Below are 72089 nucleotides of genomic sequence, written 5' to 3' on the forward strand. Positions count from 1 at the left end.
AACGAGTGCGTCAAATTCCCATAAGAAAGGAGAGAGTTTGCTGTACAGTTATAGGGTATGCAGTGAGTCCAAAGGCTGACCAATTTTAGGTAAAATCCCACTAAGAATTTAAAGACACATGGAGCAGGGCCACAGTAACAAGTACGACAAAATTTCCATAAGAAAGGAGAGAGTCGGCTGTACAGTTAAAGGGTATGCAGTGAGTCCAACGGCTGACCAATTTTAGGAAAAACCCCACTAAGAATTTAAAGACACATAGAGCAGGGCCACAATAATGACAAATTTCCATTAGAAAGGAGAGAGTCTGCTACACAGTTATAGGGTATGCAGTGAGTCCAACGGCTGACCAATTTTAGTAAAAACCCCACTAAGAATTTAAAGACACATAGAGCAGAGCCAAAGTAACAAGCTATGAAATGTTCCCATTAGAAATGAGAGAGTCTGCTATACAGTTATGGGTATGCAGTGAGTTTAACGGCTGAGCATATTTAAGAAAAACCCCACTTTGAATTTAAAGACACATAGAGCAGGGCCACAGTAACAAGTACGACATGTTCCCATTAGAAATGAGAGGGTCTGCTATACAGTTATAGGGTATGTGACGCACCCCCTAGGCCATGGAGTACTTGGTGCCGGGCCGGTCTTTCCTAGGGGAGATGACACACTGGTGGTGACCCGGTCCGTGACCCAGGGCGGTCAATAAAAGCGGAATATTTACAGGGGAATTAAAGTTCTTATATACAGTTCGTGACGCCACCTGTGGTATGCGGCTAAAGGCAGCCACCGCTGCGGAGCAGGTCCTCTGAAGCTGTTGCTAATGCAGCGGAGTTGGTTTAGCTCTCCACAGGTAGAGCTTAGCTTCAGGGCACTGTAGACGTTGCTGTTATGGTGTAGTGCAGAGGATGGCGCAGTTAATAATCAGTGCACAACTTAATGGCGGTTTTCTCTTATCTTTACTTGCGGTGGTTAGGCAGACCGGAGCACGGGTACTATCTGGTAGTAGACGTCCGGGAGGCCTGGAGGCAAGTTAGGGGATCCACCTAGCCGGTGGAGTTGTAGGCCTTCCCTTTGCGCTACCTCTTTGGCCCTGCTGCGTATAGCTATGCTGCGGCCCTCGTCCCTGAGTAAAACGTCTTTGTGCTCACCCGTATGGCAGGCGGCTCAGGCCTTCCTGGAGTGTTGCTCCCACATGGCGGTGCTGGGCCCTATCGTGCTGCTGAGCCTCTGGGCGTCTGATGGGGCCAGGAGACCTGCAGTCTCCTGCCCTCCGGTTTCTGCTGCTGGGCTTTCGGTGCCCCACAACCTCGGACTCCGGTGTCCGGTTCTTCTACGCTTTCCTCTGGGGTGAACTGCCGTGCAGCTCCACTCCCAAGGTCTTTCCTAGTCGACATCCTGACTTCAACTCCTGTCTGTTCTCCTCACACTAACTAACCCCGCCTCCAGATCCAGTGGCTAAGGGGAGGAGTGCCCCTTGCTGGTCTAGAGCCAGGAAAGTGTTGCATGCTAGCAAAACCTGACTAGGGGACCCCTCTTTGCTTCCAGGCATGGCATCACCCCCTTGTGATGGAGGCAATGCCACTGTGGCAACCGGACTCCTGGGGTGCCACATATGCAGTGAGTCCAACGGCTGACAAATTTTAGGAAAAACCCCACTAAGAATTTAAAGACACACAGAGCAGGGCCACAGTAACAAGTACGACATGTTCCCATTAGAAAGGAGAAAGTCTGCTATACAGTTATAGGGTATGCAGTGAGTCCAATGGCTGACCAATTTTAGGAAAAACCCCACTAAGAATTTAAAGACACATAGAGCAGGGCCACAGTAACAACAAACTCCCATTAGAAAGTAGAGAGTCTTCTATAGTGTTGGCCTACGTAGTGAATGCAAGAGCTGACAAAAATTTGGAGGCGCTTCAATGTCCCTTGGAAAAGACGTGGAGGAGGGCCTCATAAAAAATGTTCCCATTAGAAAGGAGCGGGTCTCCTATACTTGTAATGCCCATGCACTAAGTGTATGGGCTGACAAACATTTACCCCTGGGGGTATACATGAACATAATGTACAAAAAAATTTTTTTACGGGCATCATAAACACCCTTCAAAATAATTATGTGGGTGTTGCATCACGGACCACGGTCACCCTGGTGATATGGTGGTGGAGGATGAGGAGAAGGAGGAGAGCAAGAGCAAATAGTCAAAATCAGGAAGCGTATACCCATGTGTGATTGTGAAAAGGTGCATGGGAATACACCTCCCAAGAAAAGACACTGGATTTGAGTGTATGTTACGCTGCTATCATTCGGTGCTGATGAGAAATCTGGCCCAATCCAGCCCTTCTCAGCCTGTCAGTATTTTCAGTTGACAGGCGGATGCACTTATCAGTTATAATTCCACCAGTGGCACTAAAAATCCACTCTGATAAAACGCTGGCGGCAGGGCAGGCCAGGATCTCCAAGGCATAGAGAGCCAGTTCATTCCTCGTATCCAGCTTGGATACCCAATAATTATAAGGCACAGCGGATTCACGGAGGACTTTGGTACGGTCGGCAAGGTACTCCCTCAGCATTTTCCCAAACTTTGCACTCCTTGTGAGAGTACCCCACGCCTCAGGGCCTGTGCGATGGGAGGGTCTGAGAAAACTCTCCCAGAACTTTGACAGTGTTCCCCTGCCTCTGATGGATTGAAGTTGTGTCTCTCTCGCCTGTACTCCTTGGTTGTCCAACGAAGTGTGTCCTCTGCCGCCAGCGTTTTCAGATGGGAATTTTTTTAATAGTTCCGCAACAAGGGCCTGTTTGTACAGCCCCATTTTTGTAGACCTGTCCGCCTCAGGAATAAGAGATATAAAGTTCTCCTTGTAGCGTGGGTCTAGAAGTGTCACCAACCAGTAATGACTGTCACCCAAAATTTTGAAAACGCGAGGGTCATGGGAAAGGCAGCGTAACATAAACTCAGCCATGCGTGCCATACTATTAACAGGCAAGACTTCTGTGTCCTCACCAAGAGGATGACTAACCATGCTCTCTTCCTCCTCTCTGTCCTCTGGCCATCCACGCTGAACAGACAGTATGACAGCTGTGCAGGTGGTACCGTCTATAGTACATGAAACTAGCTCCTGTCCTTCCTCCTCCTCCTCCTCCTCTTGCTCATTGTCACCCAATCCACGTTGGGATGAGATGAGGCTTGGCTGTGAGTAATCACCCTGTATGGTTCCTTGCTCCATCTCATCGTGCTCCGCCTGCAATGCATCCTCTTTGATTGTGAGCAGAGAGCGTTTCAGAAGACATAGAAGCGGGATGGTGACGCTAATTATGGCATCATCGCCGCTCACCATCTTGGTGGAGTCCTCAAAGTTTTGGAGGATGGTTCATATGCCAGACATCCATGTCCACTCCTGAGGTCTTATGTGTGGAGTCTGAACTGAATACCGATGGCCTTGTTGATGCTGGTACTCAACAACTGCCCTCTTCTGCTCAAACAAATCCTTCTCAACATCTGCAGTGTAGAGTTCCAACGCGTGGCGACATCACACACCAGTCTGTGAGCTGGAGGATGCAAATGCTGCTGAAACACTGCAAGGGCGGCGAAACCTCTTGCTGACTTTCTAAAATGGGCACACAGGCGGCGTACTTTAACAAGCAGATCCGGCAGCTTCAAGTAGGATTTGAGAAACCGCTGAACCACGAGGTTAAGCACATGGGCCAGGCATGGTACGTGTGTGAGCTCGCCTCGCCTCAGAGCCGCCACCTGGTTTCGGCTATTGTCACACATGACCATGCCTGGCTGTAGGTTCAGCAGTGTGAGCCATAGATCTTCCTGCTCTTTCAGAGCTGTCCACAACTCTTCAGCATTGTGCGGTTTGTCACCTAAGCATATTAGCTTCAGCACAGCCTGTTGCCGCTTGGCCGAGGCAGTGCTGCAGTGCTTCCAGCTAGTGACTGATGTGGTCATTTCGGAAATGGAGGATGAAGAGGAGGAAGAGACTGAGGAGGATGAGGTGCAGGAGCTGTAGACCATGGGGGCAACCCTGATTGACCCAGGGCCCGCAATACTTGGCGTTGGGAAGGTGTGTTCAGTCCAAAGGTCCGACTGGGTCCCGGATTCAACTATGTTAACCCAGTGTGCCGTCATCAAGATGTACCGTCCCTGCTCACAAGCACTTGTCCACGTATCCGTGATTAGGTGGACTTAACCGGTAACTGCGTTGTTGAGGGCTCGGCAAATGTTTTGGGACACGTGCTTGTGTAATGCGGGGACAGCACACAGGGATAAATAGAGGCGGCTGGGGACCAAGTACCGAGGGATGGCCGAAGCCATCAGGTTGCGGAATGCTTCCGTCTACACGAGCCTAAAATGCAACATTTCGAGCGCAAGCAGTCGTGAAATGTGAGAATTTAGTATTGTGGCATGTGGGGTGTTGGCTGCATATTTGCGCTTGCGTTCCAAGGACTGGGGTATGGAAAACTGAACGCTGCGCTGGGACAAGGACATGGACGTGCTTCCTGATGCTGCTACTTGAGAGCGTGCAACAACAGGTGCAGGGCAGGAGGCATTTTCGCATGCACCATTGACAGGGGATTGGCTTGCATGCACCACAGCGGAAGAAGCAATGGTGTCACCCACAGACACTGTTCCTGGACACCGGGGTTCGGCCCACAAAGTCGAGTGCTTTACTGCCATGTGCCTTATCATGCTGGTGGTGGTCAGGCTGGCTGTTTTGCCACCCCTGCTGATGCTGGCCTGGCAGGTGGTGCAAATGGCGTTTTTGGGGTTATCGGCAGCGTCTTTAAAAAACAACCAGACTCGGGAAAACCTAACAGTTGCACTGGCAACTTCCTTCGTGTTGGTGTTACGGGGAATGGTTGCCTGCCTTCTGTCTGCGGCCACCACACTGCGTCTTCCTGCCTGTTAGGGTGCTCTGCCTCCCTCCCCCTGTGAACTGCTGTCCTCGCTCTGCATGTCCTCCTGCCAGGTTGGGTCACTTACTATATCATCCACCACCTCGTCTTCCACTTCCGCACCCTGGTCCTCCTCCTGACTTTCTGGCTATTGTGTCTCATCATCGTCCACCTCTTGTGACACTTTCCCACCATCGCCTTTGTGTGACCGTGGCTGCTCAAATATTTGGGCATCGCTACACGCAATCTCCTCTTGCCCTGCTTCAAGTGGACTGGGCGAGAGGCCCGAATCTATAAATGGAAAAGTGAACAGCTCTTCAGAGTGTCCAAGTGTGGGATCAGTTGTCTCTGAGTACTCGGCGTGGTGTGAGGAAGGAGGTTCAGGGTCAGGAATATGCAGTCCAGACTCACGGCTACTGAGACTTGACTGTGTGGAAGACAGCGTGTTGGTGGTGGTGGTGGCAAAGTGACTGGAAGCATTATCCGCTATCCAACCAACAACCTTTTGACACTGCTCTGGTTTCAATAGTGGTGTGCTGCGGTCCCCTAGAAATTGGGACAGGAAGGTCAGGCGAGAAGATGTGGGTGTGGGTGCAGCCTCTGCATGCACCATTACCATCAAGTCCAGTTCCCCGTCCCTTGCCACGTGTCTTGCCCATTTTAAATGGAGGACAGTATCTTCCACGCTCACTACAAATGACTGTGTTTGTAGCGAACTTATATGTGATCCGTGTGATGGAGAAAACAGGGTTTTAAATACCTTGCCTGGAGGTAAGTAGTTTGAACAGCAAACTGGTGAGAATTGCTTCACTGACCCACTAAAGGAAATTTTTAATGGAGGACAGAAATGGCAGTATTTTCTGACAACGTAAATGTGATCAGTTTGATGGAGAAAACACAGTTTTAAATAGCTGGATTTCTAGCGCTGTAATAATGAAAGGACCTGGCTGTATTCTGCAGTGCCAACAAGCAAATGGCGAAGAAAAACGGTGTTCTCTGGATTGCTTTTTAAGCAGATAATGAGGATTAAGATCTAGTGTTGAGCGAGCACTAAAATGCTCAGGTGCTCGAAGCTCGGGCCGAGCTCACCGCGATACTCGGGTGCTCGACCCGAGCAACGAGCCCAATGTTAGTCTATGGGAGACACGAGCATTTTTGCGGCAGCACCCCCGGTAGTCTGTAGAAAGCCTAAAAAGTGCCCAAAACGATAGTGACAGTGCTCAAAAGACATGCGGACAGCATGGGCATCGGCCCAGGAAGCACTTCTAACCCCCAGGTCACTGCTATCAACAACATGGTCAGAGGTATTAAGCCACTTTTACGGGCTCACAATAAAACGTTCAAAAACGAAACAGAAACGGTTTTCCTGTGAAATATGTTAAGGAATTTCCTTTCCAAGGTAAAGACTTGTGTATAAGGTAAAATAAATAACCAAAAACAAAAATACTCCTCCACACCTAGGGCTATGTTCACAAGTAGCATTTTTTATGCGTTTTTGCACTTTTGTATTGCTTTCAACCGTGACAAATGCATTCACCGGGAAATGTCATTTTAACATTTTACAATCTTATCTGGCCATGTGCTGTGTGACACATGCATACAGTGCTGAAAAGACATGGGAACAGCATGGGGAAGAACACTGGTAGCATCTCTGACACCCAGGTCACTTCCTAAAAGTATGCCCATCACAAGTGATCTATGCCGCATCAGAAGATGCAGACTTGCAACTATCCACGTGCAAGTCCTTGTCCCAGGGCAGTGTTCAATTGTACCTCCCCCATTCCTTGCAATGAAAGTGCAAGCATGCAGCCTGCCACCCACCCACCCATCCCCTGGCTGCAATACCATACTGCTAGCTTGCTTGCACTTGAAATTGGGCCTTTTAGGCATGTGGAGGCAGATGCCGGCCACCATGTCATGGCTGCGTCAGCAGCCTGGTATCCATACTCAGTCCCCAGCTGCCCAGCGGCCGGGGGTCCACGCACGGTCCCCAGCCACCTGGAGGTGGCCAGGTCTCCATAAACGGTCCCCAGCCACCCCTTTTTCTCCTGTCACCTTCCCCCACACTTTTCTTAGCCTGGCCTGCTTTAGGGCAGCATTGGACGAGCCCACCAGAGAACCAGACTCCTCCGGTGGACCCTGGCTTCTCCATCAAGGAACTTGAGAGTGCCAAGGTGAGGAGCACGATGATGATGATAGAAGTTAGCATCTGCTTTGTTTTCTTGGAATGCAAGTGTAAGTGTGCAACCTGCCACCCACCCACCCCCAGGCTGCAATACCATACTGCTAGCTTTCTTGCACTTGAAATTGGGCCTTTTAGGCATGTGGAGGCAGACGCCGGCCACCATGTCATGTCTGCGCTGGTGGCCTGGTATCCATACTCAGTCCACAGCCGCCCGGCGGCCGGGTGTCCACGCTCGGTCCCCAGCCGCCAGAGGGCGGCCGGGTGTCCATAAACGGTCCCCAGCCGCCCCTATTTGAAGGACAGCCTAACCACAAACACGTGGACAAGTGAATGTGGCCAGGTATGGTCCATCTGACTGACGCCTTCACACTGGGTTAATATTGTGGAAGCCGGGACACAGTTGGACACTGGGATGCAACACGTCCTCCAGACATAGAGGATTGCAGGTCCTGGGTCAATCAGGCTTCAGCACAAAGTTAGGCATGTGAGGCGGAATCTGGCCACCACGTCATGGCTGCGTCCGCGGCCTGGTATCCATACTCAGTCCCCAGCCCCTATTTGTCCCTGTGCGCCTTATACACAAGTACGCATACCAAAACATTACCTGTGCCCTCCCCAGTGCATTTAGTGGGAAGGACAGCCTAACCACAAACACGTGGACAAGTGAATGTGGCCAGGGATGGTCCATCTCACTGACGCCTTCACACTGGGTTAATATTGTGGAAGCCAGAACACAGTTGGACGCTGGGATGCAACATGTCCTCCAGACATAGAGGATTGCAGGTCCTGGGTCAATCAGGCTTCAACACAAAGTTCAGAAGGTAGACAGCAGCAGTGGTCGGGCTCCTACACAACGAGTAAATTATCCATGATCATGAGGCCATCCATCTCCTTAGCTTTCTGTTCCTTAGAATGCAAGTGCATGTATGTAGTAGCGGCTAGGCCTGAGGTGGTCAGCGTTTTGGCGCATATCCCACCTCCTCCGAGGATTGCTGGATGTTTTCCTGCTACTATCCCAGTTCTATGACTCCCGTTAAAACAAAGCTTCAGGTGATGAACGATGGATGAGGTGGTGGCAAAGGAGAAAGAGCAGGAGGAACAGGGACCATTCACATCAATATCAGGCCAGTCAACGACACATGTCTTGTAGGATATGTTTCTGTACCAAAAGGAGCGGTTCGGCTACAGTTATAGGGCATACAGTGATTGCAATGCCTACCAAAAATTTTGAGGCACTCCAATGCCCCTTGGAAGTGACATGGAGGTCAGAGGGCCTTAACTAAACCGTTTTATCCATTTATAGCAACTGGGTCTCTTGTACACTGTTGGCCTAAGCAGTGAATGGAAGGCTTTCCAAAAATTATGAGGAACTGCAATGCCCCTTGAAACAGACGTGGATTACAGGGTACTAAAAACCTTCTACCCATTATTGGGGAGTGGGCCTCCCTTAGTGTTCGCCTATTCATTGAAAAGCAAAAATTAGGAGGAAATGCAATACCCGTTGGAAGAGTCGTGGAGGTTAGAGGTAATTAAAAACAACATTTCAATGCCCCTTGGAAGAGCTGTGAAGTTCAGAGTGGTATAACAAGACGGTTTTAATGCCCCTTGGAAGAATGGTTGAGGTTGCAGTAGCTTAACAAGATGGTTTTAATGCCCCTTGAAAGAATGGTGGAGGTCGCAGTAGCTTTACAAGACGGTTTTAATGCCCCTTGGAAGTGACGCGGAGGTCGCAGTAGCTTAACTTGACAGTTTTAATGCCCCTTGGAAGAATGGTGGAGGTCACAGTAGCTTAACAAGACGGTTTGAATGCCCCTTGGAAGAGACGTGGAGGTCGCAGTAGCTTATCAAGACAGTTTTAATGCCCGTTGGAAGAATGGTGGAGGTCGCAGTGGAATAAAAAGACAATATCAATGCCCCTTGTAAAAGTGGTGGAGGTCACAGTAGCTTAACAAGATGGTTTTAATGCCCCTTGGAAGAATGGTGGAGGTCGCAGTGGAATAAAAAGAGAATATCAATGCCCCTTGGAAAAGTGGTGGAGGTCACAGTAGCTTAGCAAGACGGTTTTAATGCCCCTTGCAAGAATGGGGGAGGTCACAGTGGAATAAATAGAGAATATCAATGCCCCTTGGAAAAGTGGTGGAGGTCGCAGTAGCTTAACAAGACAGTTTTAATGCCCCTTGGAAGAATGGTGAAGGTCGCAGTGGAATAAAAAGACAATATCAATGCCCCTTGGAAGAGAGGTGGAGGTCGCAGTAGCTAAACAAGATGGTTTTAATGCCCCGTGGAACATTGGTGGAGGTCGCAGTAGTTTAACCAGACGGTTTTATTGCCCCTTGGTAGAGACGTGGAGGTCGCAGAAGCTTAACAAGATGGTTTTAATGCCCCTTGGAAAAGTGGTGGAGGTCGCAGTAGCTTAAAAAGACGATTTTAATGCCCCTTGGAAAAGTGGTGGAGGTCGCAGAAGCTTAACAAGATGGTTTTAATGCCCCTTGGAAGAGACATGGAGGTCGCAGTAGCTTAACAAGACGGTTTTAATGCCCCTTGGAAGAGTGGTGGAGGTCACAGTGGAATAAAATGACAATATCAATGACCATTGGAATAGTGGTGGAGGTCGCAGTAGCTTAACAAGACGGGTTTAATGCCCCTTGGAATAGTTGTGGAGGTCGCAGTGGAATAAAAAGACAATATCAATGCCCCTTGGAAGAGTGGTGGAGGTCACAGTAGCTTAACAAGATGGTTTTAATGCCCCTTGAAAGAGACGTGGAGGTCGCAGTAGCTTAACAAGACAGTTTTTGTGCTGCTTGGAAGAATGGTGGAGTTCGCAATGAAATAAAAAGATAATATCAATGCCCCTTGGAAAGTGGTGGAGATTGCAGTAGCTTAACAAGACGGTTTTAATGCCCCTTGGTAGAATGGTGGAGGTGGCAGTGGAATAAAAACACAATATCAATGCCCTTTGGAAGACTGGTGGAGGTCGCAGTAGCATAACAAGACAGTTTTAATGCCCCTTGGAAAAGTGGAGGAGGTCGCAGTAGCTTACGAAGATGGTTTTAATACCCCTTGGAAGAGACGTGGAGGTCACAGTAGCTTAACAAGACGGTTTTCATGCCCCTTAAGAGAGCCATTCAGTACAGCATATTAAAAAGATTATTCCCATTATAGGGGAGTGCATCTCCTATAGTCTTTGCCTATGCCTTCCAAGCAAAAGCTGCCAAAAATTAGGATAGAGGAACTTGCAATGCTGGCAACATGGACCATGGTCACCCTGGTGGTGTAGTGGTGGTGGAGGCTGAGGGTAAGAAGAAGAGCAAAAAACACCCGAAATGAGGAAGCATATACCCATGTGTGGGTGTGAAGCGGTGCACGGGAATACACCTCCCGAAATAACACAGTGGATTTGACTTTATGTTACTCTGCTGTTATTTGGTGGTCATGAGAAGTCTGGCCCAATCCAGCCCTTGTTCATTTTGATAAAGGTCAGCTTGTCAGCATTGTCAGTTGACAGGCGAGTGCACTTATCAGTTATAATTCCCCCAGCGGCACTAAAAACATGCTCCGATAACACGCTAGCGGCAGGGCAGGCCAGGACCTCCAAGGTGTACAGAGAGAGTTCATTCCAAGTGTCCAGCATGGATACCCAATAATTAAAAGGCACAGCAGAATCACGGAGGACGCTGGTACAGTCAGCAAGGTACTCCCTCACCATCTTTTGAAACTTTCCACTCCTTATGAGAGTACCCCGCGCCTCAGGGCCTGTAAGCTGGGCGGTCTCAGAAAACTGTCGCAGAATGTTGACAGTGTTCCTCTGACTCTGGATTGGAGTTGCATCTCTCTCGCCTGTACGCCTTGGTTGGTCAACGAACTGTGAACTCTGCCGCTAGCGTGTTCAGATAGGAATTTTTTTAACAGTTCTGCAGCAAAGGCCTTTTGGTACTGCCACATTTTTGAAGACCTCTCCACCTCCCGAATAAGAGAGTGAAAGTTCTCCTTGTAGCGGGCGTTTAAAAGTGTCACCAACCAGAAATGACTGTCACCCAACATTTTGACAACGTGAGGGTCACGGTTAAGGCAGCGTAACATAAAGTCAGCCATGCGTGCCAGACTTGTAATGGGCAAGACTTCCGTGTCCTCACCAAGATTACGACTTACCATGCTCTCCTCCTCCTCCCCCCTGTCCTCAGGCCACCCACGCTGAACCGACTGTATGACAGTTGTACAGGTACTACCGTCTACAGCGCATGATACCAGCTCCTGTTCTTCCTCCTCCTCCTTCTCCTCTCCCTCATTGTCCCCCAATGCACGTTGGGATGAGATGAGGCTCGGCTATGTGTAATCGACCGCTACGGCTTCTTGATCCATCTCATCATACTCTGGCTGCAATGCCTCCTCTTTAATTCTCTGCAGAGAGCGTTGCAAAAGACAGGCAAATGGAATCCTGACGCTAATGATGGCATCATCGCCACTCACCATCTGGATGGACTCCTCAAAGTTTGTCAAGATGTTACAGATGTCAGACATCCAAGTCCACTCCTGAGGTCTTATGTGTGGAGTCTGACCTGAATATCGACGGCCTTGTTGCATCTGGTACTCCACAACTGCTCTCTTCTGCTCACGAATCCTTTGCAACATGTGGAGGGTAGAGTTCCAATGTGTTGGGACATCACATACCAGTCGGTGATCCGGAAGCTGCAAATGCAGCTGCAACACAGCATGGGCGGCGGAAGCTGTAGCCGACTTGCGAAAATGAGCTGACAGGCGGCGTACTTTGACGAGCAGATCTGGCAATTTGGGGTACGATTTAAGAAACTGCTGAACCACGAGGTTAAGCACATGAGCCAGGCATGGTACGTGTGTGATCTCGCCTCGCCTCAGAGCCGCCACCAGGTTACGGCTATTGTCACATACGACCATGCCTGGATATAGGTTCAGCGGTCTCAGCCACAGATCTGCCTGCTCTTTCACAGCTGTGCACAACTCACAAGCAGTGTGAGGTTTATCACCTAAGCTTATGAGTTTCAGCACAGCCTGTTGCCGCTTGGCTGAGGCAGTACTGCAGTGCTTCCAGCTTGTAACTGATATGGTTTTATCTGAGATGGAGGCTGAACATGAGGAGGAGGAAAAGGATGATGCCCATGAGCTGTACACTGTGGGGGCAACTTTGACTGACATAGGGCCCGCAATCCTCGGTGTGGGGAGGTTGTGTTCCGTCCCAAGGTCCGACTGGGTCCCGGCTTCCACTATGTTTACCCAGTGTGCCGTCAGGGAGATGTACTATCCCTGGCCACAAGCACTTGTCCACGTGTCCGTTGTCAGGTGGACTCTTCCAGTAACTGCGTTGTTGAGGGCACGGCAGATGCTTTGGGAGTCGTGCTTGTGTAGTGCGGGGATGGCACACCGGGCAAAATAGTGTCGGCTGGGGACCAAGTACCGAGGGACGGCCACCGCCATAAGGTTGCAGAAGGATACCGTCTCCACCAGCCTAAAAGGCAGTATTTACAACACAAGCAGTCGTGAAATGTGCGAATTTAGGACTGTGGCCTGTAGGGCGTTTGCTGCGAATTTACGCTTTCGTTCAAAGCCCTGGGATATGGACAATTGAACGCTGGGGTGGGACGTTGACGTGGACGTTGATGCTGTTTCTTGAGAAACTGCCATAACAAGTGAAGACTGAGAGGAGGGGGCATCTTTGCATGCAGTATGGACAGGGGATTGCCTTGCACGCTCAACAGGGGATTCTATTACACGCACAACAGTGGAAGAAGCAGTGGTGAGACCCGCTGACACTGGTCGTGGACCCTGGGGTTCGCCCAACAAAGTCGGGTGCTTTGCTGCCATGTGCCTGATCATGCTGGTGGTGGTTAGGCTGGTAGTTTTGTCACCCCTGCTGATGCTGGCCTGGCAGGTGGTACAAATGGGCATTTTGGTGTTATCAGCAGAGTCTTTAAAAAATTTCCAGACTCTGGAAGACCTACCGCTTGTACTGGCAACGTCCCTCGTGTTGGTGTTACTGGGAACTGTTGCCCGCCTTCTGTGTGTGGCCACCACACTGCATCTTCCTCTCTGTTGGGGTACTCTGCCTCCCTCCCCCTGTGTGCTGCTGGCCTCGCTCTGTGTGTCCTCTTGCCATGTTGGGTGAGTTACTAGATCATCCACCACCTCCTCCTCTTCCACTTGCGCACCACGATCCTCCTCCTCACTTCGTGGCAATTGTGTCGCGTCATTGTCCACCTCTTGTGACAAATTGCCAGCGTCGACTTTCTGTGGCCGTGACAGTTCAAATATTTGGGCATCGCTACATGGGATCTTCTCTTCCACCACTTCAAGCGGAGCAGGTGATGGGCACAAATATGGAAATGGACCAGTGAACAGCTCTTCAGAGGGTCCAAGGGTGGGATCAGTTGCTTTCTAACAACACTCGGCATGGTGGGAGGAAGGAGCATCAGGTTGAGGAGGAGTATGCAGTCGAGACTCACGGCTACTAACACTTGACCGTGTGGATGACAGACCAGAGGTGGTGGTGCCTAGGTAACTGGAAGTATTATCTGCTATCCAATTAACCTGTTCACACTGATAAGTTCGCAAAACTGGTGTTGTAGTGTGCTTCCCTAGTAATTCGGTCAAGAAGTGGAAGCGAGAAGATGTGGCTGTTGGTTGTGGCACATTTTCACCTTGGCCATGGCCCCGTCCTCTACACGCACCATCAACAGAACGTCCAGTTCCACGTCCCTTGCCAAGTGCCTTGCCCATTGTAAATAAAGTAAAATAGCTTACACTCGCACTATCAATGGAAAAAGGGTAATAAAAAGGAGATTAGAACCGTGGAAGAGGAAAACCACAGTTCTATTTCTCTGGCCTACACCAGACTCTTTTAAACAGATATATCTGTGTCTGACCAGTCAGGGAGACATTATTACAGTTTTTTTTTACGAAAAAAATGCCAAAAGCAGGATAATACAGAGATTTGACCTGTGGAACTGCAAAACCACAGTTATATTTTTCTGGCCTACACTAGACTCTTTTAAACAGATATATTGGTGTCTGAACAGTCACAGACACACTCATTTTTTTTTTTTTTTGGGGCAGGGGTGGGGGATACCAAAAGGTTAATAAGACACGTATTTGTACAGTCTGAATGAGGAAAAAAAAATACAAGATTTAGATGAAAAAAAAAAGAATTTTTCCTGGCCCCTGAGACCGGGGGATAAGTCTAGCAATTTGACCAACAGGACACACAGGACTGTAATGCAGCATTTGCTGGTATAACCACTGCGTCTCCTATACAGCCTGCCTGCCTGATATCTGGGATGGATATTATTCCTGAGAAGGACTGTTTGCTTGATTTGGCAGGCTTTAGAGACCCTACACTTCCTATTTTGCACTATATATCTCTCCCTAACTCAGCAGCACTCTCCCTACACTGTCTGATCCAGAGCAATTGTGTCCAAGATGGCGGCGTCCGGTTTTAAATACTCGAGGTGACGCTCTGTGGCCAGCCAATCTCTGTAATGCCCACAAACAACATGGCTGCGGCATTACAGTGACTGGCTGTTCATTGGCTCTGTAAAAAGCGCCAAACGTGCAGGGCGGAGACCCAAGCTCCCGCCCGAGTAACCCGGAAATGCTCAGTGCTCGCCGAACATCCTGAGTAGTGAGATGCTCGGGCGAGTACCGAGCAGTGTTGAGCATGCTCGCTCAACACCATTAAGATCCAAAGAAAAGTATTCCTGGCCCCTGAGACCTGGGCCTTTGTATAGAAATATCTAACAGCAGTAGAAGGCAGAATTGGAATGGAGCCTCTTGCGCTATATGCGCTGCAGTCTGCTATATACACTGCCTGCCTGCCTATATACACTGCCTGCCTGATATCTCTGTTGATAAATTAGTCCTCAGAAGGACTGTTTGTCAAGATAGATATGTGTAATGTACGGTTTTTCTCCCTACACTACCTAATACACAAGCAAATCTCTCCCTGACGCAGCAGCACCTCTCCCTACACAAGCAAATGGCGCAGAAAAACGGTCTTCTCTGGATTGCTTTTTAAGCAAATAATGAGGATTAAGATCCAAAAAAAAGTATTCCTGGCTCCTGAGACCTGGGCCTTTGTATAGAGATAACTAACAGCAGCAGAAGGCAGAATTGGAATGGAGCCTCTTTTGCCATATGCACTGCAGTCTACTATATACACTGCCTTCCTATACACCCTGCCTTCCTATACACCCTGCCTGCCTGATATCTCTGCAGATGGATTAGTCCTCAGAAGGACTGTTTGTTAAGATGGATTTGTGTAATGTACGGTTTTTCTCCCTACACTACCTAATACACAAGCAAATCTCTCCCTGATGCAGCAGCAGCTCTCCCTACACTGTCTGATCCAGAGTGACTGTGATGAGCATGGCGGACCCAGGTCTGATATAGACATGATGACGCTGTGCGGACAGCCAATCACTGTAATGCCCACAACCAACATGGCTACGGCATTACAGTGCATGGCAGGCAATCCCTGCATGTTCATTGGCTCTCTAAAGAGTGCCAAACATGCAGGGAGGGGACCCAAGTTCCCGCCCGAGCAAACCGGAAATACTCGGCGAGCGCCGAGCATCTCGAGCAGTGAGATGCTCGGGCGAGCACCGAGCAGTAGTGAGCATGCTCGCTCATCACTATTCGCCACATACCCCAGAGCATAATTAACAAAGGATGTACTGTATATAAAAAAAAGTACCCCACTGTTCTAATACCCCAACAGTCCGACGCCCATTCCACCATACCTCCTCTTTATGCTTTCCCTGATCATGCACATTTGCGGCCTGCTTCACTCTGGGCTTCCGACTGATTGGGTTTCTGACGCCCCTAAAAGTTATGTCTCTGCAAGTGCACATTGTGTCATGGACGTTATGATGCTTGTTACCTGAGGCAATCTGAGCCACTGAGGCACCATTTGTAGGGACATGAAAGGCCCTGTCATCAGGAAGCCATTGCCCAGAGTAAACCAGTCCAAAGAAGATGCAAGATGGGGTAATGCAAAAAGGATTGCGAAGGACAAATCAGTGGGGTTTAACACAGGTAAGTAGTGAGATGAAGATTATTATTATTTTTTTTTTTTTTTTACTTTTGCCGGAACACTACAATTCAGGAAAATGTGGGCCAGATAGCCTCTAGTTTTCTGAATTTGAGCATAGCAAATTGCAAAAAAAAGCAATATTCTGAAGAATATGATTTTTTTTTATAAAATGTAGGAAGAATTCAATTCCACTCAAATTCATTAATTTCTATTAACATTACAAGTAGCTGTGGACCACAACGAGATAACTACCCACGGCAGATGTCCCTGGTGACTTAAAAGGTACTTACGGCAGTACCGGTAAGGCAGGTATCCGAGTCTGGTGTCTCCAAGCCCAACAAGTTCCCAGGTACCACAACTTGGGTCAATAATGCTCATCTATGACCCTTATGATGTTGCATAGAAACTTTTTTTCTGCAATATCAACTTATTTTAGGGCTGGAACTGCCAGAACATGAACAACCATACTGTGATGCCCTAGCAAGTGATGATGACAAAGATCGGCTGTGGGAAAAAAGACCCCTCCTCTCACAGAAAAGGTGATGATCCTAGCGACGATGCAAACTAATTATGCAGTGATGGTGGTGCACTGCTATTACTTGAAAAATGAGGATAAAGAGAAGGAAACTATTCTCAAAGTCTGCCATGAGGGCACTGTTTGTGGTAGCTTGGTAGCTCTTAAAAGGACTTAAATGGACAGGCTGAGTGCTAGCCACTCCATTTACTAGATCCAAGATGTTACCCTAGCATTCACCCTTTTACTCCAGTACAGGTATCTGGACTTACAAACGGTCACCAAAGCTGGGGCCACAGAACAGACTGATGACCATTGGATCAAGCTTGTGACAATAATGGTCATTGTGCCGGGTCACTACCAAGGGGCCAAGATGGGAACAGAATCAGAAGGCAAGAAAGAGATCATAAAATAGAATAATCCAAATAGCACCACAGTAGCAAAGAGCAGACATGTGGACCAGGTAAGCTCAACTTATTAACTGGCAGTGTTTAATAGGGATACAGGAACTTTAAAAAGCTAAAGCTCCAGCCAGAGTTAGTCAGTGACGCACCCCCTGGGGCCATGGAGTACTCGGCGCCGGGCTGGTCGGTTCTTTTAGGATAGTCACGGTGCCGTGACCCAGTCTGTGGCCCTGGGTGGTCAATAACAGAGGGTAATAAAGTTTTGGGGATAAAGTTTTGTGACGCCACCCTCGGTATGCAGCTATAGGTGGCCGCCGCTGCAGTTCAGATCCACTGGGGCCGTTGGTGATGCAGCAGAGATGGTTCAGCTCTTCACAGGTAGAGCTAGGCCCCAGGGCAGTTAAAGAGGTAGCTTTGTTGTTGGTATAGTGCAAGGCAGGTGACACAGCAATTAAGTCAAGAACACAGCGGGGTGCAGTCTTCAAATTTTTACTCACTGTTCTTATGATGTTCCAGGTTACAACTGCCAGCAGGTTATAACAGCCCACCGAGGCCTGTGTCCTCCGGGGAAGTGATCCAGCCAACTCTCAGATAACTTGGATGCACTTGATTTGGACCCCCTTCTTGTGTACCTTTCCATGGTCGTCTCTTTCTGTGCTGGCTCTCGCCCTCCTGCCCTGCACTGCACACACAGTGTCCCAAGCCAGAGGCCGTGGGCTTTGTCGGGCGACGTCCGCTCTGTCCCTTGGTCCTATATGGCCACCTTTTCAGTGAATGTGTGTGGTTTTGGCTACGGCACCTAGAGATACTGCAGCCTCTAGTTTGCTAGCTGAGTCTTGCAGTCTTCCACTAGTTTGGGGCCGGTCCCCTACTGCGACCTGATCCTTTCTCCCGACTATGGTCGGCATGAAATCGGGCGCACGGATGGACTCCGCACTTCCCGTGCCCCTAAGATCCCTTCTCTGTCTCTGGAGCATTTCTCTGACTCCCTCGCTCCTCTCGTTCTCTCTCCTACTGGGCCCCTCTGACTGGGCCCTCACTCTGTCTGGACCCTACTCCTCAACGGTCCTCACTCACTGGGTGCTTCTAGATGTTTCTACCTGTCTTTTTATACTGTCTGTCATGTGACCCACGTCCCTAACTGTCACACTACGTGGTCCCCTCTATCTTCAGCCCTTCCTTGTGTGCTCCCCTAAACTATTTCCTCCGCCCACCTCCTCTACCTAGTACCCTTCTCCAGACAGGGACAGGGACTGTGCTCTCCCTCAGGAGCAATCTCGCCCTTCCCTACTGGAGTGATGTGGTGTTGGATGTGGGTGTGTGGGTCCCGGGTAGTGCTCCCTCCTTACCCGAGAGTGGGGTACCACACCTCTGGCTGAGATGCAGTACCTCTGTTGCGACTGGACCCGCAGGGGTGCCACATCAGTAGGGAGCAGTTATCCACTGCACTAACAGCATCCATGTGACTCAGTTCTATGACACTGAGTGTAACATGTGAGGCTGGACTCTTCTGCTGTAAATCCAATTCTCCTGTGTCTGTAACTCCTTCCAAAGTAAAAAAAAAACAGCCCTGAACATGTTGGCCTTTTGTTTTCTCTCTTCCAGTACCTGTGGGACATTAAAACTTTGCATCCCACCAGTATCCCAAGAATTTTCACAGCACCCTCACTGTGCCACTGCAGTGGTCTACCCAGCACTTGGTTCTCTATCACCAATTGCTGCTGAAGGAGCTTCTGGGCTACCAGAGGATCTACTGGATGAAGAACTAGTGCCCAATGATGTGATGCATTTTCTGGCTTCGCTCTACCCTCTACCTTGCCTTGCAAGGGAGATATGCGGAATTGATATGCGCTGCCTGTGGGAGGAAGCACACCTTGTGCCAAAACAACAGCAGCTTGTGCTCCTGTAATGAACTGAAGCGGCTGTACTCACGGGATGTACGCACGGCATAATTGGCATAAGGTGGAATAGTGAGTATTTTCCTGTTCTTTGGACCATATTTGCTGTACACCAACTGGTGCTTGCCTCCTCTAGTCAATTGAAAGCTGTGCATGCGAACACTGCTGGGGAATCATCTACAACCCAGCATGTCCTTCACACTAGATCTTTTCCAAGACTAGGCTTGCCAAAGTTTCAGCCATCATATTCACTAGTACCCACAGACACCTCACCACTGAACTTCACTAGGGCACATGGTAAGAGGCATCAATCCTTTTGCTACATTGCTTTATAAACCTACTTTCAGCCTCTTCTCCTCATGTAACCTCATAAATCAGTTAACAACAGTTCACTGTATCACATCACTATATACTGTTAACAAAAAAAAAGTGACATACACACACTAGGGTTGCAACAAAAATTGTGAAATAATACTTTTTCATTATTTCTTAGATGTGAAAAAAGATGTTTTGACCTTTATGGTCTTTATCAATCTTGGTGAAGGTCACTTTTTTTTTTACACGTGTTCTTCATTTATATTGAATTATAAAAAAAAGTCCCCTTTCATATATTTTGCAACCCGGGTGAGCACTGTCATTCTTTGCTATTTTCAGAGCTGTGTCTGTTTCTTGTAGCAAATGATGCAAGCTACAGATTTAAGCGAGACATACTAGAGTTTTAATTTTTACATGTGGTTACATAGTTATATAGTTTGAAAAAAGGCTTAGGTCCATCAAGTTCAACCTTTCTCCACCAATTATAAATTCTTTCTCATTAAATGTACAATTCAGTCTTAAACATTATTAATATACATTTACAACTCATATAATACCTGTAAATTCTGCCTAATGCACCTTAATTATTCACTTACAATAAACTATATTTAAAAAAAGCTATATTGGCGATTTGGACTTAAGGAAATCTTTCCGGTATATTGCTCAGTAAATGAAACCTGCAGTAAACATTTCCCATATCGGCTGTTTAAGTGAAATAAAGTCAGGATAAGTACAATTAACTCTATTTTCCCATTATTAATGTGGGTCAGTTGCAGCAGTTGAAGCTGTCTTTATATCTTTTTAATTTGTATCAGCTCCATTGTTGATCATTGAAATCCCAGCCCATCTGTTGACAGGCAGGATAGAGCAAGGGTCAAGGACTGTGTTACACCGCTAGGCATACCTCGACAGTTAATAGGCTTCCACTGCTGACGTATTGAGCAAAAACCGCTTTCACAATGAGAACTACAAGGTAAGAGATGACAGATTCCTTGTGGTCATATCAGATGCTAAACATTTACCCTCCAGGGGCAAGATTGCAAAGGTCTGCAGTGAAGAGTTATGGGGTAGGAAGTAATGTTTATCGGAGCCATGTCATATAAGCAGATAGAGAGCAGAGAAAATCATGAAGAAGAGACATTATTGTTTTTCATGATGTTCAGGGCAGAGGCACTTGACTCTGTCATTTTGTTCTTTTTTATTACTAGATGAACCATTTAGTATCTATGTGGAAGGAACTGTTCGTGAGGAATTATACAAAAGAGTGCAATGATATGCCAAGTTTATTTGTAACCACTGACTGTTTTAACACATTAATCTAACATATTAACTTATCCAGCAAGTCCCCGGGTTACAAACAAGCTAGATTTTTTTAGGTCTTTTCTTAAGGGGAATCTGTTAGCAGCATGAGTTAGTGGAAAAAATACAGAATTTAACATTGTGTCACATGTCAAGCTGTGTGCTGTAATTTACTTAGACTGAAAGTTTTATCACCTAGTGATTATCATTGCACAGACTAGCTGGCACGCTTGCAAGTCTGACTTTGCGCCCTCCTGAGATAAGATGCTCACTGTTTATAGCCTATGTACATAGAAAGCCAGGTGTGGGCAGGGTTAGATTTCTCAGCTCTGCTGCATTAGTAAATCTAAAATCTCTGATTGTGTCAGGAAACTAAATGATATATCGCTGGATTCAGGGTCTCTTTGTCTACATCATGTTGCTCTCAGATCAAGTATTAAAGACCGGCTGATAGGTTCCCTTTAAGTTGAGTTTGTAAGTAAGTTGGAACAAGTACAGGGTTGGCAAATAGTATGGTTGCAATGGCAAGATGTGCACAGCAGAATATAATGCTCTATGCAGAAAAAATGGCCCCATGTAGTGCTCCATTCAGTATGGGCCTCATATTTTGCTCCTTGCAGTATGGGTCCCAAATACAATGGGTACAGAAAGTATTCAGACCCCTTTAAATATTTCACTCTTTGTTTCATTGCAGCCATTTGGTAAATTCTAAAAAGTTCAGTTTTTTCTCATTAAAGTACACTCTGCACCCCATCTTGACAGAAAAAAAAGCAGAAATGTAGAAATTTTTGCAAAATAATTAAAAAAGACAAATTGAAATATCACATGGTCATAAGTATTCAGACCCTTTGCTCAGTATTGAGTAGAAGCACCCTTTTGAGCTAGTACAGCCATGAGTCTTCTTGGGAATGATGCAACAAGTTTTTCACACCTGGATTTGGGGATCCTCTGCCATTCTTCCTTGCAGATCCTCTCCAGTTCCATCAGGTTGGATGGTGAATGTTGGTGGACAGTCATTTTCAGCTCTCTCCAGAGATGCTCAATTGGGTTTAGGTCAGGTCTCTGACAAGAATGGTCACAGAGTTGTTATTTTAGCTGTGTGCTTAGGGTCATTGTCTTGTTGGAAGGTGAACCTTCGGCCAAGTCTGAGGTCCAGAGTACTCTGGAAGAGGTTTTCATCCAGGATATCTCTGTACTTGGTCACATTCATGTTTTCTTCAATTGCAACCAGTCGTCCTGTCCATGCAGCTGAAAAACACCCCGATAGCATGATGCTGCTGCCATCACCATGTTTCACTGTTGGGATTGTATTGGGCAGGTGATGAGCAGTGCCTGGTTTTCTCCACACATACCGCTTAGAATTATCACCAAAAAGTTCTATCTTCATCTCATCAGACCAGAGAATCTTATTTCTCATAGTCTGGGAGTACTCCATGTGTTTTTGAGCAAACTCTATGCAGGCTTTCATATGTCTTGCACTGAGGAGAGGCTTCCGTCAAGCCACTCTGCCATAAAGGCCCGACTGGTAGAGGGCTGCAGAGATAGTTGACTTTGTGGAACTTTCTCCCATCTCCCTTCTGCATCTCTGGAGCTCAGTTACAGTGATCTTGGGGTTCTTCTTTACCTCTCTCACCAAGGCTCTTCTCCCATGATTGCTCAGTTTGGCTGGACGGCCTGGTCTAGGAAGACTTCTGGTGGTCCCAAACTTCTTCCATTTAAGGATTATGGAGACCACTGTGCTCTTAGGAACCTTGAGTAATGCAGAAATTCTTTTGTAACCTTGGCCAGATCTGTGCCTTTCCACAATTCTGTCTCTGAGCTCCTTCGGTAGTTCCTTTGAGCTCATAATTCTCATTTGGTCTGACATGCACTGTGAGCTGTGAGGTCTTATATAGATAGAAGTGTGCCTTTCCAAATCAAGTCCTATCAGTTTAATTAAACACATCTGGACTCCAATGAAGGGGTAGAATCATCTCAAGGCGGATCACAAGGAAATGGACAGCATGTGACATAAATATGGGTGTCTGAGCAAAGGGCCTGAATACTTATGACCATGTGATATTTCAGTTTATCTTTTTTAATAAATTTGCAAAAATGTCTACTTTTCTGTTTTTTTTCAGTGAAGATGGGGTGCAGAATGTACTTTAATGAGAAAAAAAATGAACTTTTTAGAATTTACCAAATGCCTGTAATGAAACAAAGAATGAAAAATTTAAAGGGGTCTGAATACTTTCCGTACCCACTGTATTGCTCCATGCAGTATGGGCCCCATATATTGCTCCATGCAGAATGGGCCCCATATATTGCTTCATGCAGTATGGGCACCATATATTGCTCCAAACAAAATGGCCCCATATATTGCTCCATGCAGAATGGGCCCCATATAATGCTCCATACAGTATAATGGACAGCATATGTTTCTACATACAGTATAATGGGCCCCATACATTGCTGCATGCAGTATGGCACCATATATTGCTCCATACAAAATGGGCCAGATATATTGCTCCATGCAGAATGGGCCCCATATAATGCTCCATACAATATAATTGACCCCATATGTTTCTACATTCAGTATAATGGGCCCCATACATTGCTGCATGTAGTATGGCACCATATGTTGCTCCATACAAAATGGGCCCCATATATTGCTCCATGCAGAATGGGCCCCATATATTGCTCCATACAGAATGGGACTCATATATTGCTCCATATAGTATAATGGACCCCATTTATTGGTACATACACAATGGGCACCATATATTGTCTCCCGTGCCGCCAGATGCCTCTCACGCTGGCACCAACTTGGGTGTGCACCCTGCGCGCAGATCCCCAGGCACTGTGCTTAGGGCGCGGGCATGCTCCCTGTCTTTTAAAGGGGCCGCGCGCACAGTCATAAGATGTCCCCGGCCAATGGCCGGTGGACAGGTATTGTTTAAGGTACCTCCCCCAACATGGAGGTGCCTGTGCAACATGTTAGTTTGGTTCCTAAACTTCCTGTCAGTTCTCAGGATCCATTGCTGCCCTTCAGCCTATCAGCCATGCCCTCCAGCCTGTCTATCAGCCGTGCCTGCCAGCTTGTCTATTAGCCATGCCCGCCAGCCTGTCTATCAGCCGTGCCCGCCAGCCTGTCTATCACCCATGCCCGCCTGCCTGTATATTAGGCGTGCTCGCCTGCCTGTCTACCAGCCATGCTTGCCTTCCGGTCTACCAGCCGAGCCCGCCAGCCTGTCCAGCAGTCATGCCCGCCTGCCTATCAGTCTCGCCCATCTGCCTGTCTACCAGCCGTGTCCGCCTGCCTGCCTTCCAGCTGAGCCAGCCTGCCTGCCTTCCAGCCGAGCCCGCCTGCCTGCCTTCCAGCCGAGCCCGCCTGCCTTCCAGCCGAGCCCGCCTGCCTGCCTTTCAGCTGAGCCTGCCTGCCTACCAGCCAAGTCCGCCTGACTGTCTACCAGCCATGCTCCTCTGCTCACCTATCGGCCATGCCAGTCTGGTGCCTGCCATCAGTCCCGTGGGAGTCGCCTGCTCTCACACGAGGTCGGTCCCGGAGTAGCACCTGGTCCACCTTCCCGGTCCTTCCCTGATTCTCGGAGTCGACTAAGCCGCCATAGAGCCAGGGTCTGGGTGAGGCCCTAGTTATGCCCCTTCGATCCCTCATTGTACCACGACACAGTGGTCCCACCACCCGGCTCTGTAACACTTTGATCTTACAGACTGGGACTTTTTGTGTGAAACAGGGGGAGAGGATGTTAATGAACCTGATGTAAATGAGGTGGTTGGTAGAATTACTGATTACAATAACTTTTGTACTGATATGCTGGTGCCTGTAAAGGAAAATAGGTGTTTTACAAATAACAAGCCCTGGATAACAAAAGAATTGAAACAGTTACAGAGGGGAAATAAGTATTTGATCCCTTGCTGTTTTTGTAAGTTTTCCCACTGACAAAGACATGAACAGTCTATAATTTTAAGGGTAAGTTAATTTTAACATTGAGAGATAAAATATCCAAAAAAAATCAAGAAAATCACATTGCATAAATTACATAAATTTATTTGCATTTTGCAGTGAGAAATAAGTATTTGATCCCTCTGGCAAACAACACTTAATACTTGGTGGCAAAACCCTTTTTGTCAAGAACAGCAGTCAGACGTTTTTTGTAGTTGATGATGAGGTTTGCGCACATGTCGGGAGGAATTTTTGTCCACTCCTCTTTGCAAATCATCTCTAAATCATTAAGATTTTGAGGATGTCGCTTGGTATCTCGGCCGTTCAAATCCCTCCATAAGTTTTCTATGAGATTAAGGTCTGGAGACTGGCTAGGCCACTCCATGACCTTACTGTGCTTCTTTTAGAACCACTCCTTTGTTGCCTTGGCTCTATGCTTTGGGTCATTGTCTTGCTGGAAGACCCAGCCACGACCAATCTTCAATGCTCTTACTGAGGGAAGGAGGTTATTGGCAAAAATCTCAAGATACATGGCCCCATCCATCTTCCCTTCAGTATGGTGCAGTCGTCATGTCCCGTTTGCAGAAAAGCATCCCCAAAGTATAATGATTTCCCCATCATGCTTCACAGTTGGGACGATGTTCTTAGGGTTGTACTCATCCTTCTTCTTCCTCCAAACACGGCGAGTTGAGTTAATGCCAAAGAGCTCAATTTTTGTCTCATCTGACCACAGCTCCTTCTCCCAATAACTCACAGAATCATCCAGGTGTTCATTGGCAAACTTCAGACGGGCCTGCACATGTGCCTTCTTGAGCAGGGGGGCTTTGCGGGCACTGCAGGATTTTGAACCTTTAAGGCGTAATATGTTACCAATGGTTTTCTTGGGGACTGTGGTCTCAGCTGCCTATAGATCATTAACAAGTTCCCCCATTGTAGTTTTAGGCTGATCTCTCACCTTCGTCATGATCAAGGATACCCCACAAGGTGAGATTTTGCATGGTGCCCCAGATCGATGTCGATTGACAGTCAATTTTGTATTTTCTTACTATTGCACCAACAGTTGTCTCCTTCTCACCCAGCGTCTTACTTATGGTTTTGTAGCCCATTCCAGCTTTGTGCAGATCTACGATCTTGTCCCTGACATCCATAGAAAGCTCCTTGGTCTTGCCCATGTTGTAGAGGTTAGAGTCTGACTGATTAATTGAGTCTGTGGACAGGAGTCTTTTATACAGGTGACTATGTAAGACAGCAGTCTTTAATGCAGGTAACAAGTTGATTAGGAGCGTCTAACTGGTCTGTAGGAGCCAGAACTCATAATAGTTTGTATGTGATCAAATACTTATTTCTCACTGCAAAATGCAAAAAAAAATTATCTAATTTATATAATGTGATTTTCTTGATTTTTATTTTGGATATTCTATCTCTCAATGTTAAAATTAACCTTCCCTTAAAATTATAGACTGTTCATGTCTTTGTCAGTGGACAAACTTACAAAAACAGCAAGGGATCAAATACTTATTTCCCCCACTGTATTAAACAGGAAAAACTGGCATTTAAAATGAGGGACAAAGAGAAAATGTAAATGTTACAACGAGACTTGAAGAACAGAATAAAAGATGCCCAAGAGGCTTTCAGAATAAAACTAGAAAATAAACTGTCACATTATAACCACAGGGATGTGTGGCCGGGAATGAAACTTATCACTGGGTTTATTAAGGTGAGACCAGATCAGGAAGATGGGGGACTGGACAGGGCTAATGAAGTGAATGAGCTTTTCAACAGATTCAGCAATATATACGCAGAACCAACAGGGAGGGAAGATGGAGCTAGGAAATGATCAGCAACATTGATGTTGGGGGATGAACAGACTGATTTTAGAGTCTCCAAAAATGATGTGAGGAGACAGTTTAGGAAACAAAACATAGTCAAAGCAGCAGGGCCAGCTGGTATCAGACCATGTGAATTTAAAGTGTGTGGAAACCAGCTGTGTACTGTCTTTCAGTACCTGTTTACCTTGAGCCTACAATGACAGAGGGTACCGGTGTTATGGAAGACTTCCTGCCTCGTTCTGGTTCCCAAGACTACTTTCCCAGCATCCCTAAATGACTATCATCCCATAGCCTTAACATCGCATGCTATGAAGTCCTAAGAAAAATTAATGCTTGCTTACTTGAGTCCGAGGGTGAGGGCTTTTGCTGACCCCATACAGTTTGCTTACCAGCATAGATTGGGGATGGATGATGCTGTTATATCTCTGTTACATACAGTAAATTCATTTTTGGACAATGATGGAACCACTGTACGTGCAATGTTCTTTGACAAAACTAAGTAGCTGGTGGTGAACTATAGCTGGAGAAAGGTGAACTGTTCACATGTCACTATTGCTGGTCAGGAAGTAGATCAGGTCGAGAGTTACAAATATTTTGGGGTCCACTCGGACAGCAAACTGGACTGGAGGTGCCATATGGAGAAGATTTACAAGACAGGGATAAGCAAACTACTTCTTACAGAAACTAAGGTCATTTAATGTGTGCAGCAAAATGTTAGAAATCTTAGTTAGTGGTGGAAAGTGCCATCTTTTTCACAATCATATGCTGGGGAAGTAGTGTGCGGCTGTCTGATGCTAATAAACTAAATAAGCTTATCAAGAAGGCAAGCTCCGCTAGTGGAGTGGAGGTAGTGGAGGAAAGAATTCAGAAGAAGTGAGACACCTAACTAAGCTCCCTTAAAGAGGTGGTCCAAAGTAATCTTCATTCTAAATTTATTGCGTGCCATAGCCTAAACTATTTTCAAATATACTATCCAATCATTTTCTTACTTTTTTTTACTACTTCTTTTTTTGATGACGCTTCATTTAAGAATCCCAGTGCAAAAGTGTCATCAGGGAGCAGAGGCTTCAGTCACTGATGCAGCCTGTGCCCCCTCCCTGCAATGTAGTGTCATCAGTGAAGCTCGTTTCAGGGGCTTGGCTAGTCCCAGCGTAATGTGCACAATATCAGCGTTCCCTGTTGCTGGCTCAGATCAGCAGTAACCAAATATGTTGTCAGAATAATCAGCGTTCGGAGACCCCCCGTAAGAAAAGTCACTGGTTTCTGAACGCCGGGTATTCGGAGAATGCGCTCTTTTGCCAGCTTGTTACTGCTGGTCTGACCAGGAAACAGAAAGCTCGCTGTCATTGTGCACATCGCACAGTGACAGCGCAGGGACTACCCCAGTCACTGAAACTAGTGACACTGATGATGCTTTGTTCCTGGGAAGGGGCAGAGGCTGCAGCAATCTCTGCCCCTGATGACGGCATTCTAAAACAAAGCATCATCAAAAAAGAAAGTAGTAAAAAAATATAAGAAAAGCAGTTAGATGGTGTAGTTAGGGAAGGATAGGGATTTTTTTAAATTTAAGTATATTTGAAAATAGTTTAGATTATGGCATTATATATATAGGGATTTAGGAGGAAAATTACTATGGTCTTTGGATTGCCCCTTTAATATAAAAGAAAGGAGGATTTTTCCTTCACAATGCGCTCAACAAAAAATGAAAGAGTTTTGACACCTTAGTTTGGAATAAAATAAATGTCTGCTATATGCCATGCTGTTGTTTCTTGACATGCACAGTGTTACCAATGCTGGGTACACTGTAAAGGAAAGATATACTGATATTTATAGCAATGACAGACCTCTCATAAATGCAATATGTTGACATTCTTTTTTCCACATTACACAGCATCACAGTGTCATTTATACACAAGTACTCACAATCTGAGCTTTCTCATTTTCCCGTAGCTTCCGACAAGCTGGAGTCAGATAAGCCTGTAAGACTCTGTGTTGGCTGTAAATCCAGTGACTGCCCAGTGTGGGATTGCTTATGATTAGGTGGAGGTGATGGTGCATGTTCTCTGTAATAACAAGCAGCTGGGAACTTTGGCACAAAGTAAAGTGTAAAGTGAATCGGCCCAAGTATGCTAAGCTGAGTTCTTCTGCTGCTCACCCTGTACTGAACTGCATTGCATGACTGGTGCAAAAGAAACATAGATGGATAAAAGGAAGAAAACAGATTGTTAGATCTGTCTGAGATATATTTATGTTTCTACTGTCAAAATACTAATTATTTTTCTGCTTTATCGCAATCAGCTATAAACATTGCATTCATTGTATTTCTCCAGATTCACTGTTCTGTAAATGAGGTATTTATAACTTACATAATAATGGCTTGTCAATTTCTCCGACCACCCATTTATCAGGGGAAGGAGAGTTCCCTAAACCTCCTTCTGTAGGAGTAGCAGCTGCATTTCTTATGGATCTTCGCTGTTTATAAAACCCCACTAGACTTTAATCTCATAGTCTAGAATGATGCAGTTTCTTTTCACAGAAATAAGATATGGGTTCCATTAAGATTTTAGAAAAGGATATTCAATAGCTTTAAGACCTCATTCAGACGTCCATTAATTTCTTGCACGTGAAAAAAACCTGTTTATCAGTATACTGGATCTAATATTGATGTGTGTTTGCTCAGTGTGTATATTTTACCATTGGTAATATTCTTATATTATCCATTTTTCTTATATCCATTTTTTTTTCTCTTTCCCGCATTTGCAGTGGGGAGGTGCAATCTGTCAGCCTATCAGCAGCGCACACACGGAGCGAAGTGCTTTTTTTCACACAAGCAAGGGCATGTGTCATTGGCAGTGTATGTCACATGTCCTTGCCCTATAAGACCAAGCCATTTTCCCCGTCGCCACCATTTTCTCACTGCTGCAGCTGCGTGTTAGACGGCACCGCTGTTGCTGTGTGCGCTATACCTTGTTAATTTCAAGCCAATTTTCGCACAAATATACAGATAGCTTGGGAGTAGGGAATAGTTGTGATTGCAGTCCTTTTAAGGACTAGGTTACAGCATTTCCTACGACTTTTATCAGGGAGGTCTGTGCTCTTAAATAGATAGGTTGTGGGAGTAAAGACTAATTGTAATTGCAGTCCTTTTCAGGACTAGGTTACATCAGTTCCTATCAGTTTTTACCAGGCAGGTCTGTGCCAGTGCTGTGCAAGTTTTTATCACAGCATTTGGCTGAATCTAGCAAAGCTAATCCTTTTTGGCCTATTGCAGAGTGGAGTAGCCTATCTGTGTTGCAAGATATACCACCTGTGTATAGAATACCATTTTTTTTACTGCACCTAGTGAAGTAAAATCTTTTGGGCATAGCATCATTCTATTAGTCCATCTATACTGACCTCCATCAGGTTGCAAATTGAATCTAATTTTTTTCTGCATCTAGCTCTGAAAAAATATTTGGGCTTCTAGCAGTGTGTGGGACTTGTTCTATTAGTCCATCTATACTGACCTCCATCAGGTGGCAAACTGAATATAATTTTTTTCTGCATCTAGCTCTGAAAAAATATTTGGCCTTCTAGCAGTGTGTGGGACTTGTTCTATTAGTCCATCTATACTGACCTCCATCACGTTGCAAATTCAAAATAATTTTTTGTCTGCATCTAGCTCTGAAAAAATATTTGGCCTTCTAGCAGTGTGTGGGACTTGTTCTATTAGTCCATCTATACTGACCTCCATCAGGTTGCAAATTAAAAATAATTTTTATCTGCATCTACCTCTGAAAAAATATTTGGGCTTCTAGCTGTGTGTGGGACTTGTTCTATTAGTCCATCTATACTGACCTCCATCAGGTTGCAAACTGAATATAATTTTTTTCTGCATCTAGCTCTGAAAAAATATTTGGCCTTCTAGCAGTGAGTGGGACTTGTTCTATTAGTCCACCTATACTGACCTCCATCAGGTTGCAAATTCAAAATAATTTTTTGTCTGCATATAGCTCTGAAAAAATATTTGGCCTTCTAGCAGTGTGTGGGACTTTCTCTATTAGTCCATCTATACTGACCTCCATCAGGTTGCAAATTAAAAATAATTTTTATCTGCATCTACCTCTGAAAAAAATATTTGGGCTTCCAGCTGTGTGTGGGACTTGTTCTATTAGTCCATCTATACTGACCTCCATCAGGTTGCAAACTGAATATAATTTTTTTCTGCATCTAGCTCTGAAAAAATATTTGGCCTTCTAGCAGTGTGTGGGACTTTCTCTATTAGTCCATCTATACTGACCTCCATCAGGTTGCAAATTAAAAATAATTTTTTGTCTGCATCTTGCTCTGAAAAAATATTTGGCCTTCTAGCAGTGTGTGGGACTTTCTCTATTAGTCCATCTATACTGACCTCCATCAGGTTGCAAACTGAATATATTTTTTTTCTGCATCTACCTCTGAAAAAATATTTGGGCTTCTAGCTGTGTGTGGGACTTGTTCTATTTGTCCATCTATACTGACCTCCATCAGGTTGCAAATTCAATATAATTTTTTTCTGCATCTAACCCAGCCAATAGTTTTGGCCTAATACCACAATTTGGACACTCAGCTCTGCTCGGTTCCCATCCATTGTTTTTTGTGCAAACAACTCCAGAGTTGTGAATTAGTTAACCACCAAAATGAGTGGAAAAAGGCCTGCTGCAGGTGGAAAGGGGAATAGGCGTGTTGGGAAGGGGAAAAAAGGTTGTGTCCGTGGGGTAGGTGTTAAAGCAACAGTAACATCTGCAGAAGAAAGACCGTCTTCCAGCCAAACTAAAATGTCTACTTCTTTTAGCGGACAATGTGATAAGATCCCTTTCTTACGGCCACGCCAATCGCTACAAATTCCAGATGAGGCACAAAAACAGCAGGTGCTTCAACGGATATCAAGTGTTCCTTTAAGTGGGCTCTCCTCTACATCAACTTCAACATCACAAATACTCCAGTCCTCAAAGGTGTCACCCCAATCGCACTTGCTTCTTCACAGCTCCCAAATCTCCTGCTGCCCGTCTGAGTATGAGGTAGAACAGATGGTTGAGTCTGCAGAGCTGTTTACTCATACTATAGCCTGGGAATCAGAGGTCGACTCCAGCGCTTCTGTGAATCCAGACGAGGAAATGATCTGCACTGATGCCCAGAATCTTTATGAGTCGGATCCAGGACCAGACGCAGAAGGTTCTGACCATAATGTAGACCCTAATTCCCAAACTGTAACTCCTGTTGGTGGAGACAATGAGGAAGACGATGATGAGACTCAAATACCTGATTGGAGCGACAACTTTAGTTTTTTGTCAGGGCAGGAACAGGTTGGCTCTGAGGACGATGGGTGTGATAACGCACAGGGTGATGATGATGAGGTTGGAGATCCCACTTACTGTCAACCCACAGTCAGCCAAGAGATGAGGTTAGCAGAGGAGGTGGAGGAGGATGCTAGTGATGACGAGGTCAGGTTGCGCCTTCCTGGACAGAGACGTAGTACTGGAAGCACGTCAACAACTGCTTCCTCAAGCACAACTCTGCCTCTCACCACAAGTCGTGGTGGCTCTTCAGGTCGCATGGGTGCTAAGCCTTGCATAGCCTGGGCATTTTTTCAGATCGATAAAGATGACCCAACTCGTGTTATCTGTAACATTTGTCAGCAAAAGCTAAGTAGAGGCCAAAAAATACATAGTTTGAGTACTTCATGCATGAACCGGCACATGGACATGAAGCATAAGTTGCAGTGGGAAGCTCACTGTGCTACAATGCGGCCTTGCCGGCCGGGCCAACCACCGTCTGCCATATCTTGTGCATCCGCGGCCTCTTCATCCTCTGTGACTGGGGGGACAGCAGTCACACCTGTTTTGGGGCGCAGACCTGCCACCTCTTTACCCGCAACAGCCAGCGTGATTGGCAGGTCATCATTTTCTTTGGAGGTGGTGACACCAGCTGGTGTTGAGTGCTGTCCGACATCGATAGCACCACCTTTGGATCAAGGCAACCTATCATGTCCGCCTGCATCTTCCTCACAGACCGGCAGTTTGCCGGGGACACCCTTATCAACCCCGTCTAAGCACAATAGCCAGCCCTCGGTCCCTCAGATGTGTACAAGTAAAAGACCATTTCCTCCTAGCCATGAGGAAGCTAAGAGGTTGAATTTCACCATCTGCAAGCTCTTGGCTACAGAAATGCTGCCTTTCCGCCTGGTGGACACAGAGGATTTTCGAGACCTTATGTCCGTCGCAGTGCCCCAGTACCAGATGCCCAGTCGGCACTACTTCTCAAAGAAAGGTGTGCCTGCGCTACACCAGCATGTCGCACACAACATCACCGCTTCTTTGAGAAACTCTGTGACAGGGTGCATTTCACCACAGACACTTGGACGAGTAGGCATGGACAGGGGCGTTACATGTCGCTGACTGGGCACTGGGTAACTATGGTGACAGCAGGACAAGGGGCTGCTGTCCAAGTCTTGCCGTCCCCACGAGTTGTACGTCAATCCTCTTTATCTCAAAGTTCCTCCACTGCTTCTGCCTCCTCAACCTCCTCTCGGTCCTCGACCTGCACCCAAAGCCTGTCTGGTCATGCCACAAGCTTTCTAACTGCGCAGAAGGGATCCTGCACACCTCCTTACTATGCTGGCAGTAGTGCTCAACGTCATCAGGCGGTTTTTACTTTGAAATGTCTGGGAAATGTGAATCACACAGCTGAGGAGTTGTGGTCAGCTCTGGAGAACCAATTTCATGAATGGTTGTCTCCACTGGACCTGAAACCAGGGAAGGCCGTGTGCGACAATGCTGCAAACCTGGGTGCGGCCCTTCGCCGGGGCAATGTCACACACGTGCCTTGTATGGCTCACGTGTTGAACCTGGTTGTCCAGCAATTTTTAGCCCACTATCGCGGACTAGATGGCCTTCTGCAGAGGGCACGGTCGCTGTGTGCTCACTTCCGCCGTTCGCATCCCGCAGCTCAGCGACTTACATCTCTACAGAAGTCGTTGGGCCTGCCACTTCCCGGCTAAAATGCGATGTGCCTACCCGGTGGAATTCAACTCTGCACATGTTGCAGCGACTGTGGCAGCACCGACAAGCCCTGGTGCAATACGTTCTGACGTATAGCCTGGGCCAACGAGATCCAGAGGAGGGGCAAATCACGCTGGAGGAGTGGTCTCAGATCAGGGACCTATGCACCCTTCTGCACAGTTTTGAAATGGCGACGAAGATGTTTAGTGCTGACGATGCCATTATCAGCATGACTATTCCGGTGACTTACATGCTGGAGCACATGTTAAACAGAATTCGGAGTCAGGTGGTGGCACAAGAGGAGGTGGAGGAAGTAGAGGAGGAGGAGTTGTATGCGGAAGGGCTAACATCTGCAAGGTCCAGATGGTCGGCAGCACCAAGGCGGCAGGCATGTGAGGGTGGGGGAGATGGTTTTACCAGGGCGCATGGTAGTAGCCAAACTAGTGAGGAAGGTGCAGGAGCCCAGGAAGAAGTGGAGGACGAACTGATGGAAGACTCATCAGATGAGGGAGACCTTGATCACATTTCTGTTGTGCGAGGTTGGGGGGAGAGGACAGAGGAAGGAAGCATGATTGTTACCTCGCCACCAACACAACAGGGACTTGGTGCTCCTGGATGCGCATCACACATGAGTGCCTTCTTGCTGCACTACCTGCAACATGACCCTCGAATTGTGAGAATTAGAAATAATCCTGACTACTGGGTTGCCACACTGTTAGATCTCCGGTACAAAAGCAAATTTGCAGAAATTATTCCTGCCATAGAAAGGGATGCAGGCATGCAGGAGTATCAGCAGAGACTGTTGCAGAATCTTACATGTGCTTTTCCACAAAACACCAGTGGTGCAGGTAGTTAATCTCACATTCCAACTTGCCAACCGTGGGACCGTCGAGTGTTCAGCACTAAAACCGTAACAGAACCACAGTATCTGCTGGTAACATCAATTTTGCGGAATCATTTCACCACTTTTTTAGCCCATCCTTTGCAAGGCCACAGGAGACAAGAAGTCTGACACATAGTCAACGCCTAGAGACGATGGTACAGGAGTATCTCCAAGTAAACATTGAAGCCATGACTGTGTCACTGGACCCTTGCTCTTTTTGGGCTTCCAATCTGGATAAATGGCCGGAGCTAGCCACTTACGCCTTGGAGATCTTGTCATGTCCCGCAGCCAGCGTTCTGTCTGAACGTGTGTTCAGCGCTGCTGGTGGTGTGCTGACAGATAAGCACACGCGGCTCTCCACTGATAATGTAGACAGACTCACGTTCATAAAGATGAACAAATCATGGATCCGAAACGACTTTTCTACCCCTGTGTCATCCTGGGGAGAGTAAAAGCTTGATGATTGGTTAAAATCACCTCACCAACCGTTTTAAGCTTTCAAATTACTAATCATGTTTATCTGTATCTTGGCTGGAAACTAATTTGGGCTTTGTAGCAGTGTGCAGCACTGATTCTATTAGGCCATCTATAATAAGCACCACCAGATTTAAAATTACTAATCATGTTTATCTGTATCTTGGCAGGAAAATAATTTGGGCTTTGTAGCAGTGTGCAGTACTGATTCTATTAGGCCATCTATACTAAGCTCCACCAGATTTAAAATTGCTAATCATGTTAATCTGTACCTTGGCTGGAAAATAATTTGAGCTTTGTAGCAGTGTGCAGCACTGATTCTATTAGGCCATCTATACTAAGCTCCACCAGATTTAAAATTAATAATAATTTTTAGCTGCCTCTAGCCCGGAAAATAATTTTGGGGCTCCGAGATGCGCAAGACACATAAGTGCCTTCTTGCTGCACTAACTGCAACATGACCCTCATATTGTCAGAATTCGAAGTAATCCTGACTACTGGGTTGCCACACTCTTAGATCCCCCAAACTTTTCGATCAACCTTTTCATTTTAATAAAGACCAAAAAAATGGTCATTTTTGAAATTATAAGCATTAGCAGATTATTAGAAACTGAAATCAAACAGTTTTCAAGTCAAAACTTTATTCTAGGTGATGTTACATTTTCACATAGGACCCCTTGTTCGAATGGAGCTTCTGAACTCTCTCGTCCATTGAATTTGTCAGGTTTTGGATGGTTTCTGCTTCAATTGCTTTGCATGAGGACAGAATACCCTCCCAGAGCTGTTGCTTAGATGTGAACTGCCTCCCGCCATCATAGACACTCCTTTTGACGATGCTCCAGAGGTTTTGAATGGGGTAGAGGTCAGGGGAGCATGGGGGTCACACCATAAGTTTGTCCCCTTTTATGCCCATATCAGCCAGAGATGCAGATGTTTTATGTGCAGCATGAGATGGTGCATTATCATGCATAAAAATGATCTTGCTGTGGAATACACGGTTCATCTTCATGAACCATGGCAGGAAGTGCTGTTTGAGAAACTCCACATACATTATGGAGTTCAGGGATCCTAAAGGGGCCGACAATCTCTCTCCCCATGATTCCAGCCCAAAACATTACTCCACCTCCTCCTTGTTGGCGCTGTAGCCGTGTTTGCGTGGGGTGTCCATCAACCAGCCATCCTCCACTCCATCCATCTGGACCATCGAGCGTTGCACGGCACTCATCCGTGAACAAAACAGTTTTGAAATCAGTCTTCATGTAATGTTTGGCCCACTGGAGCCGTTTCTGCTTGTGTGAAGTGGATAGAGGAGGTCGACAGGATGGCGTATGCACAGCTGCAAACCTCTGAACCCTGCATCTTGTTGTTCGGGGGACGTTGGAGGCACCAGCAGCTTCAAAAACTTGTCTGCTGCTATGACAAGGCATTTTTGCCGCTGCTCTTTTAACCTGACGTAATTGCCTGTAGGAAAGAGTCCTCAATTTGCCCTTATCAGCACGCACACGTGTGTACTGTGAATCAGCTACATACTTCTTGATTGCCAAGACACTTCATCCTGATCATCGCACAATGTTGATTGTAGTCATGCCTTGACCTAAACACTCCACAATTTGTTGCTTCTCAGCAGCCGACACATCCTTTTTCTTTCCCATTTTGGCAGAAAATGTAGGCTGCTTAATAATGTGGGACAGCCTTTTTAAGTAGTCTTGCCTTTCATTGGACACACCTGACAAACTAATTAGCACAGGTGTCTGCAATTGCTTACAGTGATATAAAGAGCCATGACACATATCACCATCAATGAGTTTAACTGACAAACAAACAAATTCTTCCTTTATCACTCCTAAACACTTTTTGCATAATAATTTGGAACACAGTGTACATGTGCTTTTCCACAAAACACCAGTGGTTCACGTAGTGAATCTTACAGTTCTAACTTGCCAACCGTGGTCTGTGTGGAGTTGTTCAATAAAGGGCCCAAAATAAAGATAACATAGATGGGAGAGGTCTCTATGAATAGGAGTTCCTAAGTATTTGATACCCTGTGAGGGCCAGGCAAAGGGAAAGTTGGACTGGATGGAATCCTGTACGGATTTGGGGAGGGAGACATCGAGGGCCTCAGACTTCGCTGCATTGATTTTAAAATTTGACCATGTAACAAAGTGATCTATTTCAGCCATAACAGCATGGATGGATATATGTGATTGAGTGATATATACTAGGACATCATCAGAAAATAGAGAGCACTTGTACTCGGTGCCTCCCACCTCAATCCACCTAATATTGGGGTTATGGCGAATTGATGAGAGCAGGTGCTCCGTCACTAGGATGTATAAGAGAGGGGACAGAGGACATCCCTGCCTTGTCCCATTGGTGATTGTGAAAGGTGATGAAAATGTTCTGATGCACCCCCTGGGCCTTGGGACACCCGGACCCTTTTTGGTGGATGCTGGTGGTTGTAGTTCCGTGGCGGCGACCCGGTTCCGTGGCTCAGGGCGGTCAAACCAGTGGCGGAACTATTTATGTGGTTTTGATGTTTAAATGTCCGACTACGCCACCCGTGGATTGCGGTCAGAGTGAACCGCCGCTGCAGGGCAGACCGCTGAGGCTGGTGTTGTGGGTGCAGCAGAGCGTAGCATAACTCCCCACGGGAGGAGTATAGCCTCAGGGCAGTGTATGCGGAGGATGGGGGTGATGGTGCAGGGCAGCAGCAGTAACGACACGGAGTCAGTGATGCTGTCCAGGGCCTTTACTCACAGTTCTTATTATCCAGACCACGTCTGCAGGTAACGGCTGCCCACGTCGTACTGTGCTCACCAGGTGAGGGGCTCAGACAACTCCCAGATAACTTTGGAGCGCTTCACAGGACCCCCTTTGTGTGTCCTTTGTCTGGCCTTTCTTACAAACCCATCTGTCCGGCTGCCTCGGGCCTCCTCTTGGTAAACTTGGCCCCAGTTTCCCTGACCCTATGTGGTGCCTTCCTAGCGGGTGTAGCGAGGGGCTGCGCCACATAAAATGTCACAGCCTCCGGTTTCTAGCTGAGGGTCGTTTCCCGCCTCCACTAGTTTCGGGGACCGGTCTCCCCCTTTGCCTGACCCCTCCATGCAGGTGGATTCGGGCGTACGGTGGCGACTCGCCCATCCGCACCCCTGGGATCCCTTCGTTCCTCGTTCGTGGAGCCTTCTCCGCTCCTCTTCCTTCCTTCTCCCTCTTCCAGGCCTGGGCCTCTGTTACTAGGCCCGCCTCCGGAGCAGAGCTCATGCAGAGCCCCTGCTCCCTGTCACTTCTGCTCAGACTTCTCTGCACTGAACTAAGATGGTGCCCACCTTTTATACTCCCTTCTCAATGCACCCAGGAACTGCTTCCTCCCTGCTCCTGCACTACAGGGTTCCCCTTCCTCAGTGTTCCCTCCCCCCACTCCAGCCAGGGACAGGGACTGTCGTGCCCATCTCAGGGGCATATTGGTCGCCCTGCCCCACGGCAATGTGGTGTAATGCATGCAGGTGTCGGGTCCTGATCCACACTCCATCCTTACCTGAGAGTGAGATATCACACCTCTGGATGAGGTGCAATACCTCTGTAGCAACCGAGCCCTCAGGGTGCTACAGTTCCATTTATCTTCAGCCTAGGTGACGTATTGCGATACAGGGCCGTGATTTTGGCTATAAAAGGGTCCCCTAGACCCCTACGCCAAGCTTTTTAAGAGAATCATATATGGTGTGCCAGGAGACTCTATGGAATGCTTTCTCAGCATCCAAAGAGAGTATCTAATTACAAATTTTTAACTGCATCTAGCCCAGGAAATACTTTGTGCCTAGTAGCAGTGTCTGCTAGTCAGCGGATTATCCCGGCTGTTAAGCAAGCTACACCACCTGTAGTTTGGACACTTAATTTTTTCAAAGGAAATGCTTCGGGACCACGGGATACTCAGTGAAGAGCATCAGGAGGCACCCCAAGGCATAGGGGCTGGGACTGGCAGTTGGATGCCTTGCGGTGGACAGCCAAGCTCGATCCTTATAAAAGCTTTTTAACTGCAGCAGCTTTAGTGGACGCTACTGGAGCTGGAATTACGCGGCTGCTGGCATGAGACTTGCCCTCCAATAGATCCTTGTAAATGGATTTAAAGTGTATTCATTCAAATTAGAGAGACAATTTAAATTAAATAGCTTAGAGATGCCTCCACCACAGGGGGGCTCGCTCGACCCACCAGCGGACAGGCACCAGTATTGGGAGAGGGGGGCTGGCCGTCAGGGTTCACCGCGGCTGTGGCACAAACCCGGCGACACGGAGGTTGCACGGGCAGGAGCGGACTGGCCGTGTCGGCTTCTCACTGTTTGGATTTTAGAAGGGCATGACATGCCTATATCTGTGTCTCCCCCTCCTTTCACTCCTCCACCTCTTTTCTTTTCGCATGACTATATGTACTTGTCACTTTTCCATGTGTTAGTTGTGTCTTCTGAGCAGTTTGTCAGCTTTTGGACACCTTTGAAGGTGTTTTCTATGTGTTTCTATGTGTTTTTGTTTGCCTGCCATTGGTTTTAACGGTGTTCGAAGGTGTTCGACGAACAGTTCGACGAACAGTTCGGCGAACACACGGGTGTTCGACGAACCGAACCGAACTCGAACACTACGGGGGTGGGTCAACACTGTTCTTGACCAAGTGTGCATACACTGCAGCAGGGATTTTGTCCCACTCCTCCATACAGATATTCTCCTGATCTTTCAGGTTTAGGGGCTGAAATTGAGTTTCAGCTCCCTCCAAAGATTTTCTATTGGGATCAGGTCTGGAGACTGGCTAGGTCACTCCAGGACCTTGAAATGCTTCTTACACAGCTGATCCTTAGTTGCCCTGCATGTGTGTTTCGGGTCATTGTCATGTTGGAAAACCTAGCCATCCTCAATGCTCCTACTGAGTGAAGGAGGTTGTTGGCCAAAATGTCACGATACATAACCCTATCCATCCTCCCTTCAATGTGGTGTAATCGTCCTGTCCACTTTGCAGAAAATCACCCCCAAAGTATGGTGTTTCCCCCACCATGCTTCAAGTTTGGGACGTGTTCTTGGGGTTGTACTCATCCTTCTTCTTCCTCCAAACACGGTGAGTGAAGTTGATACCAAAAAGTTTATTTTGGTTTCATCTGACCCCATGACTTTCTCCCATGCCTCCTCTGGATCATTCAGATGGTCATTGGTGAACTTCAAACAGGTCTGGACATGTGCTGGCGTGAGCAGTGGGTCCTTGCGTGCCCGGCAGGATTTTAATCCATGACGGCATAGTGTGGTACTAACGGTAATGTTTGAGACTGTGTTCCTAGCTCTCTTCAGGCCATTGACCTGGTCCTCCCATGTAGTTCTGCGCTGATTCATGACCTTTCTCAGAATCATCCTTACCTCACGAGGCAAGATCCTGCATGGAGCCCCAGATTGAGGAAGATTGACAGTCCTCCTCTGTTTCTTCCATTTTCTAATAATTGTGCCAACAGTTGTTGCCTTCTAACCAAGCTGTTTGTGACGCGCCCCCTGGGCCGTGGGGTACTTGGCAGCCGGGCCTTATGGCTCCTTTAGGAGGAGATCATCAAGGTGGCTGGCCTGGTCCATTACCCAGGGCGGTCAGTGAAAAGGGGGATATTTTATATGGGGATTTGTCGTGACGCCACCTGTGGTGTCTGGTGAGGATCACCAGCGCTGCAAAAGTCCTCTGAGGCAGATGGTAGGGCAGCTTGTGATGGAATGGCTCCCCACAGGTGGAGCGGGCCTCAGGGCAGCGTGGGGGATGTACTGGATGGCAGTGCAGGGGAGAGACGGCAGGACGGTCCCGGAGGAAGGACGGACACTCACATGGGGGTAAGCTTCATTACCTTTACTGGTGATGCTGCAGGACGGTCCAGGGTACTCCAGGTGAAGGGCGCACTTCTGGACTCTCCCCAGTGAGCGGGTATAAGGCATCCTAGTCCGTTGCTTTACTTGTTGAGCTCCTGACCTGCCTGGAGCTAGGCCTAGCTTGGTTACTGTCTCTCTATGCACCTGCTGACTTGGTAGTAGGACTTTCTTTTGGCAATCACTCTCCCTGGACGCTGGGGCCTTTGTGATTCCTAGTCCTGTATATGAGTTCAGCTTGGTCGACCTGGGACCTGTAGTTCTCCAGGGGTTCCGGTTGTTCCTACTGGACATAAAGGACCCTGTAGGCGCGGACCCGATGTCCGGTGCATAAATCGGGGTGAGCCTATGATGTTCCTCTGCCCCCCATAACTCCTCTCACTCTTCTCCTTGCCTCCGGCCCCTCTCGGGGCCCTCAACTCAGGCTTCAGCATGTGCTGCAGGCCTCAACTTGCCACACCACAGCAGCCAGCGTGCTGCTACATCCTGAGCACACTCTAAACTCTCTGACCAACTACTGACTGCCTAGCTCCACCTTCCCCATATATGTCCCTAACGGGCTCCCTCTGCTTGTCTGAGGTGGTAGGTGGAGGTGTTTGAATGTAGTGAGGGCCTCCTGTGGAGAAATCCATCCATGCACCCCTCTGGGATCTGCGGCACCAGTGCGCAGCAGGGCGCCACATTACCCCCTAGTAAAACTCAGTACTCCTGGACTGAAGCAATTTTCATAACAGGTTAGCAATAACATTTCTTCCCTTTATGGGAGGCACTTTTCTTGAACGTTGCAGATAACATTATGAACAAATATTTATAAAACAAGTTCAGAGTTTCTCAAGTAAATGGTGTCCATTCCACCGATGAAGGAACATGAGCAATATGAGGGACCCACCTGAAAACCCTCAACGTAGGCCCTGGGCGTGGCTGCAGGGCATAGGTGATCCGGTTTTGGACCAGGTCTTCCGCCACGCCAAACAGGTTTTTGTTCAGTGGTACCTAAAGGGGCACTCCAGGGAGTGCAACTATTTATACGAACAGTTTTTGGGCTGCTCAAGTCCTCAGCCACAAAGTCCTTATACCGTTACGGTTAACTGTATACAGTTCAGTTTCACATACTGTGCTTAGTAGTGGTGCTCCCTCCGGGGAGACACCTGTTTTCTGTAGGCTGGCCCAGCCGGGTAATCAGCCTTGGACTTCAGGGGGACCAGGGATGAAGCAGCACCGTTTGCGTCCGGGACAGGGACTTCACTCATACCTGCTCCCGCGACTGCTCCAGCTCGGCCTGGCACCTCCCAGTCTTTACGCAGCTCCGCCGGAGCTGGGGTGCTGCCGGCCACTTGCATCGCCGACTGCTGCTGGCCATCGGACATCATTGTGCCCCCCCAGGGAACCGTGGCCTACCTTCTTCACTGCTTTCGGGTAGGCCGCAGCTCCACAGGCGACGGTCTTCCTTCAGGACCTTGCTTCGCTCGCGTCTGATGTCAGAGCGTTAACTGGACTCCTTCCAGGACCTGACGATTCCTGATTCGACGTCAGGCGGGGGGGCGTGTCCTGGGCTTCGCGCGCTTCCAGCGGTTACGCCCCTCTTCTTCCCATGCGGCAACAGGAAAAATGGCGGATATGGGGGGAAAACCTCAGGAATGGCGGGAAAACTTCACCACAGTAAGGGTTACAGTTTCTTTAAGGCACACAGTACCCGGTGGCAACGGGCAGGCAATCCTGTTCGTGATGCCAAAGCTGACACGCCCCCTGGGCCGTGGGGTACTCGGCAGCCGGGCCTTATGGCTGCTTTAGGGGAAGATCATCACGGTGGCTGGCCTGGTCCGTGACCCAAGGCGGTCAGTGAAAAGGGGGATATTTTATATGGGGATTTGTCGTGACGCCACCTGTGGTGTCTGGTGAGGATCACCAGAACTGCAACAGTCCTCTGAGGCAGATGGTAAGGCAGCTTGTGATGGAATGGCTCCCCACAGGTGGAGTGGGCCTCAGGGCAGTGTGGGGGATGTACTGGATGGCGGTGCAGGGGAGAGACGGCAGGACGGTTCCGGAGGAAGGACGGACACTCACATGGGGGTAAACTTCATTACCTTTACTGGTGATGCTGCAGGCACGGTCCAGGGTACTCCAGGTGAAGGGCGCTCTTCTGGACTCTCCCCAGTGAGCGGGTATAAGGCCTCCTAGTCCGTTGCTTTACTTGTTAAGCTTCTGACCTGCCTGGAGCTAGGCCTAGCTTGGTTACTGTCTCTCTCTGCACCTGCTGACTTGGTAGTAGGACTTTCTTTTGGCAATCACTCTCCCTGGACGCTGGGGCCTTCGTGATTCCTAGTCCGGCATATGAGTTCAGCTTGGTCGACCTGGGATCTGTAGTTCTCCAGGGGTTCTGGTTGTTCCTACTGGGCATAAAGGACCCTGTAGGCGCGGACCCGGTTTCCGGTACATAAATCGGGGTGAGCCTATGATGTTCCTCTGCCCCCAAAACTCCTCTCACTCTTCTCCTTGCCTCCGGCCCCACTCGGGGCCCTCAACTCAGGTTTCAACATGTGCTGCAGGCCTCAACTTGCCTCAGCATAGTAGCCAGCGTGCTGCTACATCGTGAGCACACTCTAAACTCTCTGACCAACTACTGACTGCCAAGCTCCACCTTCCCCATATATGTCCCTAACGGGCTCCCTCTGCTGGTCTGAGGTGGTAGGTGGAGGTGTATGAATGTAGTGAGGGCCTCGTGTGGAGAAATCCATCCATGCACCCCTCTGGGATCTGTGGCACCAGTGCGCAGCAGGGCGCCACATTTGCCTATCTTTCCTGTAGCCCATCCAAGCCTTGTGCAGGTCTACAATTTTGTCCCTAGTGTACTTAGCCAGCTTTTTCGTCTTGGCCATGGTGGAGAGGTTGGTGTGATTTATTGAGTGTGTGGACATGTGTCTTTTAAACAGGTAACAAGTTCAAACAGGAGCAATTAATAAAGGTAATGAGTGCAAAGTAGGAGGGCTTATTAAAGAAAAAAATTAACAGTTCTTTGAGAGACAGAATTCTTACTGGTTGGTAGGTGATTAAATACTTATTTCATGCAATAAAATGAAATTTAATTGTTTAAAAATCATACAATGTGATTTTCTGGTTTTTATTTTTAGATTCTGTCTTTCACAGTTGAAGTGTAACTACAATAAAAATTATAGAGCTCTCCATTCTTTGTAGGTGAGAACTTGCAAAATCGGCAGTGTGTCAAATACTTATTTTCCCCACTTTAGTTCAGATTGATGTGGCATTTTCCTTCAGTTGAAAGGGTTTTTTTTTTCATTCTTTTCATTTCTATATTTTGTTTTTAGCACTTTAGACATGAATGGATTATTGCAAGGATGTTGAAATGGCTATTGGAGTAGAATCAGTAGAACTCCAACCTCTGTTACCATCATCATGGATAATAAATTATCAGAGGCTATGGCAAAGACGCATCTACGGATTCCTAACAGGTGGGGGCAAAACATATGGAAGTGGGCCCCTAAGGTATCCATATTAACAACTACAGTGGTGTACTCTTTTCATAGTAGGTAAGCAGATGACCAAGCTGTTACTGGAAAAAAATCTCTATTCAAACAACAAGAGAGATGTTACTGCCATATGCCATATGGTGATCATATAGTGGTAGATGTCAGTTCCTCAGAACACTATTATGGCCTCTGAGTCCTGCCACACACAGTAATAATGGCCCCACTGTCCTCTCATTCTGTAATAATGGCCTAGTACTCGATTACATACAATAATATATACATTATTATGCATCCACAGTGTGATGTACCCAAAGCCCCCTAATACTGACTGTTAACAGTAAAGAAATACATATATGTACTCATCTAACCTCTGCATCCTGACATGTCCACTGGCATTGTCAGTGTCCTACCATGGGCAAAGTGTCATAGTGACTTAATTGCAGGGGATATGTCATTACTACTACTGATCCTAGAAAAAAAGTCCAGATAAATTCATTAGAGGTGCAATGTAAAGCACTGAGATAAAAGGGCAGTTGTACAAGAGAAACAACTAAAAAAACTATTTAGGTTCTTTAATTCTCCAAGTGTATAGGCTTAAAAAAGTTAAAAACCCCACCCACTAGAATGTTATGGCATATTCTTGCAGCATTCCAAATTATTATTACCTTAGAATATCCCTTTAATGCAAACCTGTCAGCAGGAGTTTGCTAAGTAAGCTACAGGCATTGTCATGTTGAGGCTGTTGCACTGATTAATATGATACTTGAGGTGAAGAAATCCGTCTTGTGATTCTTGTGCAATCAGTGTTTGCAGTGTTGAGTTAGTAATATGCCCGTGCTCCGGGGTGGGACTGTAGGCAGGATCTTATCCTGGTGCTCTAGGCCAGATCAGCAAGATAACACTTGCCCACAGGTCGCTCCTATATGTCTCTGTGTCTGGCTGTCTCTATCATGAGAATATACTTGTGCTTTGAGGTGGCCCATAGGGCCCTTTAATTGAAAATTAGTGATAAGCGAGCATGCTCGCCACTGCTCGGTACTCGCGCGAGCATCTCAGTACTCGAGATGCTCGGAGCTCGCCGAGTACTTGCGCGATGCTCGGGCGGGAGCTCGGGTCCCCGTCCTGCATGTTTGGTGCTATTTAGAGCACCAATCATGCAGGGATTGTCTGCCACTCACTGTAATGCCACAGCCATGGTGGTTGTGGCATTACAGTGATTGCCCAAATCGATGGGAACATTGCTCACAGTGAAACATGAAAAGCTGGCAATTCATCAGCGGCTTACATCGGTACCCGACAATTTAGAACAAAAATAATAAGAGCATCACACATAGATTAGATAGATAGAAACATGTCAGTCACATATATAATAAGTACAGTGACAGTGTTGGTTACTGTACTTGTCATTTAGTGTTAAAATAAAGTATTTATTAAAAAAAAAATTGGTGTGGGATCCCCCATAATTTTAGTCTCTAGCGGAGGTTAAGCAGACGGCTGGGCCAGATGTTTGAAGCCTGAGAAGGGGGTAATACCCACGGAGCTTCCCAGGCTACTAATATCCTGTGTGATGATCTATTCTTTCTGTTCTAAATTGTCAGGTACCGATGTATGCCGCTGATGAATTGCCGGCCGGCTTTTTTAAAGAGACGGGTGCATGAAAATCGGAGGACACTAGTGTATTCTGAGTGCCTGTCTGCCTATATATTCTGCCTGCCCGATGTTTAATTGAGCACTGTTCCCATCAATTTGGGCAATTTTTGAGCTTCTGCAGACCACCGGGGGGGACCGCCAGAAAAATGCTCGAGTTTCCCATAGACTTACATTGGGCTCGTTGCTCGGTTGAGCACCCGAGTATTCCAATGTGCTCGACCCGAGCTTCGAGCACCTGAGCATTTTAGTGCTCGCTAATCACTACTGAAAATAATACTATATATTGGGGCATATTCATCAACACTGAAAACTTAGACTAGACAACCTTAAAATGCACTAGATTTATCATAGTGGTTCAATGCTGTTTAATAAATATGCCACATCTGTGAAGTCTAAGGTTACACCATCTACAGGTATCAGTTCACTTACTTTGTGTCAGAAATTTGCAGTAAATTGTTAGCACAAAATGTAATGTTGGACCGTTACCCTTTTCACTAAATCATGCACCTTTTCAACGAAGCCCCTTCCCTTGTCGGACAAGCCACAAAGAGAGTCTAAAAACAAATATTAAATATGATACAAGTAATGAAAGACAGATTTTTTCATAGAATTCAGGTGCATTTAACTTGATAAATCTATGCCATTAATTTTAAGCTTAAGAAAGCATTGTATCAATCTGCAACAACATCTAAGCAATATCTGCAACCAGTCTACGGTGTCTAACTCAAAATTTTAAATAAACTGTAATTTAATAGTGCAAGATGAACCTCCATTTTACAATTTTACATTACATTAACTGACATTGCTGTAGAATAGATCTATCAATGTTCTCCTACCAGTTTTGTGGTGTAAGTACAGGGTGGGCCATTTATATGGATACACTTAAATTAAATGGGAATGGTTGATGATATCAACTTCCTGTTTGTGGCACATTAGTATATGGGAGGGGGAAAACTTTTCCAGATTGGTGGTGACCATGGTGGCCATTTTGAAGGCCGCCATTTTGGATCCAACTTTATTTTTTTCAATGGGAAGAGGGTCATGTGACACATCAAACTTATTAAGAATTTCATTAGAAAAACTCAGGGAACATGCCATCTTCAGTGCATAAAGAGGGCAACACATCATCATGTAGCAATTTCAGATACCCAGTGGCATTGAGGTTTCCATTGATGAAGAATGGCCCCACTATCTTTGTACCCCATATACCAGACCATACCATCAAGATACGAGATGTGCAGCATCTGAAACAATGGATACTGGAAGCCTGTGCTAGCATTTCTTCTGCGCTGTTGCTATCAGTGTGTCAAGAGTTGAAGAAGAGGGTTGCATTTGTGGCACCCCTGCGGAGAATTACCACAGGATCCATAGGTGCAGGGGGAGATGTACGCTTGGGCACACACAACACCTTCCACCCCAGGTCTGAGGTGAGAAGTCAGTTTCCAGGGAGACAGCAAAGCAGCAGTTAGTCTGGAAAACGGGGGTGAAGTAAGGATGAAAAAGAGAGCTGTTGGCCGGGGACCAGTTAAGCCCTGAACTAGGAAACCGGCCTGTGTTGTGCAAAGCGCCCTAGAGAGAGGGACGGAGGCTAGAAGGAGAAAGAAAGAGATAAAACGATTATCCCTTTAGCTCACCCGGACACCGGAGTCCGAGATTGCTATTAATTTAGGAATAGCATAGAAAACCTGGAAAGATCAGGAGGATCTATTCCCCCTGAAGAAGAAGGGGAAAGAGGTGCCAAACTTGACCAAGTATAGGACCAGGGGCTCAAAAAGAGAATTGGTAGCCCCAAGGAAAGGTCCTCATTGTCAGTTGTGGAGAAGGACCCCAAAGAAAGTCAAGGTGGCAGGTTCAGCTTAACGCAGGACTGACCCCAAACAACGCACACAATGTTAGAGGAGGCCTCACAAATCCCCAAGGTGAATAACTCTACCTGCACCGAAAACCTGGTTACCCTCCTGAGCTGTACTTGTTACCGGACATCAGTAAAAAAAAAGGTACTGAAACAAAGACTTAATGTGTGTGTGCGTGCCTACTTTGTGATTACTGCCTATAGCGTTTGGACAAGCCGAATGCCGATCACCTCAGCGTCCATTCACAGCGCTGGTAACCGATATTACCAGTTACCACAGGAGGTGCCACAACACAATACTCCCATCATCCTAACCCCCATCACTTTACTGAGGGTCCAGGGCACGGAACCGGGAACCGACCAACCGTGATCCCCACCGAAGTAGCCCATCCATCCCGATATCTGAGCACCCCTGTCGACCAAATCAGATTGACAATCCAACACAATGGGCAGCACTTTTAACACATTGACCAACCTCTTCCGACAAGCCTACAGCCTACATTAACCATCACTCCACCATACCGCGCCACGACCAGCCTTACCCTCACCTACTGTATCCTCACCCATTCTTTGTAGACTGTGAGCCCTTGCGGGCAGGGTCCTCACTCCTCCTGTACCAGTCGCCATCACATTGTGTTCAAGATTATTGTAATTATTTTTGCAATGTATACCCCTTTTTCACATCTAAAGCGCCATGGAATAAATGGCGCTATAATAATAAATAATAATAATAATAATAATAATTTTATAAGTGGTCATAAACTTGTAAATAACTCATGAAAGAATAAAGTTACGTTAAAACCAAGCACACCATTATGTGGGCCCACCCTATACATTACTCTCCCATTGCCTAAGAACAGAATCTTATTTTTATTCTTGTCACCCAAAGCAGAAGGGTCCAATATTTGTAACTTCTTCCACATGCTTTTAAGAACTCTTTAGTTAATATCCCATGCTTAAATAATTTAGTTTTGCTTAATTGAGGAGGCCTAAACAACCATCATATATTTAAGTACATAAGATCAATTAGAGCCGGGATCCCTCGCCATTTTATATTATTCAGTCTTGGAATGAAATATGAAACAGACATACAAAAGGTTTAGAAAAAAACTGTTCAAAATCTTGAAAAGTATCTTGATTTTTCTGAAGAGCTGCAAAATCTCTTTTGAAATAATGTTCTAGTGTTTGAAAGTCACAAAGCAGAGACTAAACGACAATAAGCTGTTATTTTAAATTAATATGTTAGAAAGCACAAAGAAATTGTGCTTAGCCGTTTTATAAGTATTGTGTTTATTTATGTATGGTTCAGAATTCATTAAAGGACTTGGCCCCTTTTAGGAAACCTTGGTCAAACTGGTCTTTAATTGTCATCCACGGGTTCATCGTTGAGTCTATTGTGCGGCTCCTAGTGTCCAGTATTGGCCGTGGTGCTGACGACCCAACAACAGAGCGGCAGATAATCACTGAGGTCAATGTCTCTGCCCCTGTTGACGGAACGCCCAACTCTGAGCCGCTGAACTCACTGACTGTTGCACTTCAGCCAATATCAGACAACGGGAGGAGCACCAGAGACTCAGCGCTGAACCTGGGACAGTGAATAAGGACGCAGTAAAATTCTATGTGTAACATTTAGCATTATAATAATTACATAATATATAATACATGTACAATACAGATATAATTACATAATATACATAAAGTTACATATTATTGCATGATATTATTATACAACAGTTTTTTAAGTGTAACACTTTCAATTCACAAGTTTACATATAATAATCATAGCTGTTAATCGTTGAAAGATAAAGAACTCCTTTCATAGAAAAATTACATCTGAGTGACTATTCAGACTGTGGGCTAACTTGGCAACTGCAAATGCCATATGCAAATGGAAAGACAATTTGATTTATCACTTATGGTTTAATTTATAATGTGACCAACTAACACAGCTTGCTAATGTTATGGTTAGTTTCATGTGGCATTTATTGTACTATTTTGTCTTGGTGAAAGCAAACCTATCTGATCCTACTTTAAAATTGAGGCCAAACTAGTGGCTCGTATTTGTATCCACTTGGCCATGTCTTGCTGAAAGTGATCACATAGTGTACTGTACATTTGCCTTTCACAAAGTCAATCATGAAGAATGAAAAAGCTGGCTTCTAGAGATGAGCAAATCTTTTGAAATTCAAATTTGCCTACTTTGATGAATTTTTCCTCAAATTTTAGAATTGCAGGAAATACATTTGTGCATATCTCAATACTGGAATGCTTGGAATTCCTTGAAAAATACATGTGGGGGAGAGGAGGGAGAGGACCCCACTGCTCATAAGAGCTTACACTATACAGGAGAGAGAGAGGACCCTGCTGACCATAAGCGCTTACACTCTACAGGAGAGAGAGAGAGAGGACCCAGCTGACCATAAGAGCTTACACTGTACAGGAGAGAGAGAGGACCTCGCTGATCATAAGACCTTACACTCTACAGGAGAGAGAGAAGACCGTGCTGACCATATGAGCTTACACTCAACAGAAGAGAGAGACTTAACTGGAGACTCTGGAGATAGAAAGCAACTGTGCCATACAAACTGCTCTCCGCTGGGAAGCGCTGATTTGTGATGACCTAGATACTCACCCCCTATACAAGGCATGATAATCCATAAGATGTCATGGCTGAAGGACATTATGTCTTCAGTATTTTGTGAATAGATACTAGGAGATAGAAATATAGACATTTTTATGTTGAGAATAGTTTTTAGGGTATTGAATACCCTAATCAGGTTTTGAGTGGACTACCTGAGGACCAGAGGATTGTCTGGTGGGTCCAGGCACTGCTGACACAATGAAGATAATACAAGTGTGTCAGCATTCAGGATAGAACAGTGTTGTATTCTTTACTAATAGTGAGCTGCAGGTTTGCAGCAGATGAACATATCAGCAGTGATGCATACACTGCTCTCCCAGGTTGTCTAAATCTGGGAGGAGTGGTGGGCAGTACCTCCTCCCAGAGTTAGACAACCAGGGAGAGCAGTGCACGCATCATTGCTTACACGCTCATTTGCTGAAGACTGCAGCTCACTATTATTAAGGAACAGAACACTTTTTTGTCCTGATGGCTTTTTATCACCGCTCTGTCCTGTGTTGAACAAGCCTGGAGAGTGGTGCTGCTGTTGATAAGGATAACACTGATTGGCCGCTGGACAGCCAATCAGTGTTAATTTTGTTTCTGTCCTTTGCTCAGGTAATGAGCTGTGCTGTGATTCATAAAGTGTGGCGTACCTGAGGGTTCAGTTGCCACAGGGGTACTGCACCTCAGAATGAGGTGTGGTATCTCCTCTCCAAGGTAAGGATGGAGCACCACACAGGACCCCAACCACACACTCAACACTACACCACTCCAGTTCTGAAGGGGGCCAAAAAGCACCATAGTGCTGCCCCGGTCCTGAATGGAGGAGTTGGGGGGAACCAAAATTAGGGGGAACCAAGTAGTGAGTGAGGGTGGAGGAAGCACTTTACTTTAGCACTTAATAGAATCATATATAACTGGAGGCCATTTTAATAACCGCTTCTTTAGTCGTGGGTCTTTGGGATGGCAGGTCAGCACAAGGCTGCCGTCGCCTCAGGTCCACGGTTACCGGTCTCAGGCCTCGATACGGGGGATTCGGGCAGAGTCATAACTGGCTCTGTCCCCGGTCAGAGTCCAACCAAGAAGGCCCAGAAGGGGAGCAGAGGAGTTAGGCTCCACAGGCTAAAGGATCTCAGGGGGTGCGGATAGAGCGGAGTCGCCACCTGCATACCTTATTCTGGCCCTGCCAGAGAGACCCTGCCGCAAGAGGGGGTACCGGTCCCCGATTATCTGACTTTGTACTTCACGTCTCTGTCGGAAAAGTCCGGAGGCTTACGTGGATCCCAGGGGGATACGGACGGAGCGGAGTCGCCACCTGTATACCCTAATCTGAGGGACCCGGCCTTATGCCACATTCTCACCACCAGTCACCAAGAAGGGCACACAGTCGGTCCGGGAGCTACACGCTACCCATCAAGGACATCGCAGTACCCGTACGGGACACAGTGGGGGACACAAGGCGGGAGAAGTTCACCAGGAGAGGAACACTTTAAAGCGGGGGTCCTGTCAAGCGCTCCTGAACTACCTGGAGTGTGCTGAACCCCACCCTGGCGGCCACAGCTCACCGTGTGACAGCAGAGAGAAGCTCTGAGCTGAGAAAGCACCACCGTGAGTAAAGACTTGGATGACTTCAAATACTGCCTCTGTCTGTTCTTTTCTCCGCGGCACTGCACCCGCCAGCGCTCTATCCTGCATCCCTTCTCCTACGCTGCCCTGAGGCCCCGCTCCACCTGTGGGGAGCCGCACCAACTAAGCTGCCTGAACACCGGCCTCAGAGGACTGTTGCAGCGCTGGTGATCCTCACCAGACACCACGGGTGGCGTCACGAACATTTCCTTTTTTCCATACACCTTTTCCCCCATTCCTTGCTTTTAAGAGTGACCCCAGGGTACGGGCCTGGGAGCCGGCCACCGCGACATCCCCCAAAACTAACAGCATGGCCCGGGCGCAAAGTAGTCATCCCCATCCCCTGGGCGCGTCAAAAGCATGCACTTCCCACCCCCATACCATCACGGGCGCAGTGGAAGGAGCAGAGAGCAATACACGGCTCCCTTGTACATGACCAAGGAATAACCCCCCAGGCCAACCTAAAAGTAAATAATTGTAAATAGAGGGCCTTTAGTCAGAAGTGTTTGAGGGGGATTGGGCTCAGTCACTTAGGGATGAATGAGGGCTCCATTCCCTCATTTCTCCTTTCACCCTGGACTGACTGAACTACTTCCCCTTGTGTCACGCCGAAATGACTGAGTCCCCTCGCCCTGTACCATCCCTGACTGATTAAGCCTCCTTCCTTTGTATCACCTTAGATTAACTGAGCCCCCTCCCCTTTATCACCAATAAATGACTGAACCCCTTCTCCCCAATACAACCTTGACTAATAGTTTTCTTTCCCAACCACTAACAAAATTAGGCACTTCATAAAAAGCTATGGCCTTATAGGTGGCAGAGAGATTTCCGTAAACAGTTTTTGGGGAGATGTGAGGAAAGCTCTATTTCGATATCACTCCAATGTCATGCATAACTGATTTAGGGCCCCCACCACTATTACATTCACATAATGTATTTGCTGCAGAATTTCTACAAATCTCACAGCAAATTAACAGTGGTAATATCCACCTAAATTTTCTTCAGATATTGCTGCATTTACTACTATGAAAATGATGAACCTTTATCGCTAACTTCATCCTTAGCATTGCAAATCGGTGGTGAATATCTGCAGCATAAATTGAAATCTTGCTTATGTCAAATCAGCAGCGCCGGTCAAGCCATGGATTTTTTATGGGTATGGATAAAATGTCATAAAATGATTCTATAAAACATTGGTTTAGTGTTTAATAAACATCAGGGGACATTTATCATTGAGTTTTGACCAAAATGTGGTCACCAGATCTTTTTATATCATTAGGATGTGTTCTACCTTATATTATACCTTATATTATTACCCTGTCATTAGAGTGTTTTACCACAAATTTATTTATTTAAGTTTCATGGAAATATTTTTCATCCTGCAATGCAAAGGGTAAAATCTAGATAAATTGTGTTGCATTTTCAACATTAGTTCAAAATTAAAATATGAACATGCATATTTTGCAGTGAATTTATCAGGAGCATGAAATTACAGACCTTAAAAAGAGCTATCCAATGTTGACAATATAAAATCACTGGGCGTCCAACAACTAACAACTGCACCGATCAGCTGAAAATCGATCTGGCAGGTGCTAGAACTAAATTCTGCCCTGGACGTAACACAGCAGCCTTAGACATTAGAAACCTTTAATGAGCACTGCACATTATCTCCCATTCAAATTTAATAGATTTCAATTTTTAAGTGAATAGTAGATTCTTCACTCACACTGACTGCTAGAGATGAGAGCTAAAAGCCATCACTCACACCCAGGACTAGCTAGTTATCGCAAACGCTTGGTTGCAGTTGTTGCTGCTAAGGGTAGCCTAACCAGTTATTAGGTTTAGGGGGCAATCACTTTTTCACACAGGGCCCTGAAGGTTTGGATTTCTTTTTCTCTTAATAATAAAGACCTTCATTTAAAAACTGCATTTTGTATTTATTTGTGTTATCTTTGTCTAATATTTAAATTTGCTTTGTGAGCTGAAACATTTCAGTGTGAAAAACAAGCAAACGGGTAAGAAATCAGGAAGGGGGGAAATACTTGTTCAGACCACTGTATGAAAGAAACTAGTACTTGCTGCAATTTTCTTCATACGCAGATGTGGTCAGTGAAAAAAAATCGCTCATCTGCACTGCTCCACTGAATAACATTGGTCCGATTGCTGTCCATTTTTTCCATACAGAAAATACTGTCATGTCAACGAGCCCTTAAGATCATGTTCCCATGTAAATGTAAACAAAACGTTATTTTTCTGCAGAGTATCTGCTTTATATAACAGTTCAAGCAAAGTGGATATGGTTTCATGAAAAATAATGTCTACTGTCCTTTTAAATAATCAGTTGACCTGTTTGATTTTTTGGTTCATTTATCCCTAAAGAGTTTAATGAGAACGCTGATAAAAATGAAGGTATGATATACTGTTGCATTTTTAAGTGCAGAATAACAGTGTTTTTGCCTTTTAAACACTCACTTTAAAAACAAAATTTTGTCAAATCTGAACCAAAAAGGGAGAAAAAACACATAAAATAGCAAAAAGGCAATGAAATCAGAGCAGACTGAAGAAAAAAACTTACAGGAATAAAATATCTGAATTTTCGCACTTGGGAACATGGCAGAGCTGAAGGTTTGATGCAGTTGTGTGAAGGGAAGAGGTACACTTTTTGCATTATCAGTCAAAGGTTATAACTCATGAGCTTGTAAATTGTGCTATAAGTATATGGTTTGTACTAGGTGAGCAGGAGCCTTTTTTCCTGCTTGATGTAGATGTAGACATTGGTCAGTCTGTTCCTGTTCCCCTGACTTTCAAATCTAGTGACGGCTTCTTATAATGATAACATGCCAATATTGTGTCAGGCAGTTAATGGGAATTAGATTGAGTGAGCAGTTGTGCAGTTTATCACACCTGTTTTACATTTATACGAGCCTGTGCTGTGGTCATGAAAACTCTGCAGTCATTTCCACTGTAATCTACCTATGAGCTTCGTGCCTTAGCACTTGTATTCCCTGAAGCTCTATTTCGAAAAACACATTTTTTTGTGTTAATGTCACCATTCCATAAACCTTTTTTTATGCTTTACCCTGTGACTGTAACCTTTTTTTTCACATGGCAAGTGAGATATGGTGCCTATGTGTAAAGGTATTGCTTCATGCAGGTATACAAATCTCACTGGGCATTCCTCGAAAATAGCCTTGTTCTCAGTTTAAGGCATGGCAGTCATGACAAATTGTGCAATGGTGATAAGTTTATATAAACATGAACATAATCATATTGCGAACAGTTGACAATTGCATCAAATGGAGCTGTATGGAGGCATCATATGATGGTACTCAGAGTGGTTCCAGCTCAATAGCATACACACTAAGATGATCAATAAATATAAGACTAGGGTAACACCAGAATATTTTCTCTCAGAGCTTGATCAGAATTTGATCAGTGTAATCCAATTTTCTTGGATGAGGAGAAGATGAAAAAAAAATGTCCCCATTTTCTTCATTCTGTCAGTACGTGAAAATCAGACTGCATTCAGATGTTATCGAAGTGCAAGCCAATGTTTTCCATGCATTCATTGACTTGAATGGCCGAGTGAGATCCGATAATCGGATTCAACTTGAGCATGCTGCAATTTTTTCCTCAGTCTGAGAAAAATATCGGATATACTGTATGCCCGGCCCCATAGAATAGCATTGGTCCAAGTGCGATCAGATGTTTTTGTTGAATCGCACATGGACAGCCAATACGGTAATGGGCACAAGCCTTAATATACGGACCTAGTTAAGTACAGCTTCAAGAGGTTACTAAGACAATGGCGCATGATACTATGTAGTAAATCCAGTACAAAGAACACACTAAGCATACATTAAATGTATAGAATTACAGGCCAAATGATTAATTCATTATTATTATTTATTTATATAGCGCCATTGATTCCATGGTGCTGTACATAAGAAGGGGTTACATATCAAATAAGGATATCACTTACAGTAAACAAACTAACAATAATAGACTGGTACAGAGGGAAGAGGACCCTGCCCTTGTGGGCTTACATTCTACAGAAATGGGGAACGAGAAAGTAGGTTGGGGGGTTGCAGTAGCTCCGGTGTTGTTAAGGTGGCAGTAGGCTAAGTCATGGCAGGCTGTAAGTTTTTTTGAAGAGATGGGTTTTCAGGTTCCATCTGAAGGATCCAAATGTGGAGGCTAATTGGACATTGTTGAGGCACAGAATTCCATAGGATGGGGGATATTCGAGAGTAATCTTGGAGTCGATTGGGTGAGGAACGAATAAGTGTGTAGGAGAGAAGGAGGTCTTGGGAGGATGAGAGATTACATAAGGGAATATATCGGGAGATTAGTTCAAAGATGTATGGAGGAGAAAGGTTATGGATGGCTTTGTAGGTCAGTGTTAATAGTTTGAACTAGATACGCTGGGCAATTGGGAGCCGGTGAAGGGATTTGCAAAGGGGGGTAGCACAGGAGTAGCGAGGCGAGAGATGAACTAGTCGTGCAGCAGAGTTAAGAATGAACTGGAGGGGTGCGAGAGTGTTAGCAGGTAGGCCACAGAGGAGGGTGTTGCAGCAGTTGAGGCGTGAGGGCATGCATAAGCAGTTTAGTAGATTGAGTGTTGAGGAAAGGATGGATTCTGGAAATATTTTTGAGCTGGAGGCAGCAGGAGGTGGCGAGAACTTGGATGTGGGGTTTCAAGGACAGGGCAGAGTCAAGGGTTACTCCGAGGCAGTGGATTGCCAGTAGAGGGGAAAGCGTGATGTAATTTATTGTGATAGAAAGATCAGGTGGGGAAGATATGCGAGATGGGGGAAAGATGATGAGTTCAGTTTTGTCCACATTGAGCTTGAGGAAGCGAGAAGAGAAGAAGGAGGATATGGCTGCTAGACATGCTGGGAATCTGGACAGCAGAGAGGTGACATCTTGGCCATATAGGTAGATCTGGGTGTCATCAGAGTACAGATGGTATTGGAAGCCATGGGATTTTATGAGCTGTCCCAGGCCAAGGGTATTGTTACGGATCCGGATGGTGGAACCTCTGTGCTGCGGTGCAAGGAGGGACCCAGAGGGGCGTAACTAAGTATCAACTCGGACCGACCCAGGTCGTACGGCGGCTAATGACTCCGTGACCAGTGAGGGACCGAGCAGAGGGACCAGGTGCTACTCTGGGGATGACCTTGTAAGGGAGCAGGTGACTACCACGGGTCAGATGGCTGAGACTGACCGATACTACAGATGATCAGTGAATATGAATAGCGGTACCAGAGCGCCAATAACAGGGCAAAAATATTAAAAGGACTGATTTATTAATACACACACAACGCGTTTCGGTGGACACAGCCACCTTCATCAGGTGACACCTGATGAAGGTGGCTGTGTCCACCGAAACGCGTTGTGTGTGTATTAATAAATCAGTCCTTTTAATATTTTTGCCCTGTTATTGGCGCTCTGGTACCGCTATTCATATTCACTGATTGTCCTTATCCCCCTGTTGGGGTGCGGTAGAGCTGCCTTTAACCTATTGTTTTTTCACCTGTGGGAGCAATTTAATTAAAATTACTACCCTGGCTTTCCAAGCTGCGCTGCCTTAACCCCTCCGGAACGCTGCCGGGGGTGTTGGTGAAGCTGGGCGTCTATCTCGGCTGTAGCATCGGCGTCTCTGCCCCGTTCTAGGCAGAGACGCCGTCCCTCTCACCTACCCGCTCCTGGCGCGGCGTCCTCCAGCGCTTCTCTCCCCGCTGCTTCCGGCACGCGCTCCTTCCCCGGCAGTGTGCTTAGGGCGCGCGCGCGCGCTCCCCCTCTCTTAAAGGGACCGCGCGCGCCGTCCTAAGGAGTCCCCGACCAATTGCCGGAGGACCTCCCATATAAAAGGCACCTCCTCCAAAATGGAGGTGCCCGAGCAATGGTGTAGCACTGTTCACTACTCTGCTTCAGCCCTCAGGTCCCGTTGCCAGTTACCTGCCAGATACCTGCCAGATTCCTGCCAGTCTGCTGTCTTATTCCTGCCTGATATTCTGCTACCTGCCTGCTAGCATGAGGTCCGACGGTCTGCCTTACTACTCCTGTCAGTCTGTCTAAGGACCAGCTTGCCCGCTCACCTGGGAGCGCACATCAACTACCTGCCTGCTTGCCTGAGGTCCGACGGTCTGCCTTCCAACTCTTGTCAGTCTGTCTATGGACCAGCTTGCCCGCTCACCTGGGAGCGCACATCTGCTACCTGCCTGCTAGCCTACCTGGAGGCTCTGCCGTCACGTGCTGTGACCACCTGCCTGTCCAGTGACTCCTGCCCGCTCACCTGGGAGCGCTCATCTGCTGCCTGTCTGCTAGCCTACCTGGAGGCTCTGCCGTCACGTGCTGTGACCACCCGCCTGTCCAGAGACTTCTGCCCGCTCACCTGGGAGCGCTCATCTGCCGCCTGTCTGTTGGTCTTCCTGGAGGCTCCGCCGTCACATGCTGTGACCACCCGTTTATCCAGAGACTCTCGCCTGCTCACCTGGGAGCTCACGTCTACCATCAGCCGCCACAGGTTGTACCAACCCATTACCCAGAGACTGCCCCGGTCACTTGCCGTGACCATCTGCCCGTTCACCCAGAGACTGCCCCGGTCACTTGCCGTGACCATCTGCCCGTTCATCCAGAGACTGCCCCGGTCACTTGCCGTGACCTCCTGCCCGTTCTTCTAGAGACTGTCCCGGTCACCTGCTGTGACTGCCTGCCTGGTCGCCACCCGCTCCCTTACAAGGACCGCCCCCTTGTATAGTAGCTCAGAGGTTCCACCTCCCAGACCCGTTACAGTTTGCTCGGGCCATGGAACCCGGTGGCACCCAAGCTCCCTCGCTCTCGGACCTGTGTCATGAACTGTCCCGTCAGAGGTCCCAACAGGAGTCCATCCTGGGTCACCTGCGGAATGTCAATTCTCGCCTGGACACTCTGACTGCTCTGCCTGCAACCACCGCCAGTGCCATGACTCGCAATCCGGCAGCTCCACTGCCCACTAATAACATGGTACCCTACCCCGGACCCCGGCTTTCTGCACCTCCTCGTTTCGGAGGCGACTCCGCCCAGGCTCGGGGCTTCATAAATCAGTGCACCCTGCACTTTGAACTCCTGTCTCACCAGTTTAACTCCGACCGGGCCAAAATTGCCTTCATCATGTCCCATCTCACCGGGGAGGCCCTGGCCTGGCTAAATCCTCTATGGGAGAGAGGAGACCCCCTGGTGTCCGACTTGCCTGCCTTTCTCACGGCTTTCCGGAAAGTCTTCGACGAACCCGGACGGAAGATCTCATCCGCATCATCTCTGCTACGCCTCCATCAGGGAAGTCTCACCGTGGGCCAATATGCCATACGGTTCCGTACCCTTGCCTCGGAGCTGGCCTGGGATAATGACGCTCTGGTTTCCGTCTTCTGGGAGGGTCTGTCCGGCCGTATTAAAGATGAACTTGCCGGTCGGGACATTCCTACCACTCTCGATGACCTTATAACTCTTGCCACCCGGATTGACCTGCGGTTCCAGGAGCGTGCCAAAGAGGTCACCCGTGAGAGGAGGGTTCCACGTCTAGCTCCTACTTTCCAGAAACCCGTCACTCCCTCCGTCTCTCCTCTGCTACACTCTCCTGAGCCTATGCAGGTCGACCAGACCAAGATGGTCGGTTCTCGCCAAGAATCTCGCCGAGCCGAGGGAAGCTGTTTCTATTGTGGCAGTATGAAGCACTTCATCCGTTCCTGCCCGGAAAAACCGGGAAACGCCAGTGTCTAGGACCACTCGGAGAGGTCGTCCTAGACAAAAGTAAGCCCTCTCCGTCTCTGACCTTACCGGTCTCTATTGCTTGGGGAGAGAACCGTCTCTTTGAACTCGCCCATCTGGATTCTGGAGCTGCTGGAAACCTCATCTCCCAGTCTCTGGTAGAGAGATACCATATTCCCACCAAGTCCTTGGCTGAACCATTGTCAGTCGCCTCCGTGGATGGAAGACTTCTCTCGGAGACCATCCTGCTCATCACCGAACCCATAACCCTGCAGGTGGGAATGCTGCACTCTGAGGAGATCTCATTCCATGTGCTGTCCGGACTTTCTCACTCCCTGTTGTTAGGTCTACCTTGGCTCCAGACACATGAACCCGTATTGAACTGGCGGTCCGGTGAAGTACTCCGATGGGGTCCTGACTGCCATAGGACCTGCCTGGTCCCGGTCCGTCCACTTCGCCCTCAGCCTACTCCAGCTAACTTACCTGGTCTCCCGGCTCCCTACTGGCCCTATGCGGACGTCTTCGGTAAGAAGGAAGCTGAGACGTTGCCACCCCATAGGCCATACGATTGCCCGATCGACCTGGTACCTGGCACCACTCCTCCCCGTGGGCGTATCTACCCGTTGTCTGCAGCCGAGACCCGAGCCATGTCTGAGTACATTGAAGAGAATCTGGCTAGGGGATTTATCCGAAAATCTACCTCCCCGGCTGGAGCCGGATTCTTCTTTGTCAAAAAGAAAGACGGCTCGCTACGTCCCTGTATTGACTACAGAGGACTCAATCTCATCACGGTAAAAAACAAATATCCCCTGCCACTCATCTCCGAATTGTTTGAACGTCTCAAGGGCGCCAGGATCTTCTCCAAGCTGGATCTACGAGGAGCGTATAATCTGGTCCGTATCCGTCAAGGAGACGAGTGGAAGACGGCATTCAATACCCGGGACGGTCACTACGAGTACCTTGTGATGCCCTTCGGTCTTTGTAATGCTCCCGCGGTCTTTCAGGAACTAGTCAACGACATCTTCCGTGACCTCCTGTACTCCTGCGTAGTGGTATACCTGGACAATATCTTGGTCTTCTCTCCGGATCTCCCCACACACCGGAGGGATGTTCGTCAGGTCCTGCTTAGGCTTCGGCAGAACCACCTTTACGCCAAATACGAGAAGTGCCTCTTCGATCAGACCTCCCTTCCGTTCTTGGGCTATGTCATCTCCCAAACAGGTCTGCAAATGGATCCCGAGAAGCTCTCTTCCGTTCTAAATGGCCTCGTCCTGAAGGTTTGAAGGCGATACAGCGATTCCTGGGCTTCGCTAATTATTATCGTCTTTTCATCCCACACTTCTCGTCTCGGACTGCTCCCATATCTGCACTTACCCGTAAGGGGGCTAACCCCAGGACATGGTCGCCTGAAGCCGAGGAGGCCTTCCTTTCCCTAAAGAAAGCCTTCGCCTCTGCTCCCGTCCTGCACCGTCCGGACTGTAATAAACATTTCTACCTGGAGGTTGATGCCTCCTCCTCCGGAGCCGGAGCGGTGCTCACCCAGAAGTCTTCTACCGGGAGAATGGTAACGTGCGGCTTCTTCTCCAAAATCTTCTCCTCGTCGGAGCGCAACTACTCCATTGGAGACCGGGAATTGCTAGCCATCAAATTGGCACTGGGAGAGTGGCGCTATCTGCTTGAAGGGGCTCTCTACCCGGTAATTATCTACACGGATCACAAAAACCTGGCAAATCTCCAAAATGCCCAGAGACTCAATCCTCGCCAGGCCCGGTGGTCGTTGTTTTTTGCCCGCTTCGACTTCATTCTTCATTTCCGTCCGGCGGACAAGAACGTCAAAGCTGATGCCTTGTCCCGGTCCTTCCTGTCCTCCGATCAAGAGGAGGAACCTACGCACATCATCGACTCCTCCAAGGTGATGAATGTGGCCCCCTTGGATCTGACTCGTCTTCCACCCGGTAAGACGTTCGTAGCTGTGTCAGATCGGGAGAGGGTTCTTCGCTGGGGACATTCTTCTAAACTAGCTGGCCATGCTGGCCAAAAGAAGACCTTCCAACTTATTACCCGGCATTACTGGTGGCCTACCCTGCGTAAGGACGTGGTAGACTTCGTCGCGGCCTGTTCATCCTGTGCCCGTAACAAAGTTCCCCGACATCTACCTGCCGGCCATCTCCTGCCCCTTCCCGTACCTGCTGCTCCTTGGCAACACATCGCTATGGACTTTATCACCGACCTTCCAGTTTCTGCCGGTTGTACTGTCATTTGGGTTGTCGCTGACCGTTTTTCTAAGATGGCCCACTTCATTCCCCTGCCTGGTCTTCTGTCTGCACCCGAGCTGGCTAAAGACTTTATCCGCCACATCTTCCGTCTCCATGGTCTGCCCCTCCACATCATGTCGGATCGTGGGGTTCAGTTCACCTCTCGCTTCTGGAGAGCCACATGTAAGCTGCTGGACATTACCCTGGATTTCTCCTCCGCTTACCACCCTCAGTCCAATGGTCAAGTGGAGCGGATCAATCAGTTCTTGTCCAGCTACCTCCGGCACTTCGTTGATGCTCACCACTCGGACTGGGTGGATCTCTTACCATGGGCCGAGTTCTCTTATAACAACCATGAGTGCGAGTCCTCTTCCAAATCCCCGTTCTTTATAGTCGGTGGCCAACATCCCCGGATTCCACTTCCTGTCTCCGTTTCTGTGGACAACCCTGCTGCGGAGTCTCTTGTCAGCGAATTTTCTACTATTTGGGAGAGCACCAGGTCCGCTCTTCTTCTCTCCTCTGAGCGGATGAAGAGATATGCTGATAAGAGACGTCTGGATCCGCCCCAATTCCGTCCGGGAGACAAGGTTTGGCTCTCATCCAAACATGTGCGGCTCAAAGTACCCTCCTACAAGTTGGGTCCTCGATTCATCGGCCCCTTCGAAGTCCTCAGGCAAATTAACCCTGTGGCCTACAAATTAAAACTCCCGGCCACCCTACGGATCCCCAACTCCTTCCACGTATCTCTCCTCAAACCCGTTGTCTTTAACTTTTTTTCCAAAAATCCAGGTGCCCCTCCTGCTCCGGTTTCCGCTGATGACATCTTTGAGGTAGAGAGTATTCTGGCCTCCAAGAGGGTAAGAGGAAAGACCTTTTTTCTGGTATATTGGAAGGGGTTTGGTCCTGAGGAGAGAATTTGGGAACCCAGGGAGAACATCAACACCCCGCTTCTCCTTGAGAAATTTCTTTCTGGCCAAAAAAAGAGGGGGCCTAAAGGGGGTGGGTACTGTAGCATCGGCGTCTCTGCCCCGTTCTAAGCAGAGACGCCGTCCCTCTCACCTCCCCGCTCCTGGCGCGGCGTCCTCCAGCGCTTCTCTCCCCGCTGCATCCGGCACGCGCTCCTTCCCCGGCAGTGTGCTTAGGGCGCGCGCGCGCTCCCCCTCTCTTAAAGGGACCGCGCGCGCCGTCCTAAGGAGTCCCTGGCCAATTGCCGGAGGACCTCCCATATAAAAGGCACCTCCTCCAAAATGGAGGTGCCCGAGCAATGTTGTAGCACTGTTCACTACTCTGCTTCAGCCCTCAGGTCCCGTTGCCAGTTACCTGCCAGATACCTGCCAGATACCTGCCAGATTCCTGCCAGTCTGCTGTCTTATTCCTGCCTGATATTCTGCTACCTGCCTGCTAGCCTGAGGTCCGCCTTACTACTACTACCAGACGGTCTGCCTTACTACTCCTGTCAGTCTGTCTAAGGACCAGCTTGCCCGCTCACCTGGGAGCGCACATCAACTACCTGCCTGCTTGCCTGAGGTCCGACGGTCTGCCTTCCAACTCTTGTCAGTCTGTCTATGGACCAGCTTGCCCGCTCACCTGGGAGCGCAAATCTGCTACCTGCCTGCTAGCCTACCTGGAGGCTCTGCCGTCACGTGCTGTGACCACCTGCCTGTCCAGTGACTCCTGCCCGCTCACCTGGGAGCGCTCATCTGCTGCCTGTCTGCTAGCCTACCTGGAGGCTCTGCTGTCACGTGCTGTGACCACCCGCCTGTCCAGAGACTTCTGCCCGCTCACCTGGGAGCGCTCATCTGCCGCCTGTCTGTTGGTCTTCCTGGAGGCTCCGCCGTCACATGCTGTGACCACCCGTTTATCCAGAGACTCTAGCCTGCTCACCTGGGAGCTCACGTCTACCATCAGCCGCCACAGGTCGTACCAACCCTTTACCCAGAGACTGCCCCGGTCACTTGCCGCGACCATCTGCCCGTTCACCCAGAGACTGCCCCGGTCTCTTGCCGTGACCATCTGCCCGTTCACCCAGAGACTGCCCCGGTCACTTGCCGTGACCATCTGCCCGTTCATCCAGAGACTGCCCCAGTCACTTGCCGTGACCTCCTGCCCGTTCTTCTAGAGACTGTCCCGGTCACCTGCTGTGACTGCCTGCCTGGTCGCCACCCACTCCCTTACAAGGACCGCCCCCTTGTATAGTAGCTCAGAGGTTCCACCTCCCAGACCCGTTACATCGGCATTACATGCTACTAACCTGACCACGTGATATACCACCAAGAGATCAGGATCTGTGAACGCCGCTGGAAATAGATGACAGCCACCAACAGAGTGGAGCTTGTGGAGCTTTACACTGGGGTTGTGCAGAGGTGCACAACTTCATAAGGTTAGTAGCCATCCCCACACCCCTCTACAATTGCAATACTGAGTCACCCATTGCGCCTTGTTCTCTCCTCTCTTTACGATACTACAGATGGGCACAGCAGGCAGGCTGACGAGAGGTCCGGGTAGATGAACAGGTAGAGACAGCAGGCGACAGGTGGGAGCCTCTAGGTAGGCTGTCAGGTGGTCACGGCAAGTGACAGGAAGGAGCCTCCAGGTAGGCTGTCAGGTGGTCACGGCAAGTGACAGGCGGGAACCTCTAGGCAGGCTCTCAGGTGGTCACGGCAAGTGATTGGCAGGATCCTCCATGTAGGCAGACAGGTGGTCACGGCAAGTGACAGGCAGGAGCCTCCAGTTAGGCAGACAGGTGGTCATGGCAATTGACAGGCGGGAGCCTCTTGGTAGGCTGTCAGGTGGTCACGGCAAGTGACGGGCAGGAGCCTCCAGGTAGGTAGACAGGTGGCCACGGCAAGTGACAGGCGGGAGCCTCTAGGTAGGCAGACAGATGGTCACAGCAAGTGACGGGCAGGAGCCTCCAGGTAGGATGACAGGTAACAGGCAGGTGCTTCCAGGTAAGCAGGCGGGTGAGGCCCATTGACTGACTGGCCGAATGAATGGAAGACAGACTGTCGGGCTGGATAGTAGTCAGGCTGGCAGACTGGACTGATAGTCAGGCTGGCGGGCAGGACTAGTAGTCAGGATAGCAGCGGGACCTGAGGGCTGAAGCAGAGGTTAGAACACTGTGCATCAACTATTGCTCGGGCACCTCCATTTTGGAGGAGGTGCCTAATATATGGGAGGGCCTCCGGCAATTGGCCGGGGATTCCTTAGGGCGGCGCGCGTGGCCCCTTTAAGAGGGACGGAGCGCACGCGCACCCTGAGCACAGTGCCCGGGAAGCTGTGCTCGCCGGCAGCAGAAGCAGGAAGAGGAGCGCTGGAGGACGCCGGGCAGGGAGCGCGGTGCTGAGAAGGACGGCATCTCTGCCTGGCAGGGGGCGAGACGCCGATGCTACAGGTATAGATCGAGAAGAGTAGGGGTCCTAGGACAAAGGCTTGAGGGACTCCAACGGAGAGGGGGCGAGATGAGGAAGTTGTGTGGGAGTGGGAGACGCTAAATGTGCAGTTAGAAAGGTATGAGGAGATCCAAGATAGGGCAAGGTCTTTGACACCAAAGGAAGCGAAGATCTGTAGTAGGAGGCAGTGGTCAACTATGTCAAATGCAGTGGACAGATGAAGAAGAAGGAGTACAGAGAATTGTCTGTTAGCTTTGGCTGTAAGTCATTAGTATTTTTGGTAAAGGCATATTTGGTAGAATGGTGAGGGCGGAAGCCAGATTGTCAGTTGTCAAAGAGAGAGTTAGATGAGAAGTGCGAGGAAAGTTCAGCGTGATCGTGTTGCTCAAGGAGTTTGAAAGCAAATGGGAACAGCAATATGGGGCAATAGCTGGACAAGGCGGTTGGGTCGAGGGATGGCTTTTTGAGGAAGGATGTGATTGTGGCATGTTTGAAGGCAGAGGGAAAGGTATCAGAAGTTAGTGATAGGTTGAAGAGATGGGTCAGGGATGGGATGAGTGTTGGGGTGAGGTTGGGGATAAGGTGGCATGGGGTCTCCTTCTGTGATGTTGGAAAGGGAGGTCATGGGGGAAGGGCATTGGTCAGGAAAACAAAGGGGTTGTGGTGGTTGGACAGTGAAGACTTGCCTTATTTGGTCAATCTTGTTTTTGAAATGTGTGGCAAACTCCTCAGCAGAGATGAGGGAGGTCGGAAGGGGCAGTGCAGGGCGAAGGTGAAAGTTAAAAGTGTTGAATAATTGTTTGGGGTTGTAGGATAAGGAAGATATGAAGGATGTGAAGTAGGCCTGTTTAACAGAGGTGAGGGCTGATTTGAATGCGAGTGTTGCTTGTTTGAATGCAGTGAAGTCATCTTGCAAATTTGTTTTCTTCCAGCGCCGCTCCGCAACCCTGGATGCTTGCCGAAGCTGTTTAGTAAAATTCTTGTACCAGGGTTGCCTATTGACTCGTCACACTCTGCCATGCACAAGAGGGGCGACTGAGTCAATAGCTGATGTGAAAGTGGCATTGTAGAAAGCAGTGGCACTGTCTGTGTAATGGAGTGAAGATGTGGATGCCAGTGGTAGAATAGAGTCATAGAGATTGTGAGTGTCTAGATGTGCAAGGTTTCTGTGGGGGTGTGCTAGTTGCTGGACATAGGTGACAGGTGAGGAGGACAGGAATGAGAACGTGAGTAGATGGTGGTCAGATAGGGATAGGGGAGGTTGTGAAGCTAGATAGAGAGCAGAGTCCGGTGAAGATGAGGTCTAGTGTGTAGCTGAGGAGGACCACTGGGTAAGTCCAAAGGATGAAGTAAGCGACCGAAGTTTGGATGCTGTTGACTGGTGAGTGTCAGTGGGGATGTTGAAATCGCCCATGATGATGGTGGGAATGTCAGCAGAGAGAAAGTAAAGAAGCCAGGTGAAAAATTGGTCAATAAATGCAGTGACTGGGCCTGAAGGTCAGTATATGACAGCCACTTGGAGGTTGGAGGGAGAGTAGATGCAGAAAGAGTGGACTTCAAAAGAAGGGAGAATAAGAGAGGGTAGAGGTGGGATAGGGCTAATGGTGCAGTATGTAGAAAGGAGAAGACACACTCCTCCACTAAGTCTGTTAACAGGGGCGAGGAGTGTGGGTGAAGTGGAGGCCACCATAACACAGCGCAGCAGGGGAGGCAGTGTCGATGGGTGTCAACCATGTCTCTGTGATGCCCAGGAAGGAGCTACTGTAAGAGGTAAAGAGGTCGTGGACAAAATGGATCTGTTATCACTTCCTCCTACTCACTTTACCATGTAATGGCAGTGACTGTTTAGAAAAGGTATAATAGAAACAAGTGCACCAATTCTGCATTTATTTACCTCTCCTGATTTTGACTCCCACTCCTGAGAAAAAATAGTGACCGAATACTTACCAAATATTGATAGTGGGGCCGTGGCCTAAGATTGCTGAACACTGACATTTCAGATGTGCGCGATGAGGCACAAGTATGTAGACACTGCAGGCCATAGTAGCACGTTTAGGTCACACAGGCTGCGAAAACTGCCACGAGCATCATGTGGCATGGTATTGTCTGTTAAAAAACAGCTCCTGGGACTCTTTGGAGAAATTACCATTCCAGTCTAAAGTGATCCAACTTCCAAATATTATTCCATCTCATATCATAAATGGTGTGATGTTTCCTTGTTAAAGCCTCTTAAAGGTGTGGCCTACATGGTGACCAGACCAATCTTCGGCTATCAATGCATCTAAGACAAAAGTGGGACTCATCGCTGAAGAGAATAAACCTCCATTCGAGCCTCTTGCTCTGCACAATAATAGCCATTGAAAGCAATGGTTTGAGTTCAATGAAATACCTGAAGCTTGATATCTGCCTAATAGCCAATTTCATGCAAACACCATGGTTTGATGCCTTAGGCTTTTTCTGTGACATTCAATTTCACTTGCAGTAGAAAATGAATCTATCATTGAACCATTGGTAAAGCCATCTTGCCAAAGTTTCCCAGGAGTCATTTTTCGACAACGCCAGGATGCATATCTACTGTAATCGGCCAGCATGCCTTAAACGTCCTTCCAAGGCCTGAAGCATCTTGGAATTTGTCACCCATCCAGCAAATCTGGGATATCGCAAAGGTTGCTGCAAGAAACCGATCTTGATGATTTGTGGGCCCAAATGAATTCAGCGTGGCAGAACATTCTGCAGACAACCATTAATAAGGTGTGTAAGTGTGCATTTTCTGCATGTTGTGCTCATATTCAATACTCAATAAAGCAAGTTGTTTTAAACCATTAGCTTCCAGTGTGCTATTTTTTGCATATCATTGACATGTCTATCCATCCTGTGATGTTCATAATTTCACAACTTTTCCTTCTTAGTGTTGCAATTTAAATTTTGAATAAGGAGTATATACAGTCATGGCCAAAAGTATTTGCACCCTTGAAAATAAAGTATTTCTCCCAGAGAATTATTGCAGTTACACATGTTTTGTTATCCACATGTTTCTTTCCTTTGTGTGTACTGGAACAACACAAAAAAAACTGAGAAAAAAAGGCAAATTGGACATAATTTTACACAAACCCCCAAAAATCGGCCGGATAAAAATGTTGGCACAATCAACTTAACATTTGGTTGCACACCCTTTGGAATGAATAATTGCAATCAGTCACTTCCTATGGCCTTCAACAAGCTTCTTACACATCTCAACTGGAATTTTGGATCACTAGTCTTTTGAAAACTGCTCCAGGTCTCTCATATTTGAAGGGTGCCTTCTCCCTACCTCAATTTTAAGATCTCTCCACAGGTGTTCAATGGGTTTTAGATCCATAATTTTGGGGTATGTCTTTACCAGCTTTGCACATCTACAGGCTGGAATTTCTGCCCATTTGTCTTTGCAAACTAGCTCTAGCTCAGTGAGATTGGATGGAGGCGTCTGTGAGTAGCAATTGCCTTGCCACAGATTCTCAATGGGATTTGGGTCTGGACTGTGACTGGGCCATTCAAAAATATGAATATGTTTTGATCTAAACCATTCCATTGTAGCTCTGGCAGTGTGTTTAGGGTTGTTGTCCTGCTGATAGGTGAAACTACAAGTCTTTTGCAGCCTCTATCAGGTTTTCCTCTAGGATAACTCTGAAAAGCTTCCCTGTCCCTGCTGAATAAAAGCATCTCCACAGCATGATGCTGCCATCACCATGTTTGACAGTGGAGATGGTGTTTTCAGGGTGATGTGCAGTGTTAATTTTCTGTGACACATAGCATTTTGCATTTATTAAAAAATTCTACTCTGGACTCATCTGACCAGCGCACATTCATTCACATGCTAGCTGTGTCCCCGACATGGCTTTTTGCAAGCTGCAAACAGGAGTTCAAGTGGCTTGCATTCAAAAATGTCTTTCTTCTTGCCACTCTTCCCTAAAGGCCAGATTTGTGGATTGTACAACTAATATTAGTCCCATGGACAGATTCTCCTACCTGAACTGTGGATCTCTGCAGCTCCTATGGCATGACCATAGGCCTCTTAGCCGCTTCTCTAATTATTTGTATCTTTGCTTGGGATGTTAGTTTAGGAGGACAGACATGTCTTAGTAGGTTTTCACTTGTGCCATACTCCTTTGATCCTAGGATGATGGATTGAACAATGCTCCATGAGATGTTTAGAGCTTGGTCAATTTTCATATAAGCTAACCCTGCTTTTCTCTTGTCCACAACTTTATCCCTGACCTGTCTGGTGTGTTCCTTGGTTTTCATGATGCTGTTTGATCACCAATGTTCTTAAACAAACCTTTGAAGCTTCTGAGGACTTCACAGAACAGTTGTAGCTATACTGAGAATAAATTACACACAGGTGGACTCCATTTACTAAGTAAGTGACTTCAGGAGGCAATTGGTCACTCAGGATTTTATTTTGGGGTATCAACACCCGTGACATAAATTACCAGGGGCTGAGTACAAATACACGTCACAATTTTCAGGTTTTTAAAGTATTTAGAAAACTGTGTATTAATTTGATTACACTTCCCAAATACACGCTAATTAGTGTTGGTATATCACATTATCACATAAAATCCCAGCAAAATGCATTTAACCATGGACTAGTGACTCTATTTTGGAAACTAAACACCTCAAGGAACTTATCTAGAGGTATAATGAGCACCATGAACTCACAGGTGCTTCACAGAATTGTATAACCTTGAGCCATGAAAATTAAAAAATAAATTTCTCCCACAAACATGTTGCTTTTGCACCAAATTTTTCATTTTCACAAGGGTAACCGGAGAAATGAGCCATATAATGTTTTGTGTAATTTCTTCTGAGTACACTGATACCCAATATAGTACAGACCAAAAGTTTGGACACACCTTCTCATTTAAAGGTTTTTCTGTATTTTTATGACTATGAAAATTGTACATTCACACTGAAGGCATCAAAACTATGAATTAACACATGTGGAATTATATACTTAACAAAAAAGTGTGAAACAACTGAAAACATGTCTTATATTCTAGGTTCTTCAAAGTAGCCACCTTTTGCTTTGATGACTGCTTTGCACACTCTTGGCATTCTCTTGATGAGCTTCAAGAGATAGTCCCTGGAAATGCTCTTCCAACAATCTTGAAGGAGTTCCCAGAGTTGCTTAGCACTTGTTGGCCTATTTACCTTCAATCTGAAGTCCAGCTCAGCCCAAACCATCTCGATTGGGTTCAGGTCTGGTGACTGTGGAGGCCAGGTCATCTGGCGTAGCACCCCATAACTCTCCTTCTTGGTCAAATAGCACTTACACAGCCTGGAGGTGTGTTTCGGTCACTGTCCTGTCGAATAATAAATGATGGTCCAACTAAACGCAAACCGGATGGAATAGCATGCCGCTGCAAGATGCTGTGGCAGCCATGCTGGTTCAGTATGCCTTCAATTTTGAATAAATCCCCAACAGTGTCACCAGTAAAGCACCCCCACCCCATCACACCTCCTCCTCCATGCTTCACGGTGGGAACCAGGCATGTAGAGTCCATCCGTTCACCTTTTCTGCGTCGCACAAAGACACGGTGGTTGGAACCAAAGATCTCAAATTTGGACTCATCAGACCAAAGCACAGATTTCCACTAGTCTAATGTCCATTCTTTGTGTTCTTTAGCCCAAACAAGTCTCTTCTGCTTGTTGCCTGTCCTTAGCAGTGGTTTCCTAGCAGCTATTTTACCATGAAGGCCTGCTGCACAAAGTCTCATCTTAACAGTTGTTGTAGAGATGTGTCTGCTGCTAGAACTCTGTGTGGCATTGACCTGGTCTCTAATCTGAGCTGATGTTAACCTGCAATTTCTGAGGCTGGTGACTCGGATAAACTTATCCTCAAAAGCAGAGGTGACTCTTGGTCTTCCTTTCCTGGGGCGGTCCTCATGTGAGCCAGTTTCTTTATAGTGCTTGATGGTTTTTGCATCTGCACTTGGGGACACTTTCAAAGTTTGCCCAATTTTTCGGACCTACTGACCTTCATTTCTTAAAGTAATGATGGCCACTCATTTTTCTTTACTTAGCTGCTTTTTTCTTGCCATAATACAAATTCTAACAGTCTATTCAGTAGGGCTATAAGCTGTGTATCCACCTGACTTCTGCACAACACAACTGATGGTCCCAACCCCATTTATAAGGCAAGAAATCCCACTTATTAAACCTGACAGGGCACACATGTGAAGTGAAAACCATTTCCAGTGACTACCTCTTGAAGCTCATCAACATAATGCCAAGAGTGTGCAAAGCAGTCATCAAAGCAAAAGGTGGCTACTTTGAAGAACCTAGAATATAAGACATATTTGCAGTTGTTTCGCACTTTTTTGTTAAGTATATATTTCCACATGTGTTAATTCATACTTTTGATGACTTCAGTGTGAATGTATAATTTTCATAGTCATGAAAATACAGAAAAATCTTTAAATGAGAAGGTGTGTCCAAACTTTTGGTCTGTACTGTATGTGATGGAAAACTACTGCTTGGGCGAATGGCATGAAAAGAAAGGAAAGGAGTGCCAATTGACTTTTGGAGCGCAAAATTAGCTAGAATAGATAGCGACATCATTTCGCATTTGCAGAGCCCCTGATATGCCTAAACAGTGGAAACCCCCCACAAGAGCCACAAGTGACCTTATTTTGAAACTACATCCCTCAAGGAACTTATCTAGAGGTGTAGTGATCACATTTAACCCACAGGTGCTTCACAATTTTTTTGTAACGTTGAGCAGTGAAAGCTAAAAAATATATTTTTCCAGCAAAAATGTTGTTTCAGCCTCAAATTTTTCATTTTCACGAGGGTAACAGGAGAAAATGGACCATACAATTTGTTGTGC

General features: G+C 47.2%; 1 long non-coding RNA gene across 1 annotated transcript; it reads left to right on the forward strand.

Annotated features, from left to right (window-relative positions):
* The first annotated feature begins 20127 nt into the window (after positions 1 to 20127).
* On the forward strand, positions 20128 to 50490 carry LOC141156352 (uncharacterized). Its single transcript, XR_012247592.1, has 3 exons — positions 20128 to 20241; positions 43916 to 44137; positions 49806 to 50490. It is a non-coding gene; the product is annotated as an uncharacterized lncRNA (long non-coding RNA).
* Positions 50491 to 72089: the final 21599 nt, after the last annotated feature.

Source organism: Phyllobates terribilis, unplaced genomic scaffold (genome assembly GCF_046119375.1).
Source record: "Phyllobates terribilis strain yellow unplaced genomic scaffold, ASM4611937v1 Scaffold_8__6_contigs__length_399053987, whole genome shotgun sequence".
NCBI lineage: Eukaryota > Metazoa > Chordata > Amphibia > Anura > Dendrobatidae > Phyllobates > Phyllobates terribilis.